This window comes from Castor canadensis, chromosome 14 (assembly GCF_047511655.1).
Source record: "Castor canadensis chromosome 14, mCasCan1.hap1v2, whole genome shotgun sequence".
NCBI classification, from domain to species: domain Eukaryota; kingdom Metazoa; phylum Chordata; class Mammalia; order Rodentia; family Castoridae; genus Castor; species Castor canadensis.
This window is the reverse complement of record NC_133399.1, coordinates 20,040,258-20,112,346: the sequence shown is the minus strand read 5'-3', so window position 1 is coordinate 20,112,346 and position 72,089 is coordinate 20,040,258. Positions and strand designations below refer to the sequence as shown.

General features: G+C 39.0%; 1 protein-coding gene across 3 annotated transcripts; it reads right to left on the bottom strand.

Annotated features, from left to right (window-relative positions):
* Positions 1-36,562: 36,562 nt before the first annotated feature.
* LOC109674488 (uncharacterized) lies at positions 36,563-57,073 on the bottom strand. Of its 3 annotated transcripts, none has more exons than XM_074053921.1 (5): positions 56,930-57,073; positions 47,590-48,023; positions 44,955-45,081; positions 44,692-44,743; positions 36,563-44,045 (listed from the first exon to the last, which is right to left on the bottom strand). In XM_074053921.1, the coding sequence occupies exons 3-5, from the start codon at positions 44,986-44,988 to the stop codon at positions 43,040-43,042; spliced, it is 1,092 nt and encodes a 363-aa protein (XP_073910022.1). In that variant the 5' UTR covers positions 44,989-45,081; positions 47,590-48,023; positions 56,930-57,073; the 3' UTR covers positions 36,563-43,039. The 3 variants fall into 3 exon arrangements, with proteins under 3 accessions (XP_073910022.1, XP_073910023.1, XP_020007028.1); XM_074053922.1 differs by having other exon boundaries at positions 47,590-48,018; XM_020151439.2 differs by lacking the exon at positions 47,590-48,023.
* Positions 57,074-72,089: the final 15,016 nt, after the last annotated feature.

Here is a 72,089-nt window from a genome sequence, read left to right as displayed (position 1 = left end):
AGAATAACTTCACAGGGACAGTCCAGAGAGTTCAGCGGGTTCCTGACTCCTTGCCTGGCCCCACCCTGCAAGCTTCTGGGGCCAAAGAGTGAGTGGCATCAAAAGTGGGATGAGTTCATACATTGAGAACATGACTGTGGCTCTCTTTGCCCAAATGAAGTGCCTAGTTGTACTGTCACCATTTACCACTGCTGTAGCAATCAGGTGTCCTCTAAGGTTCTGCACTCAGTGTAGACCATTCAGCTTCCAAACTAATGCATCTGAGAAGACACTCATCAGTGGACACTGGGCCACATTTCACATAGCTTGATGCCCCATTGTGCACCATGGATCATTTACATTGGTGGTCACTATTGGTACACACAGGGTAGAAACAGTCTATCTGATTGGCTAATGATTTAGGGCAAGAACCTAGTGACAGGATCAGTATGCTACTCCTGGTTGTGCTTATCTATAGGAGAGTAGCCTTCAATAGCCAATGCTCAGGCTTCCTCATTTGTAGAAAGTTGTCATGCCCCCCCCAGTGTAGGCACCTTCTTTATATTATACATCTGTGCTCTTCATGCTTATTCCTTCTGAAAATGTGACAAGTTTACTCAGGGAATTCCATGGACAGAGTCCCAAGAAGATATCAGACAAGGATACTGCAAGTGGTTTGAGGGCTAAGGTCTGCAATCAGGAATTTGGAAGGAGGCAGAGGGACAATGCTTTCTCTGACTTTTAAAACCTTTTTGGTCTGTTTTTCTCCATGAAAATTAAAAGGCAGCAGCAACACATTTACATTATTTAATGTATAGTGAAGGAAAAGTTATATGGAAACAAATTATACAAAGCAATCAGGAATAATGAATAGCAACATTTGAACTACTCAGAGGAGGCTTCATTGCACAAGGTCACAAGGGAAACCCATATTCCCATGATTCAACATAGCTTCAAGGGTGAAGAGCACACTGAGTACTGAAAAGGAGCTGGGCAAGACAAAAGTTCCTACTGATGATCAGAGAAACCTGAGGATATAATACTGGAAGCCCATCTCCTAGTGACAAAACTCTAGGTTTGAGCACCTTATATTCCTCATACAGACCATCTGAATTCAGTCACTTTAAGGTTCTTACAAAAAGAAAATGCCAAATGCAAAAAGCGTTTCTCCAGTAGACTACCAAAATGTGGCTTTCTTTGAGTCTGACCTTCACAGATTTTCTTCATGTATTCATAGAGAAGTGTGAATCTCGAATAACTGTGCATGTCAAAATCAAAATTCTGTACAGAAAATGGTTCCTGATAACCACAGTTATAACCTCAGAAAGGAGAGAACACCCTCCAGCATTTACTTGTGGCTCACCCGATTTCAAGTACTAGGCAGCTTCACATGAGCAACTTTCCTATTTAGAGAACACAAAACTTTGTTGAGTTCTATAAGTTTACATTGTTTAAAGTGCATATTATAGCATAAATGTTGAATTTTGGGGAGTATTCGTTATGTCCATACAAAATGTTTTTATGAGGCATTGTTATGATGACATAACAATGTCATCCAGTTGGCTGATGAGCATGTTGAGAAATGTATCAATATTTTCTGCATCATTCTGACATTTTCCATGGGACAGGGCTCTGAATTCAGGTCTTTATGTTTGCAAAGCAAATTCTCTGCCACTTAAGCCACAACAGCAGTCTTTTTGCTCTGGTTATTCTTTGATGTGGGGTCTCAGGAACTATTTGCCCTTTGCCAAAAACATTGACACATGAAAATAGATGAATCCTTGAGAAAAGAAATGAATACCTTGGTGGTAGGTAAATTGCTTAGCATGAGCAAGGCCATAGGTTCCACCTCCACCACTAGAAAAAAACTAAACTAAACAAAATGAAATAAACAAAAAACAAATGATATAAAGGAAATCAAGTTTTATTTAACCCTACAAAAAGAACAGGACATCTTTATTATTTGTATTGGTTTCTTCCTAGTGTTATCTTCCCTTCTGTAACCCAGCTAATCACTAACTGAGATCTCTTTAAAACAATGATTATTTAATCTTCCAATTTAAAAGATCATTATAATGCACAATACAGAAAGAAGAACTTGTTGGATCCTGGTGGATCACACATGTCATCCTAGCTACTTGGTAGGTTGAGGTCAGGCGAATCATGGTTTGAGGTCAACTGGTGCAAATAGTTCTGGAGACTCTATCTCCAAATAAGTAGAGAAAAAAAAGCTTGAGATATGTCTTAAGTGGTATAGCTCCTATCTTTGAAAGGGAAGTACTGTGTTAAAATTCTAGTGCCACCAAAAAAAGCAAAAACTGGAAAAAAGACCTTTATCTTTCATTTGAATTTATAAATTATTTTATTTGGATCACAAAGTCTATTAGGGCAATTATGTCATGCATTTACACCATATTACACCACTATCCATCAACATACATATGCTCATCTCATTTTGAGTTGGAAGAGTGATTAGTGAATTTTGATATTAAACTTTTTGTCATTGCATCTCCCCATGACCAAACATTTCTATGTGCTTGAAGCTAGTACAAGCAGATGGAAAGCTTGGTTGTGCCTTACCTATTCTGAGAAGCAGGATAACTCACAGTAAAAACAGTCAGTTATGCACACAAACCACAACTTCAGGTTGACAGGCAAACACTATAAATAGGAAAGGAAAGGTATCCAAATTGTTTTCTTAAGAAAAAATGTTGAAACAAAATGCTAACAGAAACTGATAACAGAAATATGGAGGATGTCAATAGCAAAAGCACATGTGCTCACAATTTTATACAAGATAAAGTGCACATAAGGAAAGTGTTGGGGTTTCTCATGCCACATCTTGGTAAAATAATTCACCAAAAATGAAAATAAGTTAAGCAAGGGGTTTATTTGGGAAGCAGTGGGCAGCTGAACACAGTGCAGTCCTACTGATCTGATACGAGAGTAGGGCAAGTTTGTTTCTATAATGCATAGCAAAAGAAAATCAAAGGTGCACCCTCTAGCAGGAGGGTGGGAAGATTCAGGTAGGACTGTAGCACTGGAGATCCTGAAACTTGAAGCTTTTGTAGTGGTCTGTAAAGAGGGGATTGTCATTCCTGGAAAACTGGTTGATGTGTCATTAACTCTCATAGTGTGAGCTAGATGCTGGTGACTGAAGCCTGTAATCCTAATTGTTAGGGTGAGTATAAGGCAGCCACATGAGTATTGCTCCCTTCCTCATCACAGTGGCTTTCTGAAAACTCTACACCAAGCCCTAAAGAATAACAAACATTCACCTTTAGCCATTTACTAGAAATCTCCCACCCAACCTCAAAGAATAACACTATTATCTCAGGAGTGGCAGAGGGCCAATGGAGAATATTCCTGTCCAGTGACCTTCCTGGGAGTTCTTCCTGGGACTCCCTTCTTCCTTGGACTTCTAACACTAACTTCCTATATCTATTCACAGTCAGCAAGCAGCTCTGCAATACAGCTCTCTTGCTAGGGAATGCCTCCAGAGAATTCTTCTCCCAATAAAGCATGTGCTGAGGTATTGAACTGTCCCCATGCTGCATTCAGTCTAACATCACTGCCTTCTCATTGATCTCTCATTTTAGTCCAACATGCCTGTTTTTCCAGTTAAAAATAGGTACTCAGGAGGCAGAGATCAGGATAACTGCAGTTTGAAGCCAGCATAGACAATTAGTTCATGAGACCCCCCCATCCCCATCATGAAAACACTGAGTACAAAACAGGGATGATGGATTCCATAAACTTGGAGACCACCTGCCCAGAGTTAAAATCACATTATGCCAAAAAACCTCTCATAAAATTGCCTCATGTCATCCAGTTATCCTAGATCCTAAATTGGGGGTAGATTTTGGCCTTGGATGCTTAGACTGAGGCTGTTGTTTTTGGTGGGCTCCCAGGGTCTCAGGTCCTGCTGTATGTCACATGAATCTGTTAGTATTAGCTGTCTAGTCAAGGATGTGATTCCTTATCAACAGACAAGCCATGGTTCTCAGCCATTAGGATTCCTAAATCCTAGCTTAGTCCACATCGAAGACTTTCTGCTTCTTAGCCAAGATGGTCTCACCACAGCAGCCATGATTATATCCTCTTTGCTATCCAATGAAATACAAGGTGAGTCTGTAACTCAGTTGCTGCCTTTTTACATGAGTTCTCCAATAAATTTTTAGTGTGGAATTAAAAGGTTTTTGCACATATTTTGGTAATGCTTGGTCAATTGTCATACATGGAGTGTCAAATATTTTAAGAGGCATACATAAGTCAGGGAGACCTGAGGAAATGAGAAGAAAGACTAACTTGTACTATTACTTGAAATTATTAACTTGTTAAAAGTGTTTATGATATCATAAATGAGTTATGTATAAATTTGTTGACATAGTGATGAATCACATGTTTCCTTTTATTCAAGAGGAACAGAAGGAATACTTTTTATAACTTGCATACTTCTTCCTTCTCTTCTGACTCGATTAACATAAGAGAGAAATAACTGTGCACACTAAAACAAGACATCTAATATTGACTTTGATTTTGTTTGTTCTCTGAATATCACATTCACACCAAAGGTATCCAGATACCAAGGCAGAAGTAAAAAATGAAAAGGGCACTAAAATGCTTATTCTTTATATAACTGATGGGTCACAGGGACCTCTTTAGGCCACTCATGAAGGTAGCAAGGAACATAGACTGCCCAGGGAGCAATACTGAGGTTAATGGAGAAACTATGGTGAAAATTTACTCCCAAGGCAGAGGTGTGGTCAGGCTGACTCTCTGGGCTGCTTATAGCCTTTGATAGGCTGCTCTCCAATTTGTTCCTGAAGGGAAGGGGCAGTGAGGGGAATACATGTTCATTATGACCAAGATTGAGTAACATACTTCTTCAGATTTCTGCATAGAAGGTCACAGAGAGAGACATCCCCAAACACAAAAGAAAAATCAACACTTCCAGAATCCAAGAATTATTATGAGTAGACAATGCATTTTGTCTGAACTGAAGGAAAAGAGGCACTCCAGAGAAGCAGTGACTTCCTTCACCAGAAATCCGTAAGAACAAAGGTCAGAAAACTATAGTGTCAGTGAAGATAGGCTGATGGCAGAGTGTAGTCAGGTTTGAAAGTCAAAATCTCTATGGGGCTGGCTTTAGCAGATCTACAAATTTGTTCATTTCACCTACAATAACCCAAGGACATTCAGAGAGGAAACCTTCTGGGTTGATAGTTGCTGTTTGGTGGGAGGATTATCCATTTTGAAATTTTAAATTTTTGCCTAAGTACTGTCTTGGAGAAAAATCTACTTCCCCCAGTCATCACTGTAGAAATGTCTACAACCAAACTTCAAGGGGAAGTGTCAAATGTATTCTAATATCACTACCTCAATACTAGATCAAGAGAAACACATGTTGTGAAATGTCTCACCTAGTGACAGGAGTTAGCCTGGGATAGACAGGAAGTGAAATGAAGAAGTACGGATCAAAGCTAGCCAGAACTGGGCATCACAACACAAATATGTTTTTGAGACAATAGAGAATAGAGAAGGGACTCACCTTGAGAAAACACCCAGGGGTGGGCATGTAAACATGCTTCTTTAAGAAACAGATACAGAAAGATAGGATGGAGTTGCATCTAAAGGATATCCTTAGTGCCAAATCTTTGTGACCAAACCCACCTAAGAAATTTTTTTTCAAAATCCACCTGTCAGGAAGACCCATGCAAACATTCATCTATCAGAAAGACCCATGAAATTTCAACCCCTCAAACTGCCCAAGAAGTAGCATAAATTCCCTTAACCAGCTCAACTGCTATGCCTTGGATCACTTAGGCAAGTCCCTCCCTTGTAGAGTCTTGACCCTTTCTTTCATTAATAAAGACCTGTGGTTTGCATCTACTCACTGTTGAGTCAGTCATTCTTTAATTCTGAACAAGAACTCAGCGCACACCTGAAACATGTATCACTGGGGTTGACATGCCCATTCTCCCCAATGATAAGAAATCACAAGAAATATGGAGAGACTGAGAAACATGGCTCTTCAATGGAAAATATCAATTTTTTGCAAAAAATCTCAAGCAGTGGCCTCATTTTACAAAGACCTTCTGGAAAATATCTAAGGTAAAATCAAAGGGTTGTAGGAAACTCTGATGTAGAAATAGGAAAATCTGAAACCAATCCATGAAGAAGATAATATCTATAAAGACACAGAAATCATCAAAAAGATTATATAGATTTTATGAAGATGTGCCTGGCACTGGTGGCTCATGCCTCTAATCGTAGCTACTCATGGAGAGATCAGAGGGAACATGGTTTGAACACATTCAGGGCAAACAGTTCATGAGACCCTATCTCTAAAATTCCTAACATAAAAATGGCTGATGGACTCACTCAAGGTGTACACACTGAGTTCAAGCCCTGGGTACCACAAAAAAAGAAAAGAAATTATGAAGATGTGTGTAAAACAAGTCAATGAAACCATCACTATATGTATTCAATTGTGGACTGGAGAAAGAAGACAAAGAATCAGCATGAAGAGAAAATGATTAAAATTATGCAGCATGAAGTGAAAGAAAACAATATAAAATTTACCAAATACATCACCAGTGTATAAATTGTTAACCAGAGTTTTGAGTGAAGAGAACAAATATAGAAGCTATGAACTTAGGTTACATAAAGAAAACAATGGTAGAAAATTGCAAAATGGATGTGGTAGAAGTGAAAGAATGACATAGAATGGATATGCAGGGATATGGCTCTCATGCCAGCACAAGGTTTATTGTACACAAAAGCCTGGAGCCTCTGGAAAACAAAGTGAGAAAGTGTTCAAGGAAGGCAAGGTCCCAATGGGAAAAAGAAGGGGTCCGAGATGAGGGAGGACATATGGCATCCACTTAGCCCAGGAAGACCACTGTTCCCAGCTTTCCTCTGTTTGTTGTTGGAGACTGGCAGCATGTTCTGGAAGTCTCTTAGGGGCATCATGAATGATCATGGTCTGTTTGGAGTAAAGCAGCACTGACATTAAAACAACATTCTTTATATAGGGTTGTGGGTGGCAACTGTGTAAAGGAATGTAGGCTTTGGGACATAATGTGAGACATTCAGTCAAATGCATATAGGCCAATGACAATCAGCATGAGAAGGGAAACCCAAGGAAACTTGGTACAGACACTGGATGTAGGTTTACGTAGACAAAAGAACTATGGGTAGCGGACAAATGTATGCATAGAAAAATGTTCCAACCATGATTTGACATGGTTGGTCACCATCTCAGTCCCTGTTCTGGGAGAGATTCCAGAGTTGTTAACTGGAGGGCATTCTGCCTAAGGAGTCAGCTAGGTTCACTGAAAAAGTAAGACTTCATAGAGTCCTTTTTTGGGTTTGATTGCAAAGGATCCAAAGATGGACGCAGACTGCAATCAAGAAGACTTAGAATAACGATGGCTAATGTATGGAAAAGTAGTTTGGCAATTGTGAGAACATTTAGTTATTTCCAATGCAGACAGCATTTTTGGGAAAATAATTATGAGTGACATCATTAAAACAACAGCACGAAATGTTCCTTGTTACAATTAAGAACACATGGACACAAGCTTGCAAAAGTCTAGCATCATTAACTTGACATCTCTTACAAGTTAGGGGGACAATGCCTGTGATTCCAAATTGCCTTATTTTTCTAATACACAAGTAAATTTTATGTATACACAGTAACACTTCTTTGACTAAGAAAAATATACGCCAGTCTTGAAATAAAAGCGCACTAGCTTTATATATCCATTCTTCTTCTTCTTCATTTGTTGACTTTGTAACTTGTATTATTAAAATGACTTTTATAAGAATTTTAAATATAAGTTACATTGCTTTTCCAATTACTGTTATGTTTTTGCTGTGCAGACCCATGAAAAAAGGCAATTTTAAATTGCTCATATATAAGTAACTTAAAGACACTTTTTAATAGATCTAACAATAAAATAACTAAATGTGAATTACACTGAGGACAAAATGAGACAGATTGAGATTTCTGTCCACAAACTATTTCTTGTATTTTTAAAATTTTTATTCATTTATTCACATGTGCATACATTGATTGGGTCATTTTTCCCTGCTACCCCTGCTGCCTCCCTCTACACCCCAATCCCCCTTGCTTTCAGGCAGAATTTGTTCTGCCCCAATCTCTAATTTTGTTGAAGAGAAAACCTAAGCAATAATAAGAAAGACAAAGCATTTTTGCTAGTCGACATAAGGACAGCTATACAGAGAAGTTCTTAGCATTGCTTCCATGTACAAATGCTTTACATCCCAAGTTGATTCATCTTGAACTGACCTTTTCACTGGTTCCTGATCACCTTCACATATTGACCTCTGTTGCTTTAAGGTTTTTGTATTAGCTCCTCTGCAGTGGGGATATCAAACACTTCCATGTTTTGGGTTTCTTACCTATCCCCTTTCCTCCCATGTGTGCTCTCCCCTTATCATGAGACTCAAGTTGGTTTTTGGTCTTCTGAGCCTGGGAACCTTGCCCAGTATGATGTTATCCAGTTCCATTCATTTACTTGCAAATGATAACATTTCATTCTTCTTCATGGCTGAGTAAGTTCCATTGTGTATAAATACCACATTGTCTTGATCCAGTAGTCAGTAGTGGGGCATCCTTGGCTGTTTACATAACTTGGCTATTGTGAATAGTGCTGCAATACACATGGGTATGCAGGTGCTTTTGGAGTAACCTGAGTCTCAATCCTTTAGCTTTATCCCCAGGAGTGGGATTGCTGATTATATGGCAGATCTATGTTTAGATGTTTTTTTCCAGAGTGGTTGCACCAGCTTGCATTCCCACTAGCAGTGTATGAGGGTTCCTTTTTCCCCACAACCATGCCAAAATGTGTTGTTAGTGGTGTTTTTGATGATGGGTATTCAAACAGCGTTGAAGTGGAATCTTAGTGTGGTTTTGATTTGCATTTCCTTTATGACTAGAGATGGTGAGCATTTTTTCATGTGTTTTTTGGCATTTTGAATTTCTTCTTTTGAGAAAGTTCGGTATAGTTCATTTGCCCATTTCATTAGTGGCTCATCGATTTTTGAGAGAGTTTAATTTTTTGAGTTCCCTGTATAGACTGGTTATCAGTCCTTTGTCTGATGTATAGCTGGCAAATTTTTTTTTCCTACTCTGTGGGTGGTCTCTTCAGTATAGAGACCATTTCTTTTGTTGTGTAGAAGCCTTTTAGTTTTATGAAGTCCCATTTGTCCATAGTTTCTCTTAGTTGCTGAGCTGCAACTATTACTTCCAGAGTGTTGCCTGATCTTTCCTGAACCACCTTCAGAGTTTCGGATCTCACATTAAGGTCCTTGATCCATTTTGAGTGGATACTAGTACAAGATAATAAACATGGATACAGTTTCAGTGTTTTGCAGATGGATAACGACTTTTCCCAATAATATTTGTTGAAGAGGCTGTCTTTTCTCCATCATATATTTTTAGCACCTTTGTTGTAAATAAGTTGGGCATAGTTGTGGGATTCATATCCGGGTCCTCTATTCTGTTCCACTGGTCTTTATGTCTGTTATTGTGCCAATACCATGCTGTTTTTATTGCTATTGATTTTAATATAGTTTGAAGTTGGGTATTGTGATATATCCTTCATTGCTCTTTATGCTGAGTATTGCTTTTTACCTGTATTTTAGTTAGCCCTGATTGACACAAAACTTTGAAAAACTGTTTTTTTTTAATAGTAGCAGCAGAAGAGGTGGGGGATAGGAGACCAGAAACCTTTCATTTGTTAGCATTAACCCTATAATAAGAATCATCCTAAAGATGTACAAACACTTCCATATGCAGGAAAGTTTTAAATTAGGCATGCCATAAATGTTAATTTAGCCATGCATAGAGCTCAAGAGCATGTAAAAATTAACTAAGTGGCCACAAGTATAATGACCAGTTCTTTTTAAAATTTTAGGAGGAAATTGAGATGTGTCACATTCTGTTCTCTTAGGACTCATTTTGGGCATCTTGATAGCTAAAGCAGAGTAAATTCTAGAAAACCATTTTTAGTTACTCTCAGTCTCCAATAAGATTGTTGCCATAGCTATCAGATTTTTGTATCCAACAGGTTAATCATACAAGACATACACAAAATTCGCCAAATGACACACAAAACAATTTCATTAATTTTGAGTGCTCTAAAAGATATTGAAGGCTTTACATTTACAACTTGAGGATGTTTTTAAAAATAATCACTAATCATAGTTTTCCTTGGGCTACAGTAACTTTCTTATTAGTCAAAACTTTAAAGTAAATTTAGGGAGCCAACCTTGTGTCTATGATTGGCATCCCATGTACTTTCAAGGACAAAGGATATATGATGCACAAACCCACCACCTTATTTCATAGTAAAATTTTTTAAATTAAAATTAGTATGTCAGCCTTAATAAATGGCCGACTGTTGTGGTAAAAAGGATTACATCCCCAGTGAAATTGGTGATACAAAGTATGGAAAAGGTAGAATGAGTTAACTCCTGAAGCATTAATCTTAGGTTAATTTAAAAAAAGGAGCCTGATTAAAAAAAAAAACAATGCATTATTGAATCCATAGGAGAACTCAGGAAGGTTGCCCTTTTGCCTGTTAGCAAATGCCATAACCTAGGAAACTGAGAATTGATATTTACATACATGGGGTATTTTTAGACATACTATTGAAATTCTGTCCTTGGTCCCTCCAGCCTGTGTGCAAGGGAGGCTGAGTGCATGAGTCCATAGTCCAGACCATGTGGTGCCTTGGAAAGGAGAGTAAACAGACTACCCAAGGTCATCACCTGCAGTAACCTGGATTGGCCTATCCCCTCTCCTGGTCTTGACATCTCTGCAATTGGAAATCAGCCCTTCTCCAAAGCAAGACTTCAAGGAGAAAAACTGATAAAGTATGCTTAGTTTTATGTGGAAGACCGGGAGGTCAGGACAGAAAGGTAGCTCCAATCATCAGCCACATGTCATTTAGATTTGCAATTGTTTTCATGTTTGCAGTGCTGGAACCATGTGAGTCACTCATGATGCTAGAGAAATGACAGTGTGACGTGACCAGGACTTTTCTTTCTATTTCTCCTTGGCCATTTCTTTGTGTTGTCCTCACACAGATGGCCAGTCTGGGAGAGGAGACAGGAGCAAGCTATAGAGTAGGAGTGGTAGGCAAGCTGAAACAACTGGCTAGGTTCACACAAAATGAGGTATTTCCACCACTGGAAAATGGCTGCACAAGAAAAGAAAATCACGGGCCAATATCTTCAAAGGTTAGAGATGCAGCAATCCTAAACAGAATACTCGCAAAGTGAAATCAACATCATGTTCAAAACATTATTGAACACAATGTTGTGAGTTCAATCTCAGTGCTCTGATTTGGCTCTGTAAGACACTGTGCCTATCAGGACAATCTATAACACGTCTTTGTGTGATTATCTGTGGGGTTCCTGTACCATGCATGCATTTATTTTATTTTATTGCATTTTCCACAATAATGTTAAATCTGGTTAAGCAGAGATTTTAATGGCTTTGTAATAGTTTGTGTTTCCTAAAAGGCTAAAACTTTTAGAAATAGGTCTAGTGGAATGGTTCAATGGATGGAGTACCTGCTTTGCAAGTATGAATCATCAGTTCAAAAGCTTGTTGCACCAAAATATTTTTTTAAGAAAGCATAGTAAGAAATTAAAAATTTTTGCAAGAAAAAGAATGACCCACTAAATACCTTCAAAACAACTGCCTTAAGTGAAACTGTGCAAAAATCTAAAATCATTTCTTAAAGAAGGAGCTAAAATAACAACAATTTGTTGATAGTAACATGAGTTTTTATTTCAAAATTTAATTGAGAAAACCAGGGAATACTTTTTTTTTAGAGAAGTGGAAGAAGCAATATATGTAGTTATAATTTCATGTGTATAAACATAAGTAACTCAAATATGGCTGTGACACTGGACACAGTTCCAGGTAGCAGTAATGAAATTAAGTGAAACCATGCTTACAGTATTTTCCCAGTTCTCTTTCTGACTTCTCACCTTGATTTGAGCTAAGGCAGCACATGCATTATCACACTGATCCCTGATGCCAGTTCTTCATACCCACTGTTCAGGAAGGAACCCTCCACACTTGTTATGATGTTGGTTTCTGTGGAAATGTGTTAAGAGATGTAGATGATCTTGAGAAGAATTTAAAAGAATGGCAAATTGCCATGAGTAATTACTCGTGACAATTTGACGATCACTATCCCAAAGACCCTTGCATAAAATTTTGAACTTATCAGGCCTGGATTCTTCCTGGCATCACATTCACCAAACCCCTAGCCAATACAATCACTGTATATACTGATGGCACCAATAAAGGGAGAGCAAGTTATATCATTTACTCCCCTTTAGGGACATGTACAGAACAAATAAACATTGCAACTCCAGGATCAACTGCACAAAATGCTGAAATCTTAGAGGTTCTTGCAGTCCTGCGAGCTCTCCCTGGTCCACTCAATATAATTTCAGACCCCCAATGTGTAGTTAAAGCCATTAACTCTATTGAAACAGCTAGACTAAAAGGAGATCGTAATTCTACCATTTTTCAGTTACACACATGGACTCAATAGGTCATTCTGGCTTGTACTTCTCTATTTTTATTACTCATATCCATTCACACACAGGCCTGCCTGGCCCTATGGCTGAAGGAAATCAAGCAGTAGACCAGCTCATCTCCTTCACTGCTGTTGAGAACTCTCAAAATCCTCCTCCATTTTTCAACAGGCCTTACAAAGCCACTCTTTATTACACCAGAGTGCTAACATGCTACATAAACAATTCCCAACCTTGACTTGAGACCATGCAAACATATTATTAGGGCCTGCCCCACCTGGAGTGCTCTTCTACCTTTGGGCCCTAATACTGGCATCAACCCTCGTGGTCTTAAAGAAAACCACATCTGGCAAACTGATGTTACTCATATTCCCCAGTTTGCCACCTTAAAATATGTTCATGTGACAGTGGAAAAATTCTCTGGAAGCCTCTTTTCCTCAGCCTACACACTGGAAGTTACCAAACATGCCCTTGGTCACCAGCTTGGTGCTTTTGCAAACTTTGCAATGCCAAAGTCCATAAAGACAGACAGTGGTCCCACCTATAGAAGTAAAAAATTTCAAGAATTCTGTAAAGTATAGGACATAACTCACAATACTAGAATTCCTTACAATCCTCAAGGCCAGGCCTTGTAGAACAACATCAAAGAATCAAAAACCAACTTTTTAAATGAAAAAGGGGGAGTTTACTCCCAAGTCTCCACATACCCAATTGCATCTCATCCTATTAACTTTAAATTTTTTCTCACTTGACAATCAAGGCATTACTCCTATGGAAAAGCACTTCCATGCATGGAACACCTGTCCACCTGTGCGTGTTCTTTGGAAGAATTTAGAGACAAACACATGGCAGGGTCCTGACCCTTTACTAACTACATGTTGTGCATATGCTTGTGTCTTTTCAGAACATGAACAATGACCAAGATGGCTTCCTATCCAATTCATCAAACCAGTAATAGCCATTGATGGGACCCATGAAGAAACTTTGGCAAGACAAACTTAATCCTAGTCATTATTTTAATTTTGGACTTTGGACTCATGCTTTTGGGTTTACTTAATATTAGATGACTAATCACTTGAGAAACTAACCACCACAAAAAAAATTTCTAAATGCTTTCTTCATAAAACATAAAAAAGGGAGAGACATGGGAAACCCTCAGGACCCCCAAAGCCTCTTGCAAAGGAGCAGAGTCACTGTAGCTTTTGTGCAACATCCCCAAGAGAGATAGCAACAGTCCAAGAGGACAGTTTCTGAACTCCCCTGCTCTCTCTCTGCGTGGAACCAGGAAGACCCAGTCCTGAGAACATGGTGTTCCACAGTTGGGCTCATAGCCATTGCAACGTGACAGCCAAACCTAGTACAGAGGTCAAGGGAAACAAGGGGACTGCCACGTACTCCTTCCTGCTGTGCTGGACTGCTTAAATACTCTCTTCAGAAAATAAACTACACTGTTGTTGCCAGGCACAACACTGAATTCGTGCCATTATTTGCAGCTCGAGCACCCAAGGCCAGATCTGGATCCCCTGCTGCAGCTGGACTGCAGCAGATAACCACTTTTCAACAACATTTGTTGAAGAGGCTGTCTTTTCTCCATTGTATATTATTAGCGCCTTTTGAAAAATAAGGTGGGTGTAGTTGTGTGGATTCATATCTGGGTCCTCTGTTCTGTTCCAATGGTCTTCATGTCTGTTTTTGTGTCAGTACCATGCTGTTTTTCTTGCTATATCTTTGTAATATAGTGTGAAGTCTGGTATTGTGATACTTGCAGCATTGCTCTTTTTGCTGAGTATTGATTGGCTATTCATGTTCTCTTGTATTTCCAAATGAACTTTAGGGTAGATTTTTCAATCTCTGTGATGAATGTCATTGGGATTTGATGGGCATTGCATTAAACATGTAGACTGCTTTCAGTAGTATAGCCATTTTTACTATGTTAATTCTACCAATCCATGAGCATGGGAGATCTCCCCACCTTCTGTAGTCTCCCTCAATCTCTTTCTTCATGGGTTTGTAGTTCTCCTTGTAGAGTTCATTCACATCCTTTGTTAAATTTAGTCCTAGGTATTTGATTTTTTAGGCTATTTGAAATGGAATTGTTTCCATATATTCTTTCTCAGTTTGTTCATTATTGGTGTGTAAAAAAGCTAATGGTTTTTGTAAGTTGGTTTTGGATCTTGTCACCTTGCTGTAGCTGTTTATGGTGTCTAGAAGTTTTTCTGTAGAGTTTTTTGGATCTTTAAGGAATAGGATCATATCATCTGCAAATAGGGGTATTTGACCTATTTGTATTCCTTTTATTTCCTCTTATTCGCCAATTTCTCTGGCTAGGAATTCCAGTAATATGTTGAATAGGACTGGGTATATGTGGCACCCTTGTCTCATTCCTGATTTTAGGGGAAATTATTTCAGTTTTTCACCATTGAGTATGATGTTGGCTGTAGGTTTGCCATATATAGCCTTTGTAATGTTGAGGTACTTTCCTTCTATTCTTAGTTTTCTTACAAGCTTTTATCATGAAGTGGTGATGGATCTTGCTGAAGCCTTCTTCTGCATCTATTCATGTGATCAGTGATTTTTATCTTTGCTTCTATTAATGTGCTGTATTAAATTTGTAGATTTGCATTTGTTGAACAGCCCCTGCATCTCTGGGATGAAGCTGATTTGGTGGTGGTGAATGACCTTTCAGATGTGTTGTTTGATTCAGTTTGGCAATATTTGATTGAGGATTTTTACACCACTGTTCATTAAGGAGATTGGCTTTTTGTTCTTCTTTTAGGTGTCTTTGCCTGGTTTTGGATCAGTGTAATACTGCCTTCATAAAATAAGTTAGGCTGTTTTCCTTCTCTTTCTGTTTCATGGAACAGTTTAAGGAGGGTTGGTATTAGTTCTTCTTTAAAGATCTGATAGAATTCATCAGAGAATCCATCCAGTCCTGGACTTTTCTTTTTTGGGAGACTCTTTACTGCTGCTTCAATTTCCTTTTGTGTTCTAGATCTCTTCAGGAGATTAATGTTCTCTTGTTTCAATTTTGGATTGTCATAAGTATCTAGAACGCTGTCCATTTCTTCAAGATTTTCAAATTTAGTAGAATATAGGTTCTCAAAGTAGTACCTGATGAATTCCTGTATTTCTGTGGTGTTTGTTGTTATCTGTCCTTTTGCATTTCTGATTTTACTGATTTGGGTGTTTTCTTTCCTCATCTTAGTCAGGTTTGCCAGGGATTTGTCAATCTTATTTATTTTTTGAAAGAACCAACTTTTTGTTTCATTGATTTTTTTCTGTTTTTTGTTTGTTTGCTTGTTTGCTTCTATTTCATTGACTTCGGCAGTTAATTTTTTCTCTCCTATTGCTGTTTTGAGATTTGCTTGTTCTTGTTTTTCTAGGAGTTTGAGATGAAGCATGAAGTCATTGATTTGTGATCTTTCTGTCCTTTTAATATATGCACTCATGGCTATAACCTTTCCTCTTAGGATGACCTTTGCTGTGTCCCATAGATTCCAGTAGGTCATGTTTTCATTTTCATTAACTTCCTGGAATCTTTTAATTTCCTCTTTTATTTCATCAATGACCCATTGATCATTGAGCAATGTGTTGTTCAGCTTTCAAGTGTTTGCATGTTTCTTTACTGTTGTTTTGGTGGTTGAATTCTACTTTTAATGCATTGTGATCACATAGACTACATGGGATGATTTCTATTATCTTATATTTGCTAAGGCTTGCTTTCTACCCTAGGATCAATTTTGAAGAAGGTTGCATGGCTTGCTGAGAAGAGTGAATATTGTGCAGAATTTGGATGAAATATTCTGTAGACATCTGCTAGGTCCATTTGATCTTGCCTTAGATCCAGAATTTCTTTATTGATTTTTTTGGTTTGGATGACCTATATATTGGTGATTGGGGGTATTAAAGTCTCCCACTACCACTGTGTTGGAGTTTCTATATGTTTTTAGGTCCTTCAGAATATGTTTGATGAAATTGGGTGCATTGATGTTGGGTGCATATAGGTTGATGATTATTACTTCCTTTTAGTGCCTTTCCACTTTTGTTAGTTTGAATGCCCTTCTTTATCTCATTTGATCGATGCAGGTTTGTAGTCTACTTAGTTTGAGATAAGTATTGCTACACCTGCCTGTTTTGGGGGGGCATTTTCTTGATAAATCTTCTTCCAGCCATTCACCCTAGCCAGTACTTTTTTCTGTTGATGAGATGGGTTTCCTGTAAACAACAGATTCTTGGATTTTCCTTTTTAATCCATTTTGCCAAATTGTGTCTTTTGATGGGGGAATTAATTCCATTAACAGTCAGTGTTAGTCTTGATAGGTATGTCATGATTCCTATCATTTAGTTGTCTTTGTTGTTTAAGGAGTTGATTGTGTGAAACTGAATCAATGTCACTGTCTACTATCTTGCGTTTTCTTCTCCTGTGGTTTGGTACTGCCTGTCCTTTCACAGTTTTGTTTGCCTTAATTTTCTATTTCCAGAATTCCTTGGAGAATCTTTTGTAGTGGTGGCTTGATGGTCATATATTGTTTTAATTTCTGCTTATCATGGAAGACTTTTATTGCTCCATCCATTTTGAATGATGGTTTTGCTGGGTAGAGTACCCTATGGTTGAAGTTATTTTCATTTAGTGCCTGGAAAACCTCACTCCATGCTCTTCTTGCTTTTAAGCTTTCTGTTGAGAAATCTGTTGTGATTTTGATGGGTTTACCTTTATATATTTTTTTCTCTCTTACAGTTTTCAACATTCTTTCTCTATTCTCTGTGCTTGTTGTAATAATAATATATCATGGAGTAGTTCTAATTTGGTCAAAACAGTTTGGTGTCCTGAAGGTTTCCTGTACCTGAATGGACATAGTTTTCTCTAGATTTGGGAAATTTTGTTATTATTTTGTTAAATATATTACACATTCCTTTTGCTTGCACCTCCTCTCAGATTCTGTCTTCTGAGATTCTGTCTTTTGCTTGTTTTAGTCTGCTGGAGAGGCCTTCCATTGTTTTTTGGATTTCTCTGTCATTTTTTTCTGAGGTTTTCATATCAAGGGCAACTTCCTCTTTAATACTGTCAATTTTTATCCCTAATTCATTCATTTCTATATGGTGTTCTCTTTCACTTTGGTATTGATTTAGGGCACCTATGAATTCACTTACTTATTTTTGTGTCTTCTCATATTCTTCATTTTTGTTGTCTTGGAATTTCTTGAGTGCCTTCTATACATTTTGGTTGACCTTGGCTACTAAGACCTCCATGAAATTCTCAGGAATTTCTTGCAGAATTTCTTCTTCAGAATTTTTGTGTGGGATTCATTGTGTTCCTTGGGGTAGTCTATCTTTGTTTTGTTGACTACTGGAACTGGGTACCTGTATTCCTCATTTCCCTCAATCCTGTACTAATTTATTTTGGGGGGGGAACATGGTTTCCATTCCTTTTTTGTCTTCCCATCACTCCACTTGGTGTTGTTACTGTCTCTGTTCTTTCTGTAATTTAATATTATCAAACTTACAATACTAAAACTAATTAGACCAAGAAAGAAAGTGAAAAAGGAAAAAGAAAAAAAAAAAGAAAGAAAACCAAAGAAATCAACAGGCAGAGATGGTGGACAAACAGTGAACAAGATAGTTAGAGAGAAAGAAAATGAAAGAAACAAAATTCCAGGTTCAGCAACGGTAGAATTTCAGTCTTAGTTTTTCTGGTGTTACTCCTTCAGCATCTGTTCCTGGTGTTGGTTTTTAATCTGTAGCTCTGTTGTTGTCTTGGTAGGTGGTTGGATCTGGAAATGAGCTTTGTGGACAACTATCTGCCCTATTTCAGGCCATAGCTCAACACGTGCCTACTGTCAGCCTGTCTTTCTAGACTTTGTTTTCTGAAAGTTCGCATGGAGTTCAGAAACTTGCCCCTCCCCTTTTCTCCAGGGCAGTGGCTTGTAGGCAATCTACTTTTCCAGGGTTTGTTTCCTGAAAGTTCACACAGTTTATCTGCTTGACCACCCTTTTGTCCAGGGCAGCGGCAGGTCCGTCATCTAATTTTCCAGGCTTTACTAACTCAAAGTTCACTTGGAGCTCACATCCTTCTTCCTCTCCTCTTCTCTGCAGCATCCCGCCCCCTCTGCTGCATGTTCCTTTATAGTTCCTTATTATTCAGTTTTTTTTCTGGGGCAGGGTAAGTCTGTCCAGGAGGCTATGCAGGTTTATCCCAGGGGTAGCTGTGGGAGTACTGCATGCCACTATTTGCTCACTTGCTGGTCTGGGTCTCCCAAACGGTTTGGAGCCAATGTTTGGCAGTGTGGGAGCCCTCCTGTTTTCTCAGTGTATCGTGGTGTGGAGAAGCTTTGTACAGACTGGGGGTTTTGGATGTCAGAATTTTGCTTCTTCTTCTTGTTCTTTTCTAATAAGTGTGGCTCCTTCATCTAAAAAAAAGATTTTTTATTTATGGAGCTAAGGCTATCTGTCCCTCCCTCTAGTCACCATTTAGATCTCTCCTGGTGTTACTCTTATGGGAACAAGTATTATGAATTTGTAATGGGAACTGCTTGAATCCCAGAATGCCAGTGTACAAGAAATTATTGTTGTGAACAGCTACTCAATTGGTGTTTATATTCCATTCTCAATTTTAAAAATAATTGCAATGAGGTGTCAGAATTACTATGTGAACTGTGAATATAGATGGAGAATGAGATAATGATGACCATGAACTGGAGTATTTGGAGAACAAATCATCATGTGACTTTCTTGTAAAGACAGTCTCTACCTTAACTGCTGTGACTTCCACAATTGCTCTTGAAATGGTATGTGATGTGTTAGCATCCACTGACCTTTGATCATGTGTTTCAACTTGTACTTGGCTTGTTTTCCTAAACCAATATGATTGATGTTATTGAGAGAAAATTTGACTGACAGACATGTGCAAAAGTGCTCATTTGTCCCACAAATGGAAATGCACAATGGATTGAAGCCTCTCATTGTACTTGGTGTGGTTTTACACACATCTTCAATAAAGGCAGGAAGATGAGAGGTTTGAGGTCCATCAAGCAATATAGCAAGTTCAGGACAGACTGGTTATATAGGGAAACCCTGTTTCGTTGAATAACACCCAAAATCTATTTAAAAACAAGTAAAAGTCCAGTGAATATTCTTTATCTTTGTCAAATTCTGTGTTAGAAATATTAGCCTATTTTAAATTTATACAGATTGTTCAAATTTATTTGAATATAGGTTCTCAAAGTAGTCTCTGATGATTTCCTGGACTTCCATGGTGTTTGTTGTTATCTCCCCTTTTGCATTCCTGATTCTACTAATTTGGGTTTTTTCTCTCCTCATTTTAGTCAGGTTTGCCAGAGGTGTGTCGATCTTGTTTATTTTTTCAAAGAACCAAGTTTTTGTTTCATTAATTCTTTGTATGTTTTTTTTTCATTTCCATTTCGTTGATTTCAGCTCTTATTTTTATTATTTCTCTCCTATTTGTTTTGGGATTTGCTTGTTCATGTCTTTCTAGGAGTTTGAGCTGTATCATTAGGTCATTGATTTGGGATCTTTCAGTCTTTTAAATATAAGCGCTCATGGCTATAAACTTTCCTCTTACGACTGCTTTGCTGTGTCCCATAGGTTCCGGTAGGTTGTGTTTTCATTTTCACTGACTTCCAGGATCTCTTTAATTTCCTCCTTTATTTCATCAATGACACACTGTTCATTAAGGAATGAGTTATTCAGTTCCCAGCTGTTTGCATGTTTTTTATTTTACCTTTGTTTTTGAGTTCTCATTTTATTGCATTGTGATCAGATAGCATGCATGGTATAAATTGTATTTCTTATATTTGCTGAGGCTTGCTTTGTGCCCTAGGATATGGTGTATTATTTTTGTTTGGATGATGTATCTATTGATGATAATGGGTGTTAAAGTCTCCCACAACCACTGTGTTGGAGTTAATATATGGTTTTAAGTCTTTCAGGATATGTTTAATGAAATTGGGTGCATTGACATTGGGTATGTTGACATTGGGTACATATAGGTTGATAATTATTTCCTTTTGGTCTATTTCCCCTTTTATTAGTATGGAATGTGCTTTGTCTCATTTGATCAATATAGGTTTGAAGTCTAATTTGTCAGAGATAAGTATTGCTACTCCTGCCAGTTTTCAGGGGCCATTGGCTTGGTAAATCTTCTTGCAGCCTTTCATCCGAAGCCTATGCTTATTTCAGTCAGTGAGATTGGCATCCTGTAATCAAAAAATTGTTGGATCCATTTCATCAGATGGTGCCTTTTGATGGGTGAATTAAGTCCGTTAACTTTAAGTGTTACTACTGATAGGTATGTGGTGATTGCTGTCATTTAGTTGTCTTACTTGTTTTTTTTTTTTTGATGATTGGAAAATATTTTTTTCCATTTTTCTTTTATTATTCATATGTGCATACAAGGATTGGTTCATTTCTCCCCCTGCACCCACCCCCTCCCTTACCACCCACTCTGCCCCCTCCCTCTCCCTCCCTCAAAACCCAGCAGAAACTATTTTGCCCTTATTTCTAATTTTGTTGTAGAGAGAGTATAAGCAATAATAGGAAGGAACAAAGGTTTTTACTGGTTGAGATAAGGATAGCTATACAGGGCATTGACTCACATTGATTTTCTGTGCATGGGTGTTACCTTCTAGGTTAATTCTTTTTGATCTAACCTTTTGCTAGTATCTGTTCCCCTTTTCTGATTGGCCTCAGTTGCTTTAAGGTATCTGCTTTAGTTTCTCTGTGTTAAGGGCAACAAATGCTAGCTAGTTTTTTAGGTGTTTTACCTATCCTCACCCCTTCCTTGTGTGCTCTTGCTTTTATCATGTGCTCATAGTCCAATCCCCTTGTTGTGTTTGCCCTTGATCTAATGTCCACATATGAGGGAGAACATACGATTTTTGGTCTTTTGGGCCAGGCTAACCTCACTCTGAATGATGTTCTCCAATTCCATCCATTTACCAGCGAATGATAACATTTCGTTCTTCTTCATGGCTGCATAAAATTCCATTGTGTATAGATACCACATTTTCTTAATCCATTCGTCAGTGGTGGGGCATCTTGGCTGTTTCCATAGCTTGGCTATTGTGAATAGTGCCACAATAAACATGGGTGTGCAGGTGCCTCTGGAGTAACCTGTGTCACAGTATTTTGGGTATATCCCCAAGAGTGGCATTACTGGATCAAATGGTAGATCCATGTCTGTCTTACTTGTTTGAAGGTTTGTTTGTGTGTACCTATGTTGAGGTTACTGTCTACTTTTTTGCTTTTTCTTTTCCTGTAGTTTGGTGCTGCCTGTCCTTTCATGGTTATGTTGAGTTTCACTTTCTGTGTGAAGAATCCCATGAAGAATCTTTTGTAGTGGTGGCTTTGTTGTCGCATATTGTTTTAGTTTCTGCTTATCATGGAAGACTTTTATTGCTCCATCTATTTTGAATGATAGTTTTGCTGGGTAGAGTATCCTGGGGTTGAAGTTATTTTCATTCAGTGCCTGGAATATCTTGCCCCACGCTCTTCTTGCTTTTAATGTTTCTGTTGAGAAGTCTGCTGTGATTTTGATGGGTTTACCTTTGTGTGTTATTTGCTTTTTTTCTCTTACAGCCTTCAATATTCTTTCCTAAGTTTCTGAACTTGTTGTTTTAATGATGATATATCGTGGGGTAGTTCTATTTTGATCTGGTCTGTTTGGTGTCCTGGAGGCCTCTTGCATCTCTTTGGGAATATCTTTCTCTACATTTGGGAAATTTTCTGTTATTATTTTGTTGAATATATTATGCATTCCCTATGCTTGCACCTCTTCTCCTTCTTTGATGCCCATGATTCTCAAGTTTTGTTTTTTGATGGAGTTGGTGAGTTCTTGCATTTTCTTTTCACAGGTCTTGAGTTGTTTACATGATAGTTCTCCAGTTTTTCCTTTAATTACCATTTCATCTTTGAGTTCTGAGATTCTGTCTTCTGTATGTTCTATTCTGCTGGATTGGCCTTCTATTATGTTTTGCAATTCTGTTTCATTCTTTTTTCTGAGGTTTTCCATATCCTGGGTGGTTTCCTCTTTAATGTTGACTATTTTTGTCCTGAGTTCATTTATCTGTTTATTAATCATGATCTCTGTTTCAGTTTGGTGTTTATACAGTGCTTCTATGGTTTCCTTTATTTCTTCTTTTGCTTTTACAAATTTTCTATTTTTATTATGTTGGAATTTCCTGAGTGTCTCCTATACATTTTGGTTGACCATATCCAGTATTATCTCTATAAAATTCTCATTGAGTACCTGTAGTATTTCTTCTTTTAGATTATTCTTGTAGGCTTCATGGGGTTCTTTGGCAAAGTTTATCTTCATTTTGTTGGAGTCTGGATCTGAGTATCTGTTTACCTAATTTCCCTCTGGTTCCTCTAATTTTTTGCTGTGGGGAAACTGGTTTCCATTTTTTCTGTCTTCCTGTCATTGCCCTTGGTGTTGTTATTGTCCCTGTACTGTGCACAATTAAGTATTTTCTGGCTTGTAATAGTAGCACTTGTTATATTTAGAATGGAAGGGTGAGAGAGGATGGAAAGGAAAGAAGTTAAAGGAAAAGGGAAAAACAAATAAACAAGTAGAAAAAAACAAAACAAAGAAACAAAGAAAAAACGTTTCAAAGATATAAACACGGAGAGACAGTGTTCTAATCAACCGTAAGCTGAAAAGGCATTAGAGAGATAGAGAAAAGATTGAAAATAAAAAATAGAAAGAATAAAGATAAGAAGAAAAATAAAAATAAGTAAATGATGAAAAAAATATGAATATAAAAAGAAAAGAAAAGAAAAAAATCTCCAAGTTCAAATGTAATGATGTTTCAGGCTTAATAATTTTGGTGTTCGTCCCTCAGCCTCCAATCCTGGAGATGGTGCCTCAGATCTTCTTCTGTAGTTCTCTCATCAAAGGGGAAAAATAAAATAGAACAAAACAGCACAAAACAAAACAAAAGAAAAACAAAACCCAGAAAGTGTCCCAAGTTCAAATGCAATACAGTTTCAGTATGTTTTTCAGCATGCAGGTGTAGTTCGGTTGTTTTCTCTTCAAAGGTAGGGAGAAGAAAAAAAGAGTCTAGAGACAGGTCTGTGAATGGCTATCTGAGACTGTGGCTTGCCTGCTCACTGCTGTCAGTCTGCTGTTGCTGGAGGTTTTATATGCAGATCTCTGTGGTAGGACATGAACATAGTTAAAGGAGGTTACAGTGGCAGGACAGCACCAACTGTAAGGAATGCAGGTTCTTAAGGATGAGATAAAGCACGGTTGTGTTTTATAGGGAGGAACAAAAAGCAGAAGAAAGAAGGTGGGAGAGTAGGGAAGATAGAAGGGACATCATCTGTTCTTGGAGCAGAGATTCTTTCTCTGAGACTTGCCTGTCCTCAGAGTGTCAGTAAAGAAGGTGTCATTTGAAGGTTCTTATTGAATGTGGTCAGAGATCACAGATCTGGAGGAACAATAAAACATTCAGGACAATTTCCTTAATGAGGGTTATGTTTTTGTGATCAATTAAGCTACTGATTTTGAGGCAGAAGGTGTGGAAATTGAGTATAATACACCTACTTTGCTGTAGATTTAAAAAGGAAGGACATCTAAGTGTAATTAGAATAGGAAGTATGATGGGGTGGCTATCGTTAATCACTAGTGCTCACTAGGAGTCCTTAGGTAATCCTGGTAAGTTTTCAGCTGTTTGCATTTGCATTTTGGTCATTGGTTTAGTCACAATGTGCTTTGTGACAATTGAGAAAGCCTGTCATAGACAGGGAAAAATAAGATACCTTTTGGATGTGCCTAACTTGAAAATGGGTTATTAATTTCAGAGTTTGTGTTTGCTTTTGGTCCCAGGTTATTCTACAGAGTAAGTAAAATGCACAATGTCCTGAGAAATAGGAGCATATTTGGTTATTTATCCTTGGCCCTTTTTAGGTGGTGTCTTTAAGGTACTAGTGAGATGGTGCACAGTGCCATCACCAGATAACTTCAAGATAGAGAATGGTGCTCTGCAACAGTGACTCTTACCTGCAAACCTATCTTCTAAAAAGTATAGATCAGGAGGATCATGGTTTGAAGCAAGCCCTAGGAAAATAAGCCTGCTCTAATAAAATAGTTTTCAAGAACCTATCTCAAAATTACTGAACACAAAGGGCTGGTTGGGTAGCTAAGGGCTATAACACTGCCTAACAAGTGCAAGCCCCCTAGAAAACCAGAACAAAACAAAAGATGGAAAATTTTGACCATATAGAGGAAACACCATTTATAGAATCTTTATTCTGTGAAATTGCAGTTTACTTCAGCATTTAGGATTTTTTGTCATTATTTGTGTCTAGTTTAATGTCAGAATGATGCCTTAGGATGCAAGTTTCCTAAACTTTTGTACAAAATTGCGAAAAAGCTTTCCAAGGGCTCTTGGATGAGATAAAATTTATTTAGAAAATATAAAGGCATAGAAAGTTATCATTTGATCTTTCCTGTATATGTGCTTATATATTGTGTGGTTTGTCAAAAACTGGAATGACATAATTCATTTAATTTTGTCTTGAATTAAGTATGATTTAAATTTTGATTATATCTTGTTTGTTTCAACACCCCTGATACTGAACATTTTAAGTTATGGTCTTTGTTTATTTTTGTTCATGTTTTTTTTTTTTTACTGTACTGTGGTTTGAAGTCAAGTCTGCAAACTTAAATTGTTGTTCCCCGAGTTTGTATCCTGATAAAATCATTATAGAAGATGCTGGGCAAGCCAGATGATTCTCATCCCTCTGTCCTGACAGTCTCTCTCACACACCTTTGACCATGTTCATTGTTGTTTGAACTCTTCCTAAGATCTGTTAGGCAACTTTTAAATCTCTTTTTTGTAGTATAATATCCTTAGCAATATTGTTTTAACCTTTTTATTAAGGTTAGACAATTAATCACTTTGTATTCTTTTGCCTTCAATCTCTCTACTCCCTTTTATTCTTTGATTTATTTGTAAGAGCTATTCTTGGTATGTAAACCATTCCAACATTTCCTCATGATCCAGCTGATGGAATTATAAGTTTGGACCTGTGCTTGTGGTTCAAAGAATCACCTTCTTATTATTTTAATATTTTTATTGGTGGTAGTGAAGTTACACTCAAGGCCTAATGCTTCCTAGGCAGGTACTCAAAACTTGATCCACTTCAGCAGCCCTTTTTTATGTTGAGTATTTTGAGGTACAGGCTCATGAACTACTTGATCTCTGCCTCCTGAGAAGCTAGGATAACAAGAGTGAGTCACTAGCATCCAGCATTTGATATCAATTTCTTTTTCCAATGATTTTAAATGCTGTTAGCCATTTAGTGCACCTACTATACTTTGTAACTAGTTGATGTTTGCTAATTTCAGGTCTGTTGTGGGAATAAGAGAATTGTACTTATCCAACTAGATGTTATGACATGTTGCAATAGATCTATTTGTAAGGAAATGTGTCACAATCTCCTATGTTCATTGTGATTTCACATGCTTAATGAAAACAGCTAATTTTATCTGAGTTGTCAGTAATGAGTCTTATTTCATATTATGTTTGTGTTGGTTTGCAAGAAAACAGGTGAAGCTTCCAAATATTGCAATCACAGAAGTGGTGCTCAATTTTCCCAAGAAACAAAATTTTGATCTGAGGTATTTTAAATAATCTGTCTTGCTAATCAGGAGGAAATTATGTGTCTGCATCCTATAGGCTGTCTTTTCCTTTCTTTGGGCCACAAATGCCTGTGATGTATTCCTTTAAAATTATTGTATGATTTGTTGTTGTTGTTGTTCTGGAGTTTGAACTCAGGGCCTAACAATTGGTATACTGGGACTTTACCATGTAATTCTTTCTGCCAGCTGATTCTCATCCCTAGGGAAGATGTGTGTGTGCAATAGAGAGATTTTCTGTTGTCATGACATGAAGCAGGCAGTAGATTTAATGATATCCAGTGGATGAATACTAAGGACATTGTTACACATTGTGCAGTGGTCAGGACATTTCCCACAATTAAATATCAAGCCCTAATGTTGCTAGTGCTGAAATTGAGAAACCTTGTTGCAAGTGGATCTTATAATTTTTGCTGTAACTGTGATCATCGTTAGTGGACCACACAGTACGCTATCATATACCTTACTTTGTACTGGAGTATAATCTATATTATTTGTGTGATAAGCAAGCACTGTATGACTGATCAATATTGTCAACCATATGTACATATATATTTAAGACATGGCATCCTTGTAAAGTCCAGACTGTTTTTGAACACTTCTTTGTTTTGGTGATGATTGGATTTGAACTCAGGACTTATGCATGATAGCTCAGGTCTAACACTTGATCCACTCCAATGGACTATTGTTGTGTTGGATAGTTTCAACAGTGTCTTGAAAACTATTTGGCTAGGCTGGTTTTGAACCTCAGTCCTCCTGACTCTACCTACTGACTAGTTATGATGACTGACATGAGCCACTGACACCAGCTCTGACCTGGACATTTTGATCTTCATGACTGATCCTTCCCAGGTGCTAACTTGAAGTCCTGTCCCTCCATGCCTGGCTACAATTGCTGTTATTGTGTCTGCTGTTCATCCCTTCTTTGCTTTCTTTCTTCCTTCTTCCTACTTATTCTTTCTTCATTCATCCATTCTTTTCATTCTTCATTCATTTGCCAAGGCAACTTTTTCTAAATTATTTGCTCTATCATGTAAATATTTGTTTTTGCAGACAGGAGACTATTGTAAATGTAACTGGTCTTAGTTTGTAAACAGTATTGTCACATCAGTTTTGGACAGTGCATACATGTTTCTCCAATATTCCATCTACCTCTTAACTTTACCCAGAATATGTTTTGTTGATCAGAAACCCTAATGTTAAGGCAGGTATGGTGGGGTCCTCCTGAAATCAGGCATTTGTAGGCTGAGGCAGGGATATTGAAATACAATGTAGCCTGGGATAAATAGTGAGCTCCATCTGACAATGTGGCTCAAGCGGTACAGGGCCTGCTTGGCAAGCATGAATCCATGAGTTAAAATCCCAGGACAACAAAAAATTATTGAGTCCGAGCTCAGTCTTTGTGACACAAAACAAACAAATCCCAGTCCCAGTGCCTCACCCCTGTAATCTTAGGTACTCAAGAGGCAGAGATCAGGAGGAGTGTGCTTCAAAGCCAGAAACAGCCAAATTGTTCATAAGACCCTACCTCAAAAAATTGATTAGAAAAAAAGGGCTGGAGGACTGCTGCAGGTGTTAAGAACACCTACCTAGCAAGTATGACACTCTCAGTTCAAACCTCAGTTCCACCCGCCAACAAATAGGATTCCCAGAGTTTGGTCCCAAGCCCTTTGCATATGCATACTCACTTTCATGTAAATGTGATGGGGAGATATATTTATATACATGTGCATTTCAAAGTGATATGGGGAGGCAGGCATGTTGGCACATGTCTGAAATCAAAGATAGTCATGAGAGTCCAGAAGATGGTTGGAAGTTGGAGAGTAGCCATGGATAGCATGTGTGCACAATAAAAGTTCACATAAACAACTTCATTGGAACACTTCACACTTTCCAAAGGACAGAAACTAAAGAAGATGATGTACAGTAAGTCACAAATATACAGTCCTCCATGTTTTTATTCATGCAAATTAGTACTGCCTAACATGTGTTCTCTGGACTGGCTCAAGTGGTAAAGTGCATACTGAGCATGCGTGGTGTCCTGACTTCATCCCCAAATGGTGAAAAAGAAGAGGAAACTACACCGTGTGTTTTTCTAGCAGTTGGGTTCTGCTACAAGACGCTTTATAGGATGAGCTCATGAATCTGTAGTAAAATGTAGGTTCTCTCTTCTCTGGCTCTCCTCTCCTGCTAAAATTTGGTTTGGGCAGTAACTAGAATATTCAGCCTCTGCCATAGTGCCTGCTATAGCTACAACCACCATAGCCACCTTCGTTTCCTGATTTTCCAAAATATTGGCCTCAAGCACCATCAGGGCCAGACATTCTGCCTCACTTTCTACCACACATGGGCCCAAAATGTGAAAATTTGTTATAATTGCCAAATTTGACATAGTGTCTTACCACTGATAAAATTGCATCCTTCATTACCAAATTCATTGTAGCCATCTCCACTGTCATTACATTACCACCACCATGGGTGACACCAAAGCCACCATGATCAGTGAAATTTCCTCCTTGCTCAAACAAAACCACTTCTGTGACTACCACAAAAGAGAAAATCTTCATCCAATTTGGCTAGATGAAGAACTAATTCAACATATGTTGCTTTGACAGGGCTTTATTTCACTTTTGCACAGCAGGCACCATACTGCTGCAGCCACACCTCCTTTTCATTTCTCTTAAATCTTTTATGAAATTTAATTGCCATATATGCAGAAAATACGTTTTCTGCATATAAGAAATTAGTTTTATTTCCTGTTTTTCCGTGTTTTAATTTCTTGGCTGAAATTTGTTCCATTGAAACATAAGCTGTGAGAAAGTCCAGGCCATCAGCTTCATTCTGATATCTAGAGGTAGAGTATCAAACCTGCATTGACTTCCTGCGTCCTAGCATTCCTGTGTATCTATTCCTTAACTGACATGAGTTTTCAACATGGAACATGGAGTTTGAGCTTCCCTGAGCAGACCTGTTGTCTCAGTTTCAGCCGGAATGTGCAAGAAGATCCCAAAGAGCATGAAAAAAAGGAAATACCTGCTCTGGAGGACAAGGACAAGTTTTGCAGGAATTACTGCTCCCACTCAAACTGAGACTGGTGACCATGTAAAGAAAAAGGATCTGCCAGGAGTGCTGAGGGATTCTGTCGTTTGAATTCACTCAGTCAAATATAGGATCCCCTTCCTGTCACTCAAGTCTTTGGGGTTGGGCTCTGTATGCATGAGCCAATCAGGGCAGCACGTTAATCACATGCACCGATCATCCAATGAGGGCACAAGTGACAGCAATTCCACTTTGCCTACCACCTACTCGCCATATTTGCTCTCGGCTGCTGAGAGAATTCTCAGGCTACTCAGCAATAGCAGCTATGTGATTTCTATTGATTGAAGTACACCAGGGAGGTCACCTGGACACATTAGCAGGAAAATGTGAGGGTGTGGCTGAGCATGTGTAGATATGGGGTAGAGGCCTTTACAACAGATAGCTAGAGTGGTGCTGCCCAAGCCCCTGTCAGCTAGAGCTGACAGTGTGGGACCTGATGCCACTGTTGGGGCTTTAGGTGCCCTACTGCCTGCAGTGTGGGGATGCCCTGTTGCACTTTCTCCACGTGGGGCAACTTCATTCCAGCCTGCTGCCCTTCCAGGACTGCTGTGAATGCAAACCCTTGTCTCTCAGACTGTGAAGTGACTGGGCCGTGTCATAGGACACTGTTTGCTATTTATGGACTTTGTGCCAGGATGAGGCACTGCTGTACAGTGTCCCCATATCTCCTTTCCCTTTACTGGATCTTGGTTTCCTTTTGAGTCCTTAAGGTTCAAGGGAAGCATGGGCTAAATTCTATGCCCTGTCCCTTCAAGCCAATGCTTCTCAGTACTGCCAGTAAATCCCTTAATTTCCGTGGATCCCACCCATTGCCAGACTCATTGGAAATTCAGATCCACATGTGCATGTGCTGGCTTTGGAGTGGAAGGGGCAATTTTTTCCCTTCCTTTCTTAACTGGTATGTGTGCACATGTTGTTTCCAAACATCATCTTGTGATGAAATGCTGAAAGTTGACATTAAAGACATTACTCGATGGGGAAACACCAAAAGTAAAGTATACAGGAATCTCAAGGCAAAGAGGATTTGCGTTCTTCAAGAGGAGAAAAAAGGAGGAGAAAGAAATTGGGCTAAGAAAGACATAAAGTTTGGCAAAAATCAGTTTTCTACTGCGACCACATTGGAATTGTTTCCTTGCTTGCTTGCTTTATTTTGGGGACTGGGTTATGAACTCAGGGGCATTTGCGAAGAAGGTGATGAACAGCTAGAACTACATGTTCAGTCCATTTTCCACTGGTTATTTTCAAGATGAGATCTTGCAAACTATCTCCTTAGGCTAGCCTTGACTGGCACACTCCTGATCTCAGTCTCCCAAGTACCAAGGATTACAAGACTGTGTCACCAGTGCTTGCTTTGTCTTGGTCTATTATGACACTAAAATGTTTCTATGACTTAGGCTGAGATTCATCACAATTCACTTTAAAATTATATACCGGTCATTGTAAAATTATTTTCACTAATTACTCCACATGATTTTTGAGGCAAGAAATTGGCATTTGAAAAGGGTGTGCAGGAATGTCTGAGGTTATGAATGGAATAATGGGAAGTGTTAGTTCCAGGCTCCTTTTCTAGCACAGAAAAGAAGTCAGAGTTAATCACAGTAAATTATGAGTTAGTATAGTCAGATGCATGGATATTACTACTGTATTATTTACCATAAGTACTGGTTTCATTGGTTTTTGTTTCATTTTATTTTTTGGGCAGCATTGTGGTTTCAGTTGAAGGCCTGCCCCTGATATGCAGTTACTTTTCCACTTCAGCCACTCTTTTAGCCCTGTTTTTAGTGATGGGATTTTTTGAGATAGAGTCTCATGAACAATTTTCTGGGCTTCTGACCTCAATCCTCCTGACACTGGCTCTTGAGTAGCTTAAATTAAGCTTGAGCCACCAATGCCTAGCTGGAAAAAAAATTTCAGAATTCCATTCAATTGCAAATATGCTCAGAATGTTCACATGGTGGACTGAAATGTGACCCTACCAAGAGGCACAACAGTAATCCTTCTTCATTTCCCATTGGCCATCATAAACTGCCCAAACATTTCCCCTCTCAGAGTGTTTGCTAGTCTACAGTGGCTTAATCATATACTTAATCCTAGCTATTCATGAGGCAGAGATCAGGAGGATTGTTGTCAAATAGTTTGTGGACTCTAACTTTAAAATATCCTACAGACAAAACTGCTGGCATAATGGCTCAAAACGTAGAGCCAGAGTGAGACCCTGAGTTCAAAGCCCAAAACTGTTCCCCCCAAAATTTCTTTAAACCAAAACTCCAGTCATTTGCCCTGCTTGCTGATCTTCTTTCTGGCAGAGATTATAGGGCCCCTTGTGAATTCCTCCCTCATTTATATTAAAGTTCCTTGATATATAACTGTGTTTTGCCTGAGTTTCTCCAAGTAGGATATGGTGAGTCTGGGTGTCTAAGTCAGAGACAATGCAAAATACCAAAGCCAGGCCTTTCCTCCTGGTACAGTGAGTCCTTACCTGGCCTGTCCTATGAACCACTTCTCTGAGATCATAGGCTGTCCCCTTGGGAAAGTGAGTACGGAATTCTTTAAGAATATTCTGGAACCAATTTCCTATCAGAAGCAGGTTCCACCCTGAAGTGCACTTTCTGCTTAACAACAAGTCCCTAAGCTGAGCTTGGTAGTTACCAGTTAGGAGGCCTGACCTGTTGAGAGCTATGGCTAGAGACTGGTATTTGGTCCTGGCACTTTACTAGGAAGGGGATCACTTCTGTTACTCAGATGTCTGGGGATGTGTTGCAGATATCAAACTGCAGCAGGATTTGAATCAGACTCTTTTCATGTTGCACCATAAATAAAAATGTTGATTGGATTAGTTATATTTATTATTGTTGTGGGAATCTCAAGCTGAGATTTGGGACACTGAGGTAGTTTACTAGGAACATTTTATCGTGCTAGCACAAACCCAGTGGACTCATGTTCAAAGGTTGAGCCCCGTGAACAGAGGTCTTACCTTATATAACTTTGCAAGCTGGTGACAGAAGCAAAAGGCAAAACTAAACCCATAGATAGCTGCATGTGACTTTATTGACTATTTCATTTCCCCAGTGCTATGTAACCTTCTTCACATTTCAGTTCTTTAAGTTTTATCTCTGCTTTGCCATCCCTTCCCCCAGCTTCATTATGAGAACATACCCTCTCTCTCTTCTGGCCCTCTGCCCTGCTAAACTACAACCAACAAATGTTTGTTATCTATATCAGGGACACTATCAAAAGAATAGCAGAACAATTGGGACCAACTAGTCAGATGGCTTAGGCGAACTGGCTAGCATTAGACTTGATATTGGCTGAAAAGGGAGGAGTTTGCATAGTGATTGGAATTTTGTGTTGCACATATATATCAAATAATACAGTCCCCACTGGAACAATTACTAAAGCTCTACAGGGGTTAACTACCTTAACCAAAGAACTAGCTGAAATTTCAGGTGTGAATGATTCGTTCACTGACTTAGTGGAAAAATGACTTGGGAGATGGAAGGGCTGGATGACCTCATTCTTAACCTCCTTGGTCATAGTGTCCGGAGTTTTAATTTTAGCAGGATGTTGCATAATGCCTTGAGGCTGAGGACTAATGCAGTGTTAATTGAGAGAGCCCGCACCAAAAAATCACCAGTACCCTACCCAAATAATTTGTTTCTATTAGAAACACAGGAATGTGAGGCCAATGGCTCCTAAATGAATTTGAATTAAAAGAGGCGGAAAAATTCTAAGAAAAATGGTCTTGTCTATCAAATTGTATGTCATCCTCTTAGATTACTTAAAATTCCTCAGGTCGCCTTCTTAAGTGACTTGCATTGTTTAAAGGGTTCCTGTTTCTTCTTCCACATTCTGGTAGAGAAGCATTGCCAATAAAGATTACCTACAAAGACTGCCATTAAAACTTGTACCCTAACCCATCCTCAAACCTTTTAGCCAATTGACAAAGATTGTGAACTTCTGAGCTGGACAAATCCCAGGTAAGCGGCAGTTACAACTGTGCCAGGGATATAAGGAGAAGCCACTCTCGGCCATTTAATGTTCACATTTCTGCTCATGTGGAATGAATACATACTTCACCCTTTTGATAAAAAGTATTTGTCTTTTCAAGAATTTCTTTGTCTCTCATGTCTCTGTTTTCAACCAGAGGGTCTTTAATTCCAACAATAAATTTAGAAAGTGATGTATTGTGTATTAAGCTGTGTTTCTACAGTCATGCTAAAATCCATTATTTATTTACTTGTTCATTTACTTTTTTGGTACAGTTTCGTGAACACAAAGCCTTGTGATTACTAGGCAAGCATTATACCATTTGAGACACTTAGCCAGCTGCAGTCCTTTATTGCAGAAATTAATTATATTAACACGTTTTCTCTTTACATAGGATATCAAGTGGTTTTTAAAGGTATGGTTAAGTTATTTCCTGAAAATATCAAAATCCTTTTACCAGTAAGCTAAATACATTTCCAATAACAATGTGCTGCTTCAAGGCAGTGCAGGTACATTACTAAGTTCCCCCATCTTTATCCATACCACATATGTAACTTTTCAAGTATTTTTCATAAACCATGATTATCTGGTCTATAGCTGACACTGCAATGACCTTGAGTAAATATTTTCTGTGAATGCAAGTAGGGAAGAAGAAAGTAAACATTCTTTCCCATCCTGTTAGGGTGAACAAAGCAAGTCAGGATGTAACTGTGACCTTTTCACCATAAAGTTTACTTATTAAATACTCTTCACCCAGCCATAAAGAAAAATAAGACATCCACCTTAAACCATAACTCACCTGTAAGCCATTATCTCAGTGGAGTCAGAGGGCCATTCAGGATTATCCCATCCACTGACCTTCTTGGGTCTTCCCTACCTTCCTCCTTTATCTACCTCCAGTCTGTAAGCAGCAGTGGGCTTTAGCTCTTTTGGTGAGGTCACTCTCCACAGGGCCACTTCTCCACAATAAACCCTGTGCTGGCATATGAGGTATTTCCCACCTATTCATTCCATGCTGTTCTTTCATTTACAACATATGGTGCCTAAACTTGAGGTAGTTCTCTAGGTTCAACTCCCAGCTCTATACTCTCACAATTTGGAAAGCAATAGACAGCAGCAGGTTTCATAAGGTTCAGTCTCAGACAGATGGTCTCTTCCCCTGTTTTCACTACTCTCCCACCCTTTCCTTTCTTTCATGGCTCCACCAGAGGCCATCATCACTGGACTTCTGCCCAACGCGTTTGTCCTTGCATTTGGGTTTCTCTGCAGTCCGATCCTGGATATCTGACTGTGGACCGCAACAAAGCTCTGCTGGGGAGACTCCCTTTGTCCACGAACTGGAGTGGTTTCACCTGTCTTCTGGGGTCACCTAGAAAATATCCACATACCTGCACAGATAGGCTAGCAGTTGGCAGTGGGGATGTTCCTGCCCTCTGATATGTCTATCCAACCAACTAGGGCCACTCCAGGGATAACCCACCACTTCTCGATCTCAGTCTAGGTTTTTTCGGATTTTTCCTGGTTTGGGGCCTTAAGTCCCATAAAATTGTCTCAGTATTGGACCTTTGGGCCCTATCTCAATTTCTGACCCTCTATTTCCAATCCAAAAAAAATGGGTCAAAATCATTCAAGGCCCTTAGGGCAGTCCATTGTCATATCTCCTCAAAACCTTCAGACTCTCGAGTTCACAAAGACCATTAAGCCCAAAGGGCTAATTTTGTATTGTAAAATGATTTTGCCCCAATATAAATTAGACACTAATGACCATTGGCACAAACAGGCCCCTAGTTCCAAATTCATCACAATCTCAAAAACTACCAATGCTATGGGACATGATTGGAGGTTTCCCGATATCCAGGTCTCCATTCATCTCTGCTCCAGTCTCTCCCTTTCTCTGCTCTCCTCCTAAACAAAAATACTCCCCCTCCCCACGTTTCTCTGTCTTCCATTGAAAACCACCTACTCTGACTTCAGCTCATCTTTATGCTCTGTTCCTCTTTCCTCATCTCATATGATATAAAAAATGTTTAAGTTTGAAACTCTTCTCTCTAAATCTTTCTCAGCCATGATGGATGTTTACTTTTACCCCTCATACTCTATAGCCTGCAGGTCTCCTCTTCCAGAATGGCCATCTGGTAGAGGCCAACAGAGAAAGAAATGGACAAAAAAGAAATGGAAAGAAAAACCCTGGTCAAGTCACACTGTGAGTTCTCTCAGCCTCCTCAGTGACACATGGTCCCAGAACTGCAGGCATAGAGTCAGTTGCAAATCTAAATGACATCTGGATGATGATGGAAGCTACTTCTCTGCCCAGATCTGCTGGTCTTCCACCTTACACTAAGCCTCTAAATGTACCTGAACACTTTAACAGTTTTTCTCCTTTAAGACTTGTTTTTGAGAAAGGCTGTGTTCCACTGCAGATATGTCAACACCAGAAGAGGGAACAGGCCTTATCCAGGTTGCCACAGGTGGTGACCCTGGGCTGCCTCATTCAGTCTCTTGGCCCAGGTGCAATATGGTCAGGATTATGGACCAACGCCCTCAGCCTCACTTGCACAGAGTGTGGAAAGACCAAAGACAGAATTTCAATTCTATATCTAAAATTACACCAAGTGTTTAAATTAAAATCTGTTTCCTAGGTTATAGAATTAGCTAAAAGGCAAAAGTACAAGCTTACTGAGTTCTGCTATGGATTCAATAAGGCACTTCAATTTTTTTCACCAGGCCCCTTATCTGAAATTAACTTTTCAGGAGTTAATTCACTCTACCTTATCCATGATTTCTATCACCAGTTTCAATAGAGAGCAGTCTGCCCTTTTATCAGCCTATCAAAGAAATTCTAATTAAAAAAATTTTACAGTGAACTAAAATGGTGGATTTGTTCTTCCTATATCCTTTGTCCAGGCAAGTATATGGGATACCAACTCTTCAACAAAGATTGGGCTCCCCAAATCTACTTTTATTGTTTGCCTAATAACAAACCTACTGTAGCCGAAGGTAAACTATTATTAGCATTATTTAAAAAAAAAAAACCCTCAAGTGGTAAATGTAAAGCCTTCAATATCTTTGAGTGGTCTCAAAATTAATGTAATTGTTTAGTGTGTCATTGGGTGAATTTTCTGTATATCTGTTGTGTTAACTTATTAGATACAAATCTCTGATAGCTATGGCAAGTCTTATTGGAGATGGAAACTGATTCAAAACACATGCCTACAATTGACTCTTGCTTTCGATATCAAGCTGCCCAAAATACAGGCATTTTTTGGGGCAGAAACAATTTGTTTCACTTTGTCATGAGTGTAATTTACATTCAATTCTTTTATAGCTAGATATATTAACAAAAGTGTCTGTTACTTACAGATAAATAGTTTTAAATTACCTTTCTTCGTGGGTCTGTATAGTAAAAATATAAGGGTAATTGGAAAAACAATTTTATTTAAATTTAAAATTCTTATAAAAGTCATTTTAAAATTACAAGTTACAAAGTCAACAATTCAGTAAGTAGGAAGGATATAGAAGGGTATTGAGTATGTATTTTGGGGGAAAAGTTAAAGGGAAAAAGTCAGAGGAGGCTCTTCACAGACAGTTTGGAGACAAGAGGGGAAAGCTTCACAATCCAGATGGAGTTACTTGAGCCAGACCTCAAGAACTTACTAAAGCCAAGAGATTTTAAAGAAGTGATCTTATACAAGCATAGTAGACATCCATGGCCAGGCTCTTTAGGTGGACAAAGAGCACAGTCATCTTGTCAATGTGCAATCTGATCCCACTTTTGATAGCACTCACTGTTTGGTGCCATGAATCCTGCAGGGGAGGGGGCCAGGCAGGGAGTCAGGAACATTGTCCTATCCTGTCTTATACCTGAGAGGTGACTTCATCCTGGCCCATAGTCTCTCTGGGAAGATCCACACCTAAACCTGAGACTTCCCATCTGTGTGGTGATGCAGGTGCTGCCACTAAATCTATGAATTTCCAAGTATTTCCCTAATGCCAGAACCTTCAGAAATAGACATTCACATTCACACATGGTTGCTTTTGGAGTGGAATGGAGACTTATTCCCCACACCCGCACACACACATAGCTGTGACCTTTCTCAGATTGTTTCTCATTTGTTTTATAGGAATGAACATTAAGGTCAGGTGGCCTTAAGAAAGTGGGTCTGATGGCTTGTCAATTTTGGGAAATTAAAATTGAAGTTTTGTATTTGCTGTAGAAAAAAGGAGCAACGGATGCACTTTCAGAATGGACATGATTTGCAGAGCTAAATATCACTTCCCTACCTCCTGTGACTAGATTGAAACAGACCATAACATGTGGTTCTCTGTATCTAGTGTTGTGGTAGTGATACTAGAGTACATTTGCCACTTCCCCTTGAAGTTTTGGTTGTAGAAATTTAAACAGTGATGACTTGGGAAAGTAGATTATTATCCAAGGCAGTACTTGTGGAAAAATTTGAAATTTCAAAATGGAAAATATCTCCCACCAAGGAACCAGTATCAAAAGTTGGAAGGATTCTTCTGAATGTCATTGGGACATCCTAGCATTTTTTTGTAGGTCATACTAACAAACTTGTAGATTCTGCTAAAGCCAGCCCCAAGGACATTTTGGCTTTCAAACTTGACTACTCTCTACAGACAGCCTTTCTTTACTGACACTTTAGTTTTCTAGCCTTTGTTCTTATGGATTTCTGGTGAAGGAAGTTAGTGTTTTTCTGGAGTGCCTCTCTTGCCATCAGTTCAGACACAATGAATGTCCATTTAGTATGGACAATGCATTGTGCATTGTGCATTGTGGAGGCCGGAAGTGTTGATATTAAGTTTCTAATCTTTTTTCTGTGTTTAGTGATGTATCCTTTTTATATCCTTATATGCAGAAATCTAAAGAAGTATGTGACTCAATTTTGGTAATAGTGATGAACATTTATTACCCTCACTGCCCCTTCCCTTCAACAAATTGGAGAGCAGCTGGTCAAAGACTATGACAGCCACAGAGAGACAGCGTGATCACACCTGTGCCCCAGGAGTAAATTTTCACCATAGCTTCCCCATTAACCTCAGTGTAGCTCCCTGGGCAGTCTCTATCCATAGCTGCCTTAAGACAATTGCTACCTTCATGAGTAGCTGAAAGAGGTCTCTGTGAGCCTAAGAATAAGCATTTAAGTGCCCTTTTCATTTTTTATTTCTCTGTTGGTATCCGGATAACTTTGGTGTTAATAAGATATTCAGAGAACAAATGAAATCTATGTCAATGTTAGATGTCTTGTTTCAGTGTGCTGTTATTTCTCTTATGTTAATCAAGTCAGAGAAGTAGTGAGTTAAATCAACTTGACAATAGATTCCTTTTCAACCGAATAAAAGGAAATGTGCAATTCATTCCTATGTCACCAAATTTATACTGAACTCATTTATCATACCACAAACTATTTTTAAGAAATTAATAATTTCAAGTAATGGCACAGATTAGCCTTTCTCCTCATTTCCTCAGGTCTTCTTGACTTCTGAATGCCTTTTAAAATGTTTACACACTCAGTGTAAGAAAATGGATGAAGCATTACCAAAATAATAAGTGCAAAAACCTTTTTAATCCCATTAAAGATTTGCTGGAAAACCCATGTAAAAAGGCACAGACTCAGTTACAGACCAAAAATGAGAGTAGACTCCCCTTCTCTTTCATTGGACAGCAAAAAGGATGGAATTATGGCTGCTGTGGTGAGCCTGTCTTGGCTAAGAAGCAGGAAGTCTCTGATGAGGACTAATGAAGGATTTAGGAAAACTGATGGCTGAGAACCATGGCTTGTCTGTTAAGGAATCACATTCTAGACTAGAGATCTAATACTAACAAATACCTGTGATACAGCAATCTTGCTGACCTGAAACCCCAGGATTCTCAGTCTCAGCCTGACCATCCAAGCTAGTATGTCCTCCAACCCAGCATCGAGGACGTGTTGAAGACATAAAGAAAAGTTATGAGAGGTGTTTTTTTTGCATACTGGGATTTGAACTTGTGGCCTCAGGAACTAATAATCCAGGCTAACTTTAAAACTGTAATCACCCTGATCTCTGCCTCCTGAGTACCTACTGTTAACAGGAAAAAAGGCATGCTGGACTGAAATGTATGCGGAGATAGATGAGGAAACAGAGACGCTAGATTGAAAGAAGCACAGGGATGGCTCAATACCTCAGCACATGAATTTTTGGGGAGAATTCTTTGGAGGCAGATCCCAGCAAGAGAGCAGAAGCCCACAACTGCTTGCAGATTTGAGACAGATATAGACAGTTAGTAGGAGAAGTCCAAGGAAAAAGGAAGTCCCACGGTGAGCTCCCAGGAAGGTCAATGGACAGGAATATCCTCCCTCAGCCCTCTGCCACTCCTGAGATAATGGTGTCTTTCTTTGAGGCTGGGTGGGAAACTTCTAGTAATTGGCTAAAGGTCTGTACCTGTTATTCTTTAGGGATGAGTTTAGAGTTTTCAGTAAGCCAACTGTGATGAGGAAGGGCCCAATCCTCAGGTGGCTGCCCAATACTTACCTTAATAATAAGAATTGCAAGCTTGAACCACCAGCATCTAGCTCACACTATGAGAGTTAATCACACACAGAACAGTTTTCCAGGCATGACCATCCCCATCTGTACAGACCACAATAAAAGCTTGAGTTCTCAGGACACCCAGTGCAATATTCCAATTTAGTCTTCCCACCCTCTTCCTAGAGGTTGGATCTTTGATTTGTTTTTTCATTACATAAACAAACTTGCCCAAATCTCATATCAGATCAGTACGACTACCCTGTGTTCAGTTGCCCAGTTCTTCCCACGTAAAACTCTTGCTTATCCTATTTTCTTTTCTTGATGAATTCTTTTACCCAGATGTGGCATCAAATATCCCTATCACTATCCTTATACGCCCTGTATCTTGTGTAGAAGTGTAACCACATGTGCTGTTTGCTGTTATTCTTCCATATTCCTCTTAGCAGTTTCTGAGGGCATTTTAATTTAGGTACCTTTGTTGTCCTATTTCTTGTGTTTGCCTATCAGAGGTAAGGGGTGATTTGTATGCATAACTAACTGTGTTTACTCTGAGTTGTCCTGATTCTCAGCTATGTTTACAATTCTCTACTTCCAGGCACACATTGTAAAGGATGTAACAAAATCCACTTTACAAAGTACACTAGGTAGAATAAATGCCTTAAGGGATTTGAATTCAGTGGAAAAATAAGGAAATCACCAGACCTTGGCACCAACAGCTCACACCTTAATCCTAGATGGAGAAGGAGCATTATGTCTTGAAGCTGGCTTGGGCAAATACTTTGAGGGACTTTTTCTTAAAAATAGTTAAGCAAAGGTCAGGGCCAGCAAAAACAAACAAACAAACAAGAATGGAAGAAATGAATCCCTTAGTCACAAAAGAAGACCCAAATTGTACTTCTACCAGGATTATGGACTAAAGTTTACACAGGTCTAAACAGCAATAATCTTGAAAAAATAATGAAACAAAGAAAGGGTAAGAGAAAGAAAAGAATACAAAGTGAGCTATCATCTTATATTAATAAGCAATCTTGTAATACTATTAAACATGCCATATAATAATAAAGAAATTAACAAATAGATCTCAGTGGAAAACAAATAAGTCTTCACTGTATTTAAATGTAAAGAGAAAATTGGCTCTTGAGAGAACAGGTATCACACAATGATGGCCAAAACAACAAACATCTAAAAGTGAGAAAAGGACAAGTCCAGTTTCTACTTGAAAAAATGCTTTCTATTCACGTTTATGTATTGGACAATATGCAAATTGCAATGGCAAACAAGAAAGATAAAATCTGAACACTTTCACAAGTATCATTTCACATGTTTCATAACCCAGCATTTGGAAAACAGATGTTGGAACATCCTAAATTCAAAAGTTCTATGATACATATCCAGTTATAGAAGTCCTTCTCAATGTAAAGTCACAATAAAAAAAACATACAAAGGGCTGGCAAAGGGGCTGAAGTGACAGAAAACCTGCCTAGCAAGCATGAGGCCCTGAGACCAAATTCCAGTCCCACAGAAAAGAAATACTCAAGCCACTCCTTCCACCAATTAAGCAAGTATATTGCTGTGGCTGTCATTATAGGCTGGCAGCAGAATAAGAAGCATAAAGACTGTTTCTTGAGAAAAAATTTAGATATACATATCCCACAGATCTCTAAGAATATTTAAGCCAATTGCCAGTGGCTTGGGCCTATAATCCTAGTACATGAGAGTATGACAGGAGGATCATGGTTGGAGGTCAGCCTGTGCAAACAGTTCACAGACCCTAGCACTGACATAACTAGGAGAAAATGGACTGGAGGCTTGGAGGAGAGTTCCTTCCCTGCCAGCAATGAGCCATGAATCAAGTTTTCTCTTCATACCATGTTTAATCATATCTCTGTAGGAAAGCAGGTGACATGGCATGCTTTTGCTAACAAAATTTAAATAAACTGGGCAGTATCATGAGTGCAAGAATGGAGTTCCTTCATGTTGAAAATGGAAGCAGGATAAATAAATGCTTTCCCTCAGCACTTCAATACATATTTTAATTTTGTATGTTTTGAAGGAGCACTGGAATGTGTGAAGACTTAGCTACATTACACAAATATAGAGCGTTGTGCTACCATGTGAATTATGTCACGGGAAAGATTACTGCAAGGTAAAGCCATTCCTACTTTACTTACATTGATAGTGTTTCTGTGTTCATTCATATCACTCCAGTGTGACATCTTACATGTACTTTTTTGGCAATGGGAATGAGAGAAGATATTCCCGTATATATTGCTTCTGTAAGGTTTGTCACACATAGTATTATTTCACTTGTTTCATGGTGAATAGAATCAGTACAGACAGGTTGATTTCTTACTCCTACAGATTTTCTCTCTAGTGTGAGGACTTTCATGTTTGAGATCATGGAAATGAGTGAAGACTTTCCTAATACAATATTCTCCATTTTAATTTTTTATGTTTTGAAGGAGCACTGGAATGTGTGAGGAGTTAGCCACATGACACACATGTATAGCATTGTGCTACAATGTGAATTGTGTCATGTCAAAGATTACTGCAAAAGGTGAAGGCATTTCTACCTTACTTACATTGACAGTGTTTCTGAGTTCATTCATATTGTTCAAGAAGACTGGGATTTGTGAATGTTTTATCATGTTTGACATGACCCTAGTGTTTACTTACATCATGAGTTCTTTCAGGTGCATGAAGGGTACTAGAACTAAGGAAGGTTTTCCACATTGCTTACAACCACTGGGTTTGTCTTGTTTGTGTTCTTTGATGAGTATGATGGATACTGGATAGAGTGTAGGCTTTCTCTCATTCCTTACATTTACTAATGAGTGAGCTCACATTTACTAGTGTCACCGGAAATTGCTCATACCCATAGGTTTTTTTCTCTAGTCTAAGTACCTTTATGTCTTTTAAGGGTAATGGGGCATGTGAACACTTTGGCTACCTTGGTTACACCCATAATGTTTGTCTTCAGTTTGAGTTCTTTCAGGGATCAAAGGTGACCGGAATAAGTGAACACATGCTCACATTGTATTGATCTATAAGGTTTCACTTCTATGTGAGTTCTTCTAAGTGCATGAAGGTGAGTGTGCTGAGTGAAGGCTTTCCCACAGTTTACATTCATAGGGTTTCTCTCCAGTGAGTTCTTTCATGAACACAAGGGGTACCAGAATCATTGTACACTTTCTCACATTACTTACATCCATGGCGTTTCTCTCCAGTGTGAGTTCTTTTATGAATACGAAGGGTACTGAAAAAAGTGTAGGCTTTGCCACATTGCTTACATTCATAGGGTTTCTCTCCAGAGTGACTTCTTTCATGGTATCGAAGGGCACTTGAATCAGTGTAGGCTTTCCCACATTGCTTACATCCATAAGGTTTCTCTCCAGTGTGAATTCTTTCATGTATTCGAAGATAACGGGCTTGAGCAAAGACTTTCCCACATTGTTTACATCCATATGGCTTTTCTCCACTGTGAGTTCTTTCATGATATCGAAGGTTACACAAACGAGTGAAGAATTTCCCACATTTGTTACATCCATATGGTTTCTCTCCAGTGTGAGTTCTTTCATGAATACGAAGGGTACTGGATAAAGTGTAGGCTTTCCCACATTGCTTACATTCATAGGGTTTCTCTCCAGTGTGAGTTCTTTCATGACATCGAAGGGCACTTGGAGCAGTGTAGGCTCTCCCACATTGCTTACATCCATAAGGTTTCTCTCCAGTGTGAATTCTTTCATGTACTCGAAGATAACGGGCCTGAGCAAAGACTTTCCCACATTGTTTACATCCATATGGTTTTTCTCCACTGTGAATTCTTTCATGATCTCGAAGGTTACTCACACGACTGAAGAATTTCCCACATTTGTTACATCCATATAGTTTCTCTCCAGTGTGAGTTCTTTCATTACTATGAAGGGAACTGGAAAAAATGTAGGCTTTATCATACTGCTTACATTCATAGGGTTTCTCTCCAGTGTGAGTTCTTTCATGAATATAAAGGGTACTTGAATCAGCATAGGCTTTCCCACATTCATTGCATCCATAGGGTTTTTCTCCACTGTGAGTTCTTTCATGAGTTTGAAGGTTATTGGCTTGACTATACACCTTGCTTACAATGTTCTCTGGAGTCTGTTGAAGGGATTCTCCACATTGAATACATTGTTTATGTTCATGCAGTCTTGCCAATACTTCAGGGCTGTAAAACAGACAAAGATTACCATTGTTACCCTATTAAAGATTTATGAGGACATGTTATGGTGGTTGATACTGTAAGGATTTATGAACACAAATGTACATATTCTGCAGCAGGGCCTGAAGACAGCTATTACCAAACAGTGGTGTTCACAATGTGTTTCCATCATACTATTTCCATGTTAGGTGTTTGACAACACTGAATGAATTTTGCTACATTCAAATACACTTAAAGAGCTTATTGAGATACCTTGGATAAAAAGCATGTTGGATTGCAAAATAAAAGAATGAATACAAGGACAAAGGTTGAAAAATGTGCCAGTCTATACCAATGCACATAATAATCCCATTGTGATGGAATTTGATACAATATAGTTAAATTAATTGTGCACAGAGTGGGATTATTTTTGTATATTGAGTAACAGGACAGTGTGTTTTGTGACTTCTTAGGAAAAAACATGAAAAATTGCACATATCAGACTTTGAATTTTCTGATTGTGGATCCTTAACTTATTTTTCGAATCTTAGAGAAACTTTTAATTGATTTAAGCAATTTATAAGTAGAAGTTTTAGTCTCATTTTTTTGGTATTCAAACTTCTTGTCAATACCACATCTGATGTTCACGGTTTTCGTTATGAGGAAAAATTACCTCATATTTCTTCTGGGATTCCTGAAGTCCTTTTCAATGTTTTCATTTTCTTCTTTTGTTTGTAAAATACAGACACAGAGAAATTATTAGTATTTAATCCATATGAAAGAAAAAGTTGAGACCTCAGCTATTTTCATGATATAATATGATCATGCATATATATGAACAGTTACTGTCCCTTTTTAAATACCCCATGAGGCAACAACACCAATGAGTCACAACAGTAGTGCACACTTTGATTAAGGTAATGATGCCATATTTACCTATGTAGGACAGGTTTCTATAGGTTTCTAGCATCACTTCTCTGTAGAGCTTCTTTTGGGAAAGATCCAAACAGCTCCATTCTTCAAGGGTGAAGGTCACGGCAACATCCTCAAAGGTCAGAGTCTCCTAATATGTCACATGCACATTCGTGAGAAGAATTGTGAGTGTCAAGGAGTGGAAACAGACAATCCCTGTGTAAAATATTCACATGCTGATGTGGTCTCCACATATTCAATGCATTTTATTTTTATCACTGTCATTCTCCATCTATATTCACAAGCACTCCATACTAATTCTGACATATCTCTGGACCTATTTGCTAAATTCAAAGCAGAACATGGTCACAAAAACACATGTTATACACTGAGATTGAAGCAATCAACTAATAAATTCCTTCCTCTTATTTCCCATTGGAGTAATATCAGGGGCAAATAGAATAATGTTTTCACTACATGAGGAAAAGTTTTATGTCTATTGGCACTGCATAACTGCTAATGAGATGAACCTCACTAAACCAAATATAAAGTGTAAAAAGGGGAGAGTGTCCTGAAGAAATTTATTCCAATAATATCCTATTGTATATATACTATTTATGATTACTTGCACATTTCTGCAAGGTTCACCACAGGGAGTCTGTAGTAAGAAAACCCACAATGCATTCATGGTTATAAATAGGAAGCTGGTGTGACAAACAGTATTTATTATCTCTTTCCAAAACAATTTTTTAATTCTTTTGGGAATTGAGCACCACCTTGGTGACTGTATCAAGAGAGAACGTTGGGAAACTTCTACCTGGTTTAGAACAAACCAACCCAAATTTATAGCTAAGTAAGACTCATGAAGGATCATTCACATAGTTACAATTTTTGCTTTAGCAAGCAAAAACAATGTAGAAAGAAAAAAATGCAGCATGCATGCCTTCAAATAGATTTCAACTAGCTGTATACAATTTTGCAATTTCTAAAATACACCTTAAAACTCATAAACAAAACTACTTTTAAAGTGTAATAATTCTCATAAATTGCAAACAGGAATTAAAAATAATTGGAATAAGAAAGTGATCACTTGAACCACATGTGCAGGTCTATCTTGTAATTCCACCAGAAGGACCACAAGTTAAACATTGAAGTGATCTACATAACAAGAACCACTGCCAATAAAGGAATAATAATAATGAAGAAGAATGGGAGAGAGCAAGGGAAAGAACACAAAGTGTCCTATTGTGTAAAATTAATAAACAATGTTCAAATTGCATTATCAAGAACACTGTACTATAACAAAGATTAACAAACAGGCCTCAGAGGAAAGGGCACCAGTCTTCCCTTGACTTTAAAGTAAGAGAAAATTGATTCATGACAGAAGACACATCACACAATGGTGGCTGAGAGCACAAAATCTGGAACCCAGTTTCTCCTTGAAAACACAAATTGTATTCTCCAATGCCATGGACAATGATCCAATTCATTAGAAATAGGAAAGATAAAATCTGAATATTTTTGAAGCTATGGTGTCACATACGTGTCATTCCCAGCATTTACAAAACTAAGGTAGGACTAGCATATGTTCAGTGTGATCCTGGCATGCATCTCTAGTTCAAGAGCTATGTATGAAGTCTCTGTGTGAAAATAACACAAAAAGAAGAGCATTTGGAAATTCACTACCCAAGGAACATACAAAATTCATGTGGAATGTTAATGTATGAGAGTGGCAAAAGAAAAACAATGAGAATAAATACCTGCAATGTAAGCAAAATAAAAGGATTAGTGTACTGCATACACTAATGAATGAGAGCATGGTTGAAAAATGTACATGTGTTTTCAACATAAGACACCATGTATGAATCAAGATCTATGTCCCACATTTAGGAATTAGCTGAGTAAAATAAGTGTTCAAAATCCAAATACATAAGACAAGTGTAATGCTTGAATGGACTGGTAATTGATGCAACCTCCACCAACATTTCTTCAACTCTAGTTATGAAATAGAGTCCTGAGATTGTTTCTGACACCATGGGACATATTATGAATGATAATCAGAACTATGTTTCACATCCTGGAGAAGACATCCAGAAAAGACTCCAAAACCATGACCACTGTGACAAAAGTGAAAATAGTGTAGTTCAATATCACATGAAATTGAGTTTGTGAAATACACTCAAAGACAACACCCAGAAGGCTTCTAGATGGAATAGGTCTAACATTTTTCCTAATTCTGAAGGGTCAAAAATAGAAGAAGACTGCTTAGTAGACAAGATGGAAAAAGTAGGGAAAGAATTAAGGTGGTATCCACCTACTGTAGCAATCTAGATACCTCGTGTGCATGTATGTGTCCTTTTACTACCATCTCCTCATGAGAAAATTCTATGCTTCTACACTTATGTTTCTCAGACAGAACATCTCAATTCAGTCCCTTGAAGTTTCTACTAAAAGAATGTAAAATGCAAAAATTCATTCTCTATGAGACAATCAAAATGTAGCTATCATTGACTCTGACTCTCACAGATATTCTTCATGTGTTCATAGGGAAATGTAAATCCAGAATAAAGTCATCAAAGTCAAAACATTGAAGAGAAAATGGTCCCATGACAGCCACAGTTATACCTTTAAAAAGTAAAGAACACCCACCAGCATTTACCTGTGGCTCACTTGACTTCAAGTACTATGCGACTTCATACTGGCAACACACATTCTCAGGGAAAACCAGGCTTTGTTGAGTTCTGGTTGGTTGGTAATGAATTCTGTAACACTTGTATCCAGTTGGCTGATGAACATGTTGAATTATCTATCATCATTTTCTGCATTTTTCTCCTTTTTTTGGTTGGGTAAGGTTTTGAATTCAGGGTTTTAGGTTTGCAAAGCAGATTCTCTACCACTTGAGCTACACTTCCAGTCTTTTTGCTCTGGATATTTTTGAAGATGGGAAGCTCACGAAATATTTGTACTTCAGCAAAAACATTGAAATATGAAAATAAGAGAATCCTTGAGAAAAGACATGAATAGCATGGTGGGAGGTCAGTTTGTCAGCATGAGCGAGACCATAGGTTTCCACAAGAACTGGAAAAAACTAAACTAAATAAAATGATACAAACAAAAAATGAATGAATAAAACAAATTCAAGTGTTAATTAAACATATAAAAATAGGATTGCCTGTATTATTTTTATTGGTTTCTTCCTACTGTTATCTTCCTATTTTAAACCAACTAAACAATAACTTTCCAAAAAATGGCTATTTAATTTGCAAAGTAAAAGATGATTATAATACATGATACACAAGGAAGAATTTGTTGGACCCTGGTACCTCATACTTGTCATCCTAACTACTTGGGAGGCTAAAGTCAGTAGGATCATGGCTTGAGGTCACCCTGTTCATCTGGGATCATATCATGTATCACCTCACTAGCAAATATTCAGGAACCACTTAAAGGGGCAAAGGATAACAACCAAAGTTGTTCCAATTGTTCAAGATATTCTCAGGGTTTTAGTAATTCTATGCCAGAACTTGTGATGAAGAGCAAACACAGTTTTTTTTTAAGTATGTCACCCCAAAAAAATAACCTCTCAAGTGAGTAACTCCTTTCTTTCAGCTGGAGATCCTAAAGGTCTCTGACTTTCCAAAGGTCCATCACAACTTCCAAAATTGTCACAAATTCTTTGAATGAAAATGCAAACTGAAAATATACCCAAGCAAAATAATACTGATAACACTAGTGGTTAAGACCATCACACCACCATCCTTCAGGTTCCCATTATACCTAGATGCCCAACAAGGGAACGACACATATTTGATCCTTCCATGTCCCACCTGAAATTCATCATCTTACTTGGTCAGCTGAAAAACAACCCTAACTATACAAACTACCCTAATGAAATTCTCTGCTCTTTCCAGTCAGTCTCCGATCACCCTCAGCCTGAGCCACTACACCAACCCATCCTTCAACATCACAGGAAACACAGTCTAAAGGTAAGAATCTCTGGTCCAGGAGCTAATTTGGGCCTCTCTTTTAACCATAACCTCTCAAGTTCATTTTTACTACTTTTTGCTCCTCTTTACTACTCTTGAAAAAACAGTCCTTTGCCTGGCCTTGAGGCACCTGCACACTCTGTAGTTGGGGTTGTCCTGCCACTGAACCTCTAAGTTAATGGTTTGCCTCAAACTTCAATTCAGTTTTGAAATGGTGTCTAGGCACATGCCACAGAGAACATCAATTGTGCTCATAAACCTTTGATAAGTTTCCAATCTCAACGCACTCAATCAAAACTCAACTGCAAGTGCACCACCACTGCAGTGAGTTGTGAAATGTGAGCTCTCTGTAAATTTAGGGATTTACTAGAACCCTAAATAGCACATGTATAGGATCAGGTTATGCATTCAAGACCCTTCTTCCACATTTTTATATAACTCAGGACCATCAATTTTATTCTGAGAAGTTTGGAAGGAGCAGGGACACCAAGGATCACAGCTTCAGCTGCAGGGAAGCTACCATCACATCAACTGGGGAGAGAATCAAGGGATCCAGGATGGGTCAGGTTACTCAGAGTTACAGGACAGGATAACAGGGTCCTGCTCATTTTTGCCAACCCACACACAATAGATAGGATGGAGGGCCACAAGGCACCGCAGGCAACTCAGGGCCCAGACTCCAGCATTGTGCTGGAAAGGCCGAGGTCTCTCACCACTGCTTCAAGCAAGTCCAACTTCCTCATCCTCCTAAGACTGGAAACACTGGTCACAAACACTACTTCTACCTGCTATGGTGACTTGGGTTCTTCCCTCCAACCTAGCTGAGCTCACATATGACAGGGGAGTGAGATTGATTCCCACAGTCTCCATATCAGAAGAATTCTCAGTGATTCAGAAAATGATGGGAACCATAAAGTCATTTTCCAAAAATTAGGTGGTGATACCTCATCCCACTGGATTCTGGTAGGACAATCTAGACAGTTCTTTCCCTCCAAAGACAGTTCTTTTCATTTTTTTAATGAACCAAGGCCTTGTCATGTTAGATTTGTGTGACAGGAGAAGTGATACCCCATGTGGTATAGAGCCTGGACCAGTAACAGGTTGTAGGCACAGCTCTTAGCAGACCAGGCCTCCTCCTTGGACCTTATGGTACACAGTGTGGGGATGCACTGTACTGAAGCAGAACGTGCATCTGGCTTTTACAGAACAACTCTATTTCTTTCACATGGAAATGGAGTCAGGAGTCTGCTGAGAATATTCCAAATTCAGCATCTAAGTATATAGCTTCTGATTTCACAGAAGAATCAATTTGTGGGACAGGGAAAGGGAGACTTCAATAGAATAGGACAAAGGCCTGGTGTCACACTGTGTTGGTATCCATCACTTGTCTTTAAGGACAAGGATTTTTCACACCTGTTCCCTCAAGCAATCCATTGTCACCCAAGTAAGTAGAACAAACTGGGTTCTAGTGGCTCCCAACTGTAATCCTAGTTACTCAGGAGGCAGAGATCAGGAGGATCATGGTTTGAAAACAGACCAGGCAAATTTTCTGTGAGACCATAACTTGAAAAAAAAAGAAAACAACCTTCACAAAAAAGGGATGGCAGAGTGACTTGGAGTACATCCTTAATTCAAGCCCCAGTTCTGCAAAAAGTAAAAAAAAAAAAAAATACAAGAAAGAACATACCAACAAGTGAGCTCAAATATTAAGTAGAAGAGAAGCTGTAGCTATCCCACCAATTCCATACATTCAAAAAAAACACTTAAGGTAATAAAAACCTGTGTTCTAGCAGACGGAACCAAATGTATCACATTTTCCCACTGTATTTCACAGGCCTTCTCAACTGCCACGTGGTACATTCTGACAAGATCAACTTCTTTAATGAAAAAGCAAACAAGTTGCTGGTGCAGAGGCTCAAGTGGTACAGCAAGTGTGAGACAGTTCAAACCACAGTACCACAAAAAAAGAAAATACAGTTGAAATATTATCAAGGCAAACTAAACTTAGAAATCAATCATGATTAAAATAACACCATCTTTTGTGTTCCCATTACATTTACATGTCTTTCCTCAGGAAACCTAAAACACAGTGAGACTCACACTTTAGAAATTCCCACTTTTTGCCTCAAAAACTTTCCCTTAATTGTTCAGAAGAAACAAAATAGCTAATAAGCAAACTTTCCTGAAGGTTGTCTCCTTTTTATACTCCTTAATTCTATGACCCACCCTCAACCTGAGGCAACACAACAACCCCTTTTTATGGTCACCTGAAGACAATTATCAGCTCAGGGGAAAGGATATCTTGTCAAGGAGCTGATGGCTCCCCCTTTGTTATCCTTCCTCTCCCAGAGTCATCCACAACAGTATACCCTCTCTAGAAAGCACAGCCCTGCTCTACCTCACCCTTGAGACCCTGCAGACCTCTGAGTTGGTGCTGCCCTGTTACTGCTACTTCACTATGATTAGTCCCTGTCTCCACCTGAAATTAAAGTTTGAACATACTACCTAGACAGCTCCAATTATGTCAGAGATTGCAAAAACTTCAAACCTTCAACACCTTCCCAGCCTTTTCCCTTTGTCATGAACCCCACATGCACATGCATAGTCTTTGCCTTGAGCTGGTGAAATCAAAGACATCTTCAGGTTAGGATTTTATGACAGCCCTAAGAAGACTGGGCTGTGGATCTGGCTCTAGTCTGAGATCAGCTTCTAAACACTTAGCTAATTCTAGGCAATCACCAAGGCCACAAGGACAATGGAGGAAGCCAAAACCTCCCACCCACTGAAGGCTGGGGACACCTAGAGCTCAGGTGATGAGGAGTCCTAACAGGGCTCTGGGTGAGGGCTATGTCGCTGCACATAGAGGAGAGGATGGCAGAGTGTGCCCATTTGAACAGTCCCACCCCAGGGTAGAGAATACAAAATTTCACAAGCAGTCAGGCCACAAAATGCAGTGATGTACTTGGGAGGACCAGGTCTGTACCAACCTTTGCATGCCATTTTTAATGTTCTCATCCTCCTAGGGTCTGGGATGTCAGTTACAAACACCATTTCAGACTTCTTTGGTGAATGAAGTTCTGCTCACTCAACTGGGACCAGGTGCAAGTCACAGTAGGAGAGAGACTAAATTACATAGAATTGCTCTCAGTATCACAATGTGATCCAGAAAATGTCCATAGACCAGAAGGCATTTCCTGTATTAATCAGAGGGTCCTACTTACACCAGACTGTGATTTGCCAGTTCTCAAGCACTTCTCACTGGCTAGTGATCCAGAACCCACCCCTTGAGATCTGAGTAACAGAAGAAGTAATCCCCTAGCAGGGAGGGGGCATAAACCAAATAATAGAATCCAGAAACAGCCCTCGGCAGTTCAGGCCTCCTCCCTGGTGACTACCCACTCAGGCCTGGGCATTCATTGAAGTTAAGCAGAGTCTGCTTTTCAGAATGGACCTTTCTTCAATGGGGAAATGGAGTCCTGAATAAGGTGAGAGAATTTCACACTCATTTTCCCATGGGGACACCCTGTGATCTCAGAAAAGCTGTGGTTCTAGGCCAGGCCAGAATAATGGAAAATCTTTGCATGAAGATAGTATCATATCCACTCTTCACACATAAGGAAGAACAAATGACAACAAATATGAAGAAACAGGAAAATGTAGATCTTCAGTCAAAAAGCATTGTAGGCATTCCTCAGACTGCTTTTCCTAAAAAGCATGGTCTCCATACTCAGTCCACGAATCAAGTAAAAGCAAGAAAAAACATGGCACCTCTCCATTTTCAATCAGTCTTTTCTCTGTGCCATTCTCTGCACTCACCTTGCAATACCCTTGGAATCTAGGAAGGAGAAGATAGATATTTTCTTCGTGACCTGAAGCCAAATCTACCCCCAACAGTAGACCCTCCTTTGGATGGATCATCCTCTGGAAACAACTCCAGAACCTCTCCCATATCAACAGCTGAGTTATAACAACTACACCACACCTTTGACTGGAACTGTTTAACTGTGCATATGTTTCTCCCTGCCCCGAGTTCTTTGCCTATTTCAATCTATATCTGATGTCTGTACCCTGCAGATGGTAAACGTGACCTGAGTACTTACAATGCCTCATCCCACACCATATCCTAGTTGTGAAGTAATACTCTTTCCCTGCCTTCACCATGCTTCTTTCTTTGAAATTGAAGGGTAATTAGCTGGACCTATAATGTGCAAAAGGAGCTTGTGCCCTTGGTCCAAAATTCTGTCTTCAGAATAAGAAATTAGCTGCTGAAAAATCTCAGGCAGGGGACTCATTTCACAAAGCCTTTTCTTGGAACTGCTTAAAGTAGAATCAAAGGATTGTAGGAAAGCATGCAGAAGAAACAGCAAAGTGGAAATACTATATACAAAGAAGATAATATCAGTGCAGACTTAGAAATCATCAAAGGATTACACAGAGAGCATGAAGATGGATATACAAGTTCAATGAAACCATCATTAGAGGTGCTTAATGGTGGACTAGAGGAAGAAGAACAAAGAGTCAGCATGAAAATGATTGAAATGATGCAGCTGGAAGAGAAAGAGAACACTTCTAAATTCACAAAATGTATCACAGGTATCTGAATTTTGTAAATTGTGGAAAGATCTCTAGAAAGAAACAAAAACATATCAGCTAAGAACTTGGATCACATAAAGAAAAAGTGTTAAAAATTAGAAATGAACAAAAATTCTTTACTTTCTTCCTTACTACTGGTAGTCAAGGACAACCTTTGCCAAGAGTCAAAGTGAATTGTGGACTAGGTGATCATCCCTTATAATATGATCAATCAGTAAGAACAATTGCATATGGGTTGAAGTATAATAGTGGGGAACATACCAATATATCTGCCCTGTCCATGAAGCACCACATCTTTATTAAAATGCATTTAACTTACTTGGAAAAGGATTTTATGTTTTGGAAATTACTAACAATATATTTTAAAAGTACTTTGTATTATAAAGGGGGATAGAAAATAATGATAATATAATTAATAAATTACTGCATCTGTGATACTGGCTCAAGTGGTGTAGTGCTTGCCTTAGCAATCACAAGACCCTGAGTAATAAATAAGTAAATAAATAGGTAAATAAAGGACTTCAGCAAGATTGTACTACACCAGCTAAATGCAAAGCACACCATTTTGCTGAATTTATCATAACCATCTGAACATCACACTATAGGAGAATACTGTTTACACAGAATGAAGGAACAGTAAAAAAAAAATGACATGCAGAGAGGTAGGGTGAGAAGGTGACGATAGTAACACAAAATATCAAGTATAAAAATTGCTCAAAACCAAAAGTTATCAGTATAGTACAAAAACAGCACACAAGGAAGGTGTTTAATGCTAAATGGACAAGTGGAATAAATTAGAACATCCATATATCTTCAAATCACAGAATAAGCAAACAACCATAAAAAGTTAGATAAAATCATACATTCTCAAACTTCATAGTAAATTTAATATATCCATACTCTACAGAGCACCAATACCACAACTCCCACCCTAAAATAGTATTCTGCTAACTTGGTATAACACTAGGGCAATGTTACATAATTAAAATGAGCAAAATCTTTTAGTGAACCTCACCATGAGGGATATAGTTTATGGGCTTGATTTTTTGTGAAAGATCTATTGCTCCAGAAACTGTTGTCACGTACCCACTTTGAGCTGAGGGAAATACTCAGAGTCATCTAACATCCTGTGACCTTACTGAACTATCTTAATCTTTGTCAATGTACATTAACTTCTATTAAATGCCATGTTTATTTTTAGAAACCTTCTGATTGCTTGCAGCATTTTAGTTTTGCTTAGTATATTCACATGGTGTATGCCTAACTGCTACCTATGAACTCTATTTAATATGTACCCTTTCCTTCATTGCTCCAAAGACCCCAAATATCATGACTTGTGTTGAATTTCTTTGCCATCACTTCTCATAACAAATACGTGGTGTTACCAACACCAACCAACTTTCAAATACCAACTAATTTCCGTTCAGTTCAAATCTGACACCTTCCAGAATTAGCACAGTCCCTCCAACTTCTGGGCAGTGTGCAACAGTCAACAAGCCATTACACTTGTTTGCTAAGTCTGTTCAAGCCAGTCACTTTCCTAATGTTATAAAGATGTACCACCCTGAGACCCATCATTAGAATAAATGCAAACATTGCCTCAATGGAGCTTAGGAAAACAACCAAATACACTCCTATTGCCTCAGAAATTTTAAGAATTTCAGAATCACTGTGCTAGAAATTGATGCAAGAACCCATACTTTTAATTTATACTACACACTCACATCCCCTTCCAAATACACCAACTTCTTGCCACATCAAGAAAAATATGAAGGTGTCTTTCTCTGAGCCAGGGCCTCCAAGACGTATCATCATTGGCACAAATTACACTGTCTAACCAATTATTTCAACAGAAAATGAAAGTAGTACAAAGATATTCTGAATGTTGTAACCCTCATAAATAGTTGCAATTAAACCACACTTCCATTCATTTCCACAGTAGCAAAGGAGCACAGAAGCAACCATCTAACCATTACCCCCTTTGTAAACTCAGACACTCCTCCACACACTTTCCAAATGTCCTGTTTTTGCATCAAAAATGATTATGAAGTAATCATCACAAATATCTTTAAAATGATTTGTAAATAGTAGTAAGGAGATTTCACAAATCTCAGCCTGAGTCACCAAATAAATCATACTTTAGAGTTGCCATAAGATCAGGAAGAACCCAGGTCCCTGTGCTTCACACCTGTAACCCTAGCTTCTCAGGAAAGAGTGAGATCGGGTTTGTCTTTGTTCAAAGCCTGTGCTAGCAAAAATTTCTTGAGACTCTAATCTTGTAAAAACTCATCACCTAAAAGGGCTAGTGGGGTCACTCAAGAGGTAAGAGCACATGTCTAGCACGCATGAGGACCTGAGTTCAAATCCCAGTGTAGTCAGAAAAACAAAAAAAGACCATGAAAAGCCTAGCACTGGTAGCTCCTTTCTGTAAACCTAGTTCCCAGTGAGACTGACAACAGAATCAGTCAAACTCTGCTTAGAAAATCTGTTCACCAGACCTCATTTCCAAAATAACCACAGCAAAATAGACAGGAGGTATGGTTCAAGCGGTAGACCTCCACTTGTAAATACAAAACTGTGATATCAAATATCAGTCTCCCAAAAAAAAACAAAAAAGGCACAAAATCAAGATGATCACAGGAGAAAACTGATTTTGCCAATCTCCATGTCTGTCTACTACTAATTTATTACTTCTCCTGTGTTCTCCTCTCTTAGAGAGCAAACTGTCTTTCTGCCTTGAGATGTCTACATTCCTTATTTTTGGGGCTTTCCACCTAGAATAATTCTCTTAAAGTCAGGGTCTAAATTAACCAGCATTTCATTATAAAACAATATTCTAAAAACAACCTGAGGACAACGAACAGTTAAGTCAGGAAGGGTAAAAAGTTTCCCCTCCACTCTGAAGGCAACCAGCGTGCACATGTGGATTCCCATTTCCAATGAATCTGGCAACGTACAGGATTTGTGGAAATTTAGGGACTTTTTCGCATCACTAATAAGTACTGCATTTAGGGGACAGGGCATAGAGTTTAGCCCATACTTCTCCTGAAGCTGAAGGATTCAAGGGGAAGCAAGGTCCCAGTAAAGAGTTATGGAGACACTGCACAAAGCGCCCTATCCCAGCAAAAACTCTGGAAGTGCTGGGGAGGCTCCGCGGCCACCTCAGTCTGCTGGACATGGAATTGCTAACAGAGTCTCCCACCAGGGCAGTGGTCTGGGAGCAAGTCACCTCACAGGGACACAGGACGGGATTCAAGTCTTTAGTCCAGCGGCACCTTCCAGGCGGCAGCGGACCTAAGACCCCAACCATGTGATCAAGGCGCAGTCTCCAGAACAGACAGGGCCCACTAAAAACCACCGCAGCTTCGGGATCCAACAGTCCCGCCACCCAGCACTGCGGATGCCCAGCCGCCCTCTCACCATTTCCCGCCTCCGACGCGTCCAGGTGACCTCCCTATGGTCCTGCAGTCAGAAGAGTTCACACAGCTGCTGGAGCTGCGCAGCCTGCACAATGTCCCCCCAGCAGGCGCATGGCAAATATGGCGACAATGAGGAAGGCAAGGTGAATCGCCCAACACTGCCGCTCCTCATTGGATGGCTGGTGCCTACGATTAAACAGCCGCTCTGATTGGCTAAGGGACGAAGCGCCCACCCACCAAGTCCTTGAGTGACGGGGAGGTGGAGTGGGGAGGAGGTGCTAAACTGGTGACTTGCAAATGACACTCCAGCTGTCCTTGGCAATCAGGCTTCCTCTGTTGGAGATATATTTTAGTTTATGGGTTAATTACATTCAGCAGAACTTGTCCTGACCCTGAGGACACAGCACCTGCCTCACAAATTACACTGTCTAACCAATTATTTCAACAGAAAATGAAAGTAGTACAAAGATATACTCTGAATGTTGTAACTCTCATAAATAGCTGCAATTAAACCACACTTCCATTCATTTCCACAGTAGCAAAGGAGCACAGAAGCTACATTCTAACCATTACCCCCTTTGTAAACTCAGACACTCCTCCACACACTTTCCAAATGTCCTGTTTTTGCATCAAAAATGATTATGAAGTAATCATCACAAATATCTTTAAAATGATTTGTAAATAGTAGTAAGGAGATTTCACGAATCTCAGCCTGAGTCACCAAATAAATCATACTTTAGAGTCGCCATAAGATCAGGAAGAACCCAGGTCCCTGTGCTTCACACCTGTAACCCTAGCTTCTCAGGAGAGAGATCAGGTTTGTCTTTGTTCAAAGCCTGTGCTAGCAAAAATTTCTTGAGACTCTATCTTGTAAAAACTCGTCACCTAAAAGGGCTAGTGGGGTCACTCAAGAGGTAAGAGCACATGCCTAGCAAGCATGAGAACCTGAGTTCAAATTCCAGTGTAGTCAGGAAAAAAAAAGACCATGAAAAGCCTAGCACTGGTAGGTCCTTTCTGTACACCTAGTTCCCAGTGAGACTGACAACAGAATGACAGTCAAACTCTGCTTAGAAAAATTGTTCACCAGGTGGGAGAGGGAGAGAGGGAGAGAGCCAAGAGAAAGAGAAAGAGAGAGAGAGAGAGAGAGAGAAGGGCAGGTGCTTAAATACCCCTCAGTGAGTCTCAGCATGATCTGATTGGTTAGGATCTTATGGTTCATGCTGATTGGAGGTTGGGGCAGAAGGAGGATTCAAGCTAGACTTGAGGCAGGACTGTGACCCTGGGAGGCAGGACCGTGACCCTGGAAAACAGAAGCTTAAGGGTACAGGAAGAACTGAAACCTATGGGCGCCATTATTGCCAACACTACCAGTATTTGCAGAATAGCTAAGGGTACAGGGAAGAGCCACCAGTCTCTGGATCAAGTTCCCATGTATTTGTGTATTCCTGTATTCCATTTTGTTTTCACTATTAGGATATCTTTCTTTTATTATTATTTTATTTGTTACATTAATTCATTTTGCAATGCGTACTTGCAGTTTATGTTAATGCAGTTTGTTCCTTTGTTTCCTGTGTGTGTGTGTGTGTGTGTTACAGGGTTTAGCCCAAGACCTTGTAATAGTTAGCAAATCTGTCTAATGATGAGCTTCATCCCTGTATCTTTTCATTTTGAGACAGAATCTCACTAAATAACCCTCACCGGCAGCCAATTGATAATCTTTGTGCAACATGTGACCACCCCCCACTGGATGGGATTTTAATTGTACAGTAACACAACTGAGTCTTTCATCCACATTTTTGTGATCCTGACATTTGAACTCAGGCCTAGCACTTCCTCAACAGACACATCAAAGGCCTGCAGTATACTTTCAAATAACATTACACAGCTTAGGGTCAATGCAGGTATCATGCAATGCTCCAGTGTCTTCCCTTCCATAAAATATCCAGTTGCTCTCATTTATCATTTCTTTTCAGAAACTGTAAGTACCCAGTACTTGCATTTATAGATGATAACAAATGTGAATATATGATTTGCAGACAGGAGGCATGGCTCCAGTGTTAGATCATGTGCCTAGCAAATTTGAATCTGTAACTTTAAACTCTGTATGCCCAAGGGAGAGAAAGGATTTATTATATCTTCATTTAACTCTTTTCAGCACTCTTTCTTTGTCAGATCTTTATTTCCAACCACATTTTCCTTTTCTCCAAAAATTCATTGCAATTTTTGCAGTCCTTATGTACATGCGATATTTTCTGTAACTATTATTCAATTTTCATGCTCTTGTTCAGAATTAATAATGTCAATTGATTGAGGAAAAGGTGTGGAACCACAAAGAGCTGCTTTAAATAGAAGATTCTCAAAATCCTAGTCATCTCTTAAATGTGAGGAAGAGGTTTGGCTTAAGAATTAAAGCACCTGCTTTACAAGTGCAAAGTCCTGTGTTCAAAACCCAATTCCCCCCCAAAAGGTGAACTACATCACTGTTGGTAGCATTAAAGAAGATACAGAAATTATCAATGATAAGATGATTATAGAATGAATGGCAAAACTGAATCAATTAAATCACAGTCCCAGATGCAAAGCAAAAGAAGGGAGTTCATATTTGTAAACTTGGATGATCATGACATCAAAGAAAAAATTGTATTTCAGAAATATCATAGTGTGTGCTGGTATGTGGTAGCTAATGCCTGGCAACTCATTTACTCAGGAGACAAAGATGGGTAGGATCACAGTTTGGGACCAACCTGGGAACAGTTCTACCAACATGGGAATTATCTGTAGAAGGATTATAGTATGAGGCAGCAATGGTGAAAATGCAAGATGCTACATTAAAAATAACTAAAACAGCACTAAATTACTTGGGAACTTGACTTGATATCCAAATGCCTATGTCCATGGTCAAAAATGTGTGACACATCCTGTCAAGACAGAGAAAAACAGGGAGGGTGTTGTTCTTGGGATTGTGTCACAGAAATCAGCTGCTGGTGCACAGTTGATTCGGTGCAGTGGAGTGGACATGTGATGAGGAGTAGAGGTTTGTCTGGAAGAGCCTCAGGGTTTTCCCTGCTTGAGAGTCCTCCAGGGTAGTCAGTGAACAAGGGGTGCATACAGCTATGTTTCTGAGCAGTATGTTAATAAAGTCTCCACCTTGACTAAGGAAAAAACAAATAAACATGGATTCTATTCTCCTCTATGCCATCGACAATGATCAACTTGCTTTGGGAAATAGGAAAGACAACAACAAAAAAAAAGAACAACAAAAAGCATACCTTAAAATGTTCAACATCAGGACTAATGAACAAAAACAAGATATAATCAAAACGAAAATCCTGTTTGATACTAGACAAAATAAATTTTTGTCACTCCAACATTGGACAAGCAACACAGTAAATAAGCACAAAGCCATGAAAGAGCAAGTGATAAATTCACATACCATCAAACACGTTTCCTATTAGAATTGTATGATACATCCATCCTTTAAAAGTTCTGACATACTCCCACATCTTCCCAAAGGCTCATGATTTTCCTTCTGTAATGGTTACCTGAATTAATCAGTGTAAACAAAAACTCTAATGCAAGCAGATTGTTTTGAAGGGGGTGTTATAGGCCCTTGAAGTCTATCACTTCAGCCACTCCACAAGCCCTCAAATCTCTTTGGACTATTGTTCTATCCTCCCTTTAAAAGCAAAGCTGTTCTGTGTAACAGATGGGGTGCCTGCATACATTACTTTTGGGGAAAACTGCTAGTGTAATATATAAATGAAAATCATGTCCTGCATTAGTCATAATGTCATTATAAAATGAGAAAAAGTCTGAGGACAGTGTCAGATATGTGAGAGAGTGGACCAAGTCCCCCCTCCACTGTAAGGGAAACCATGTATACATGTGGTTACTCATTTCTAATGGTTTCTGCCAATGTAGGGGATACACAGACATTCAGGGATTAGTGGCAGTACTAAGAATACTGGGCCTCTGAGGACAGCTTCAGCATTTAAGTCCTGTTTACTCCCTGAAACTGGAAGTCTCATGAGAAACCCAGAAACTCACCTTGGAGAAAAGCAGTGTGTACACTGCATTGCAATGCGCATTCCCCATATAAACTTCATTAACAAGCCCACAGTGTCCAAAGAATACCCTGACAACACCACACAGACTGGGAGCCTCATGTTTGGAGTGCAAGTATCAAGTAAGGACTGTGAACTCGGATGAATCACTTTACAGGGACAGTCCAGAGAGTTCAGAGAGTTCCTGACTCCCTACCTGGCCCCACCATGCAGACTGTGTGACCAAAGAGTGAGTGGCATCAAAAGTGGGATGAGTTCATACATTGAGGACATGACTGTGGCCCTCTGTGCCCAAATGAAGTGCCTGGTCATATTGTCACCACTTACCACTGCTGTAGCAGTCAGGTGTCCTCTAAGGTTCTGCACTCACTGTAGATCATTCAGCTTCCAAACTGATGTGTCTGAGAAGACACTCATCAGTGGACACTGGGCCACATGGCACATAGCTTGATGCCCCATTGTGCATCAAGGATCGTTCACATTGGCGCTCACTATTGGTACACACAGGGTACCAATAGTACCCTGATTGGCTAATGATTTAGGGCAAGAACCTAGTGACAGGATCACTATGCTACTCCTGGCTGTGCTGATCTATAGGAGCATACCCTTCAATAGCCAATGCTCAGGCTTCCTCATTTCTAGAAAGTTGTCATGGCCCTCCAGAATAGGCACCTTCTTTATATTATACGTCTGTGCCCTTCATGCTTATTCCTCCTGAAAATGGGACAAGTGTACTCAGCGAATTCCATGTACAGAGTACCAAAAAGATATCATGACATCAGAGAAGGAGGGGTAAGAATGTCAGACAAGGATACTGCACGTGGATTGAGGGCTCATGTCTGCAGTCAGGAATTTGGAAGGAGGCAGAGGGCCAATGCATTTTCAAACTTTAAAAAAAAATTTTGGTCTGTTTTTCTCCATGAAAATGAAAAGGCACCAGAACAGATTTACATTATTTAATGTATAGTGAAGGAAAAGTTATATATATGGAAACAAATTATACACAGCAATCAGGAACAATGAATAGCAACATTGGAACTACTCAGAAGAGGCTTCATTGCACAAGGTCACAAGGGAAACACATATTCCCATGCTTCAACCCAGCTCCAAGGGTGAAGAGCACACTGACTACTGAAAGGAGCTGGGCAAGGCAAAAGTTCCTATTGATGATCAGAGAAACCTGAGGATATAACACTGGAAACCCATCCCCTACTTACAAAACTCTAGGTTTGAACACCTTATATTCCTTACCCAGACCATGTGAATTCAGTCACTTTGAGGTTCTTATAAAAAGAAACTGCCAAATTCAAAAACCTTTTCTCTATTAGACTACCAAAATGTGGCTTTCTTTGAGCCTAACCTTCAGAGATTTTTTCATGTGTTCATAGAAAAGTGTTAATCTAGAATAACTATGCATGTCAAAATCAAAATTCTGTACAGAAAATGGTTCCTGATCCACAGTCATAACTTCAGAAAGGAGTGAACACCCTCCAGAATTTACTTGTGGCTCACCAAATTTCAAGTCCTAAGCACCTTCACATGAGCAACTCTCCTATTTAGGGAACACAAGACTTTGTTGAGTGCTATAAATTTACATTGCTTAAAGTGTATATTATATCATAGAACGTTGAATCTTGGGGAGTATTCATTGTGTTCATACAAAATGTATTTATGAGGCATTGACTAATGAATTCCATAACAATTTCATCCAGTTGGCTGATGAGCATGTTGAGAAATGTATCAACATTTTCTGCATCATTCTGGTATTTTTATGTGGGACGGGGCTCTAAATTCAGGTCTTTATGTTTACAAAGCAAATTCTCTGCAACTGAAGCCACACCTTCAATCTTTTTGCTGTAATTATTCATGGATATGGGTTCTCAGGAACTATTTGCCCTTTGCCAAAAACATTGAATCATGAAAATCGATTAATCCTTCAGCAAAGAATTGAATAGCTTGGTGGTAGGTCAGTTGCCTAGCATGAGCAAGGCCATAGGTTCCATCTCCACTACTAGAAAAAACTAAACTAAACTAAATGAAATAAACAAAAAAGAAATGATGTAAAGGAAATCCACTTTTAATTAACCCTACAAAAAGAACAGGACACCTTTATTTGTATTGGATTCTTCCTAGTGTTATCTTCTGTAACCCAGCTAATCACTAACTGAGATATCTTTAAAACAATGGTTATTTACTCTTCCAATGTAAAAGATCATTATAATGCACAATACAGAAGGAAGAATTTGTTGGATCCTGGTGGGTCACACCTGTCATCCTAGCTACTTGGTAGGCTGAGGCCAAGTGAATCATGGTTTGAGGCCAACTTGTGCAAATAATTTTGGAGACCCTATCTCCAAATAACTAGAGAAAAATAAGCTTAGATAGGTCTTAAGTGGTATAGCTCCTTTCTTTGGCAGGTAAGTACTGTGTTAAAATTCTAGTGCCACCAAAAAAAACCAAAATCTGGAAAAAAGACCTTTATCTTTCATGTGAATTTATAACTTATTTTATTTGGTTCACAAAGTCTATTAGGGCAATTATGTCACTCATTTACACCATATTTCACCACTATCCATCAACATATATATGGTCATCTCATTTTGAGTAGGAGCAGTGATTAATGAATTTTGATATTAAACTGTTTGTCATTGTATCTCCCCATGACAAACGTTTCTGTGTTCTTGAAGCTTTACAAGCAGATGGAAGGCTTGGTTGTGCCTTACTTGTTCTGAGAACCAGGACAACTCAGAGTAAACAGTCAGTTATGCACACAAAGCACACCTTCAGGTTGACAGGCAAACAGTATAAATAGGAAAGGAAAGGTATTCAAATTGTTTTCTTAAGAAAAAATGTTGGAACAAAATGCAAACAGAAACTGATAACAGAAATATGGAGGATGTCAACAGCAAACAGCAGACGTGGTCGCACTTCTACACAAGATAAAGTGCACATAAGGAAAGTATTGGGGTTTCTCGTGACACATCTTGGTAAAGAATTCACCAAAAATGAAAATAGGGTAAGCAAGAGGTTTATTTAGGAAGCAGTGGGCAACTGAACACAGTGTAGTCCTACTGATCTGATATGAGAGTAGGTCAGGTTTGTTTGTATGATGCAAAGCAAAAGAAAATCAAAGGTGTACCCTCTAGCAGGAGGGTGGGAAGATTCAAGTAGGACTCTAGCACTGGAGATCCTGAGACTTGAAGCTTTTGTAGTGGTCTGTAAAGAGGGGATTGTCATTCCTGGAAAACTGGTTGATGTGTCATTAACTCTCATAGTGACACATGAGCTGGTGACTGAAGCCTGTAATCCTAATTGTTAGGGTGAATATAAGGCACCCACATGAGTATTGCACCCTTCCTCATCACAGGTGGCTTTCTGAAACTCTACACCCAGTCCTAAAGAATAACAAACATTCACCTTTAGCCATTTACTAGAAATCTCCCACCCAGCCTCAAAGAATGACCCCATTATCTCAGCAGTGGCAGAGGGCCAATGGAGAGTATTCCTGTCCAGCGACCTTCTTGGGAGTTCTCCCTGGGACTCCCTTCTTCCTTGGACTTCTAACACTAACTTCCTATATCTATTCACAGTCAGCAAGCAGCTCTGCAATACAGCTCTCTTGCTAGGGAATGCCTCCAAGGAATTCTTCTCCCAATAAAGCATGTGCTGAGGTATTGAGCTGTCCCCATGCTGTGTTCAGTCTAACATCACTGTCTCCTCATTGAGGTCTCTGCATGCATTTTGGTCCAACATGCCTTTTCCAGTTAAAAATAGGTACTCAGGAGGCAGAGATCAGGATAACTGCAGATTGAAGTCAGTGTATACAATTAGTTCTTGAGACCTGCCCCCCATCCGGATAACACTGAGCACAAAACAGGGATGATGAATTGGCCTTGGATGCTTAGATTGAGGCTGTTGTTTTTGGTGGGCTCCCAGGGTCTCAGGTCCTGCTACATGTCACAGGAATCTGTTAGTATTAGCTGTCTAGTCAAGGATGTGATTCCTTATCAACAGACAAGCCATGGTTCTCAGCCATTAGGATTCCTAAATCCTAGCTTAGTCCTCATCAAAGACTTTCTGCTTCTTAGCCAAGATGGTCTCACCACAGCAGCCATGATTATATCCTCTTTGCTATCCAATGAAATACAAGGTGAGTTGCTACATTTTTACATGGGCTTTCCAATAAATTTTTAGTGTGGGATTAGAAGGATTTTCCACATATTATTTTGGTAATTCTTTGTCAATTCTCATACACAGAGTGTATAAATATTTTAAAAGGCATACATAATTCAGAGAGACTTGAGGAAATGAGGAGAAAGACTAACTTGTGCTATTACTTGAAGTTATTAACATCTTTAAAAATGTTTATGATATAAATGAGCTGTGTATAAATTGGGAGACATAAGAATGAATTACATGTTTCCTTTCATTTTGGAAGAAGAGAAGGAATATGTTTTCAACTTATGTTTATGTACCTCACATAATTCTCCTTCCTTCTCTTCTGACTTGATTAACATAAGAGAAATAACTGTGCAGACAGAAACAAGACATCTAACATTGACATAGATCTCGTTTGTTCTCTGAATATCATCTTCACATCTAACATATTCTGACACAAATAGAAGAAAAAAATGAAAAGGACATTTAAGTGCATCTTCTTTATATAACTGAATGTTCACAGACACCTGTTCAGGCCACTCATGAAGGTAGCAATTATCTTAAGGCAGCAAGGAATGCAGACTGCTCAGGAGCTATGCTGAGGTTAATGGGGAAGTTATGCTAAAAATTTACTCCCGGAGCAGAGGTTTGGTCAGGCTGACTCTCTGGGCTGCTCGTAGCCTTTGATAGGCTGCTCTCCCATTTGTCCATGCAGGGAAGGGGCAGTGAGGGGAATACATGTTCATTATGACCAAGATTGAGTCACATACTTCTTCAGATTCCTGCATAGAAGGACATAGAGGGAGACATCCCCATACACAAAAGAAAAAAGATAAGAAACTTAAAATCAACACTTCCAGACTCCAAGAATTATGATGAATGGACAATGCATTGTGTCTGAACTGAAGGCAAAAGAGGCACTCCAGAGAAGCACTCACTTCCTTCACCAGAAATCCATAAGAACAAAGGTCAGAAAATTAAAGTGTCAGTGAAGAAAGACTGATGGCAGAGAGTAGTTAAGTTTGAAAGCCAAAATCTCCATGGGGCTGGCTTTAGCATAATCCACAAATTTGTTAGTTTCACCTGCAATAACCCTACCAGGATTTTCCAATCACATTTAGAAGACTCCTTCCAACTTTTGATACTGGTTGTTTGGTGGGGGGGATTATTCACTTTGAAATGTTAAGTTTTTGCACAAGTTCTGTATTGATGGGAAATCTCCATCCTAAAGTCATCACTGTGGAATTTTCTACAACCAAAACTTCTATGGTGAAGTGGCAAATGTACTTTAATGTCTCTACCACAACACTAGACACAAATAACCACATATTGTGATGTTCCTCTAATGACAGGAGTTAGACTGGGATAGGCAGGGTGGGGACTGAAGAAGCATATATAAAGGACTATCATCAAAAGGAATATATAGACATTATGCACTGGAGGCTCACACCAGAGGCAGAGATTAGGATGATCATGATTTGACACCTTCCTGGGTAAACAGTTCATGAGATCCTCAGTCTAAAACATCTAACATAAAATGGACTGGTGAAGTGACTCAAGATGTACACCCTGAGTTCAAGCCCTGGCCACACAAAAAAGAAATTATGAAAATGTATGTAAAAGATGTTCAATGAAACCACCAGAATAGTTGTTTGATTGTGGACTGTAGAAAGAAGACCAAGAATCAGCATGAAGAGAAAATGATTAAAATTATGCAGCCTGAAGAGAAAGAAATTAGTATAAAATTCACCAAATATGTCACCAGTGTCTGAATTCTGTGAATTGTTAACCAGAGTTCTGTAGTGAGGAGAACAATATAGAAAGTATGAACTTAGATTACATGAAGAAAACAGTGTTATAAAATTGGAAAATGGATGTGGTAGAAATGAAAGAATGACAGAACAAGGTTTATTGTGGACAAATGCATGGAGCCTTTGGGAAACAAAGAGAGAAAGTGAAGAAGACAAGGATACAGTGGGAATACACAAGGGGTCACAGCAGTGGGAGGACAGATGGCATCCACTTAGCCCAGGAAGACCACTGCTCCCAGCTGTTCTTTTTGTTGTTGTTGGAGATTGGCAGCACATTTCAGAAGTTTGTTAGTGGCATCATGAATAATCATGGTCTGGTTGAAGTAAAACAGCACTGACTTAAAAACAGCATTCTTTGTTCAAGGTTGTTGGTTTCAACCTGTGTGAAGGAATGTAGACTTGGGGAGATAGAGTGAGAATGCAGTTAAATGCACACAGGATATGGTTTGTGAGCTTGACTCTTTGTGAAAGATCTATTACTCCAGACACTGTTGTCATGCACCCACTTTAAGGTGAAGAAAATACTCAGAGTCACCTTCTAACTTCCTGTGACCTTAGTGAGCTATCCTAATCTTTGTCAATGTACACTGAGATGTATTAATTGCAATGGTTATTTTTCAGGAAACTTCTGATCTCTTCCATCATTTTAGGTTTGCTTAGTATATCCACATGGTTTATGCCTAACTGCTACCTATGAAGTCTATTTAATCTGTACTCTTTCCTTCATAAACCATGCTTCACTTTTGTTCAACTCCAGTGCCTTGCCTGAATTCATCTCACACAAGATATAAGTGCCAAGAATGGACGTGCTAACATTACCAAACACCCCCATGAAGACCCCAAAAGTTATGATTTGTGCTGTGTTTCTTGGCAATCACTTCTGATAAAATATATGTGATGTTACCAAAACCAACCAACTTTTATACACCAAAAAATTTTCCTTCAACTATGACATCTTCCATACTTAGTACAGTCCCTTCCACTTCTGGGCAGGGTGAAACACACAATACGCCATAGAGTATGTTTTCTATGTCTTGTCACACCAGTCACCTTCATAAAGTCATAGAGATGTACCACAGTGTGAGAAGTTATTAGAATAAATCTAAACATTGCATCAATGGGGCTTAGGAAAATAACCAAATACAATCCTATTGCCTCAGAAATTTCAAGGATTTCAGAATCTCTTTGCTAGAAGCTGACACAAAGACCAAAATGTTTAATTTGTACTACACACCCCCATCGCCTTCCAAATTCACCAATTTTTTGCCCCATCAGGAAAATTATAAAGGTGTCTTTCTCTGAGCCTGGGCCTCCCAGACTTGTCTTCATTGGCACAAATTATGCTCTGTCTAACCATCTATCTCAACACAAAAAGAAAGTGGTGGAATGATTTATTCTGAAGGTTGTAATGCTCATAAATATTTGCAATTAAGTCACACTTCCAATCATTTCTGCACTACAAAAGAAGCACAGAACCAACTTTCTTGTCATTATCCCTTTGACAATTCAGATATTCCTCCAACCACTTTGCAAATGCCCTTTTCTTGCATCAAAAATGATTATGAAGTAATCCTTGCAAATATCTTCAAAATGATTTGTAAATAGTTCCAAGGTGAATTTGACAAATCTGAGCCTGACTCATCAAACAAATCACACTTTAGTGTCACCATAAAACCATGAAGAACCCAGGTCCCTGGGGTTAATGCCTGTAATCCTGGCAGCTCAGGAGATAGAGATCAGGAGGTTCTTGATTCAAACTACGGGTTAGCAAAAAGTTCTTGAGACCCTATCTCAAAAACACCCATCAGAAAAAAGGCTAGTGGAGTCACTCAATTGGTAAGAATGCATGCCTAAAAAGCATGAGGACCATGTTCAAATCCCACTATAGTCAAAAAACCAAAAAAAGACCACAAAGATCCTAGCACTGGTAGCTCCTTCCTATAAACCTAGGTAGAGGGGAGACTGACATCAGGATGACAGTCAAAATCAGCTTAGAACAATTGTTTGCAAGACCCCACTTCCAAAATAACCAAAGCAAAATAGACTAGAGATTAGGTTCAAGTGGTTGAGCTCTGCTCTGTAAATGCTAAGCTACGAGTTCAAACTTCAGTACCCAAAAATAAAACAAGGAAACAAACAAGACCAAGATGATCACAGGAGAAAACTGATTTTGCCAATCTCCATGTCTGTCTACACCCAAATGCTTTCTTCTCTGTTTTCTTCTCTCTTTGAGAGCAAATTGCCCTTCTGCCTTGAGATGTCTACATACCTTACTTTTGGGGCTTCCCCCTAAAGTAATTCTGTTAGCATCATGGTCAAAGTTAATCAGCATTTCATTATAAAACAGTATTCTAGAAACCACCTGTGTAAAATGAAGAGTTAAGTTAGGAATGTCAAAAAATGTCCTCTCCACTCAGAAGGCAACCACATGCACATGTGGATTCACATTTACAATAAATCTGACAATGTGCAGGATATGTGGAAATTTAGGAACTTATTGACAGCACTAAGAAGCACTGCACTGAGGGGACAGGGCACAGAGTTTAGCTCATGCTTCCATTGAGGGGAGACTGAGGAAAGCTATGACACAGGAAGTCAATGCAGGGCTGATGCTCAAACTGTGGAAACTGGAATGAAGCAGATGGCCAGGGCTTTCTCACACCTTGTGTTTCAGTCTAACCTTTTGCACTCAAGAATATGAAAATGGATTGCCAAAAATGTAGTATATTTATCTCATGTATGGCACCCACCTCCAAAAGAACCCAAAAAAATAGACTGGAGATTTAGTTCAAGCACTTGTGCTCCTCCTATGTAAATGCAAAGCTATGAGTTCAAACTTCAGTTCCCCAAAATAAAACAAGGAAACAAGCAAGACCAAGATGATCACAGGAGAAAACTGATTTTGCCATCTCCATGTCTGTCTACACCCAAATGCTTTCTTCTGTTGTTTTTTTCTTCATTTGAGAGCCAATCTCCTCTCTGCCTTGAGATGTCTTCATATATTACTTTTGTGGCTTACTCTCTAGGGTAATACTCTTAAAGACACAGTCCAAGTTATTCAGCATTTCATTATAAAACAATATTCTAGAAAAACCTGTGGATAATTAACAGTTAATTCAGGAAGGGCAAAAAGGCTTCCAGCCAATCAGAAGCCAAACACATGCACCTGTGGATTTGTATTTCCAAAGAATCTGACAATGTGTGGGGTTATGGGGAATTTAGGGACTTATTGGCAGCACTAAGTAGTACTGGATTTAGGAGACAGAGCACAGAGTTTAGCCCATGCTTCCCTTAAACCTGAAGGACTCAATGGGAAGCCAGGTCACAGGAAAGAGTTAGGAGGACTCTGCATGGGAGGGCCTGGCCCAGAATAAACTCCATAAATACTTGGTGGTACACCCAGCCACCTCAGTTGGCCAGATATGGATTTACAGGCAGAAACCCCCAGCAGGGCTGTGATCTGGGATGAAGTCGCCTCACAGGAACATAGGAGTAGGTGCAAGTCCCCCAGTCCACTGCCACCTACCAGGCAGCAGCAGACCAAAGCCTCGACAATGTGATCTGGACCCAGTCTCCAGAACCCACCAGAGAGGGCCCAGTCAAAACCACCAGTGCTCTGGTTCCCATAGTCCCTCCACTCAGCACTGCAGATGCCCAGCCACCCTCTCACCATGTCCCTCTTCTATCTCTTCCAGTTGACCTACCTAAAGTTCTGCAGTCAGAAGATTTCACACAGATGCTGGAACTGTGTAGCCTGACAACTCTCCCAGCATCAGATACATGACAATTATGGGGATAATGTGGTAGGCAACATAGACCTCCTGCCACTGTCTGCAGAATAGGTAAGGTTACAAGAGGGAGCCTTTGGTCCTTGGCTTAAGTTCTCATTTAATTGTGCTTTCTCTGTATTCCATTCTGTTTTCACTATTAGGATATCAAATATATTTTTTTACTATTTATTAATTTGTTTTACATTCTTTAACTTTGCAATGTATATTTGCAGTTTATGTTAATGCAGTTTGTTTCTGTGTGTGTGTGTGTATGTGTGTGTATTACTATGTGTTTAGCCTGAAACCTTGTAATTGCTAGCCAAGCTTTGTAGTGTTGAGCTACATCAATATGTATATTTTCTTAGGACTCAATCTTACTAAATAACACTGACTGGCATCCAACTGATAATTGTGCAATTGCCTCCCCAGTGGCTGGGATTTTAATTGTGTAGCAACACAACTGAGTCTTTTATCCACATTTTTGTGATTCTGACATTTGAACTTTCACCTAGCACTTCCTCAGCAGGCACATATAAGGTCTGTAGTACACTTTCAAATAACATTACACAAGTGCAGGGTCAATGCAGGTATCATGGAATGCTCCAATGTCTTCCCTTCCATACCCATATTCAGTTGCTTTCGTTCATCATTTCTTCTCAGTGACCATAAGTGCCCAGTACTTATATATATCTATGATAACAAATGTGAATATGTAATCTTGCAGATGGGAGGCATGGCTCAAATGTTAGATCATGTGCCTAGCAAATTTGAGTCCCTAACATTAAACCCCAATATACCCAAGGGAGAGAAAGGATTTAGTGCATCTTTACTTAATTTTTTTCAGTACTCTTTCTTCTGGGGTCTTTATTTCTAACCACCTTTTCCTTCTCTCCAAAAACTCATTGGAATTTTTGAAATACTAGTGCACTTATGAATTTAATATTCAATTTTCATTCTCTCGTTCAGAATGAAAAACCTCAATTCCTTTAGGAAGAGGTATGCAACATTAGAGAACTGCCAAAAGAGAAGACTCAAAATCCAAGTCATCTCTTAACTGTGAGGAGGAGGTGTGGCTTAAGAAGTAGAGCACCTGCTTTACAATGCAAAGCTGTGATTTCAAAACCCAATTCCACCAAAAAATGTGTAATATATATTTTTGTTAGTATTAAAGAGATACTGAAATTATCAATTATAAGATACCTTTGTTAAGGATGGCAAAAATTAAGTGCCTGAAATAACAGTATCAGGCGCAATGTAAAAACGGGGAGTTTGTTTTTGTAAAATTTGGTGATGTGACACCAAACATAAAATTGTAATTCAGAAATATCATAGAGTGTGCTGGTTTGTGGTAGCTGTTA

Excerpts from the sequence above, each read along its gene's own strand:
- LOC109674488 (XM_020151439.2), bottom strand. Across the intron at positions 44,744-44,954 it reads TAGAAACCTGTCCTACATAG|AAGAAAATGAAAACATTGAA; the intron begins GTAAATATGGCA and ends TACAAACAAAAG. Across the intron at positions 44,046-44,691 it reads AATCCCAGAAGAAATATGAG|CCCTGAAGTATTGGCAAGAC; the intron begins GTAATTTTTCCT and ends TCTGTTTTACAG.